General features: G+C 46.3%; 1 protein-coding gene across 1 annotated transcript; it reads left to right on the top strand.

Moving 5' to 3' along the window:
* The first annotated feature begins 13,241 nt into the window (after window positions 1-13,241).
* LOC144511347 (transmembrane protein 87A-like) lies at window positions 13,242-67,672 on the top strand. Its single transcript, XM_078241630.1, has 21 exons — window positions 13,242-13,379; window positions 16,652-16,718; window positions 17,648-17,733; window positions 25,247-25,366; window positions 28,593-28,643; window positions 31,218-31,277; window positions 31,729-31,797; window positions 32,999-33,098; window positions 34,161-34,222; window positions 39,840-40,023; window positions 40,423-40,522; window positions 41,591-41,684; window positions 42,974-43,047; window positions 53,655-53,761; window positions 55,876-55,934; window positions 57,178-57,281; window positions 59,122-59,195; window positions 60,891-60,952; window positions 63,681-63,733; window positions 65,521-65,551; window positions 67,462-67,672. The coding sequence occupies exons 1-21, from the start codon at window positions 13,263-13,265 to the stop codon at window positions 67,501-67,503; spliced, it is 1,716 nt and encodes a 571-aa protein (XP_078097756.1). The 5' UTR covers window positions 13,242-13,262; the 3' UTR covers window positions 67,504-67,672.
* The last annotated feature ends 4,417 nt before the right edge of the window (window positions 67,673-72,089 follow it).

Raw genomic sequence — 72,089 nt, 5'->3', positions numbered from 1 at the left:
CAGCAAATACCTGGGAACACCACCATTTGGAAGTTCCCCTCCAAGCCACTCATCATCCCGACTTGGAAATATATCACTGTTCCTTCACTGTTGCTGGGTCAAAATCCTGGAACTCCCTCCCTAACAGCACTGTGGGTGTACCTACACCTCAGGAACTGCAGCAGTTCAAGAAAACAGCTCACCACCACCCTCTAAAGGGGCAATTAGGGATGGGCAATAAATGCTGACCTCACCAGCGACACCTACAACCCGAAAAAATGAATAGATTTTCAAAAGATTGTTGTACTTATTATTGAAAATAAAACCACTATTTAAGTTCATAAATGTTGTTTGTTTTTGTGTTTGAGTTAATTAGTTGTATCTCTTTGGTAACAATGGGCTAAACAGTCACAGGACTGGAAAAACAGAAAGTGCTGGAAATGCTTCTCAGGTCTGGCAGCATCTGAGGAGAGAGGAAGAGTTAATGGGTGGGATTATCCAGTCCCACCAGTGGCAGGAATTGGGGCAGGTCGGGGAGCAATGACAAGGGTCCATCTTCCACTGAGAGGAAAATAGGTTGGAATTTCTCCTCCCGACTTTCATGCTGGGTCGAGTTTCCCACTGCTCCATTTACATCCCTTTGCGTCTCATGAATGCTCATTAAAAACCCAACTTTTTGGAATCATGTGGTGGACCTCAGTTGTGCCTTTGTCCTATATGGACCACCGTTGTGTGTGTTTGTCATACCTGGACACATCCCCTTCCAGTTTGGTTCCTCCCCTCAGCACCTAGTATAAAGGTGGCTGTCTCCTCCCCCTTGTTCAGTCCAGGTCGGTTAATTGTTGGGATCTGCTCCTGATTCTGTTGTGAATAAAAGCCTACACTTATATTGGCATATCGGTAGTCTTTCGCCTTATTGATAGCGCATCAAATCACATTCTCACTCTGAATCTAATTAACCCACCAGCGGATATTTAGATCTGTCTGATTCACCACCAGATGTAAGGAGCCTGAACCTGGTGAACAGCACTTCACCCATGACTTTGCGTCTGTAGGTACAGAGTTTGACTACTTTTCACTCCGTTGTTCTCGTGGCTTCTCTAACTCTGTGTCAAGGCAACACAGGCAAGGGCAGCAGGGAGGGAAAGGGACAGGGGAAGAGGCTGAAGGCCCACATGTTTGAATGGGCTTCAGGGGAGAGGGGTGACTGCACAGAGGCAAAGAAGGGGTAAGGGGGAGATAGTTTACAGGGTAGGTTGGGGGAAACTGGAGCCCAAGAGGGAAGGGATGGACAGAGACACATGACCCGGATGGGTTGGAGGATGGTTTACAGAAAGAACGGGAATAAATGTAAGGCAGCCCTGGGACGGTTCACACCTTTCAGTTGGGGCCAGAAAACTCCAGAAAGGAAGTCCTGGGGCTGTGTGCAGCGTGCTACAGGGCCAAGCCTGGCACACACAGGTCACCGTAGTGATTCTATGATCGGTTATAGTGTATGTAGTCATATTCCTGAATGCAGAGTCTGTGTTTCTACAGCTGGGAGGAGGAAGGGACAGAGTGAGGGGAGAAGGCATTCCTCTAACTGCCTCGACCCCCAACACCACCTGTCCCCAAAATTCGAGTTCAGGATTTGTCCACTGAGCTGTCCCTCAAGGTTAAGACCCTGAAATCAATCCTTTCCCTTTCCTTTTTCATTTGGGAGACATCTATTTATCTCGGCCACCATGTTGGGAAATTAAGTAAAATTGTTTTTAACCAAGTCATGAGAAAGACTTGGGGTTAGATTTCACAAAGTTGGGAGGATTCCCCGGACTTTTGAAAATGGTGGGAGGGAGCTGGATGTGAAAGTCCTGTCCCCATTTCCGACAAACCTCATATTTTCCAGTGAGGGAAAGGCAGTGGGGCTTGATTCACACATGAGGGAAACTTGAACGCAGTAGGGGCATTTGACTCAGAACTGAGTTCAAACTGGCACACACAGTCATAGAGGTCTACAGCACAGAAAAAGGCCCTTTGGCCTATTATATCTGCAGCAGAGAAGGACAAACCACCTAACTATTCTAATCCCATTTTCCAGCACTTGGCCCATAGCCTTGTAAACCTTGGCATCGCAAGTCCACACCTAAATACTTCTTAAATGTTACGAGGGTCTCTGTCTCCACCATCCTTTCAAGCAGTGAGTTCCTGACTCCCACCCCCTCTGGGTGAAAATATTTTCCACACATCCCCTCTAAACCTCTTGCCCCTTATCTTAAATCTCTGCCCTTAGTCATTGATCCCTCCACCAAGGGGCACAGTTTCTTCCTGAATACTCGACCTATATCCCTCATAATTTTATACATCTCAATCATGCCCCCACCAGTCTTTTCTGCTTCAAGGAAACAACCCCTTCTCAAGGAAACAACCCCAGTCTATCCAATCTCTCTTCATAACTAAAACTCTCCTGCACCTTTTCCAGTGCTGTCACACCCTCCTATAATATGGATTCCAGAACGGCACACAATACTCTAGCTGTGGCGTAACCAACATTTTATATAGTTCCAGTGTAACATGTTTTGGTCCCAGTCCAGGGAGTGAGGAGGGCCTGTCTGTGCTGTGTCACCTGGGAGTTGGTTGCTCGGTACTGGGCAACAGATGGCACAGTCACAGTCGACAGAGACACCTGGGGCAGGATTTTACGGCCTTGCCCATCCTAAAACCATTAAATCCCGCCCAAGGTCAACGGACCTTTCCATTGTCCGTCCCTCACCCGGTCTGATCCCCATAGGGGTGGGGCAGTAAAATTCCGGCTCTGCAGTCTGTAGAAGGGGAATTGGTCGGGAAGAGGAGGCATTCGATGGTCTCACGGATGGCGGGGAGGTGGGGTGGTTCTCAGTGGGTCCTTAAAATGGGGAGGGGTGAGGTCACCATGGGACATTGGTACATTCAGAGAAAACAGTTCGGAGGAAGAACAGTGATTTGAATAACAATGGGTTCCAGAGTTAAAGGGAGAGAAAGGATTAAGTTGATTGCATTAAGTTGATCTTTCTCCACATCCTAGCTATAACTGTAACACTACATTCTGCACTCTCTCCTTTCCTTCTGTATGAATGGTATGTTTCATCTGTATAGCGCGCAAGAAACAATACTTTTCATTGTATATTAATACATGTGACAATAAACCAAATCAAATCAAATCAAATAGTGATGAGAGGAAGGGAAACGTGCACATTATCCTCTTCCATAGGAGACAGGCAGACAGTGTCCTGACTGAGACTGTATTCAGCCAGATCCAACCCCCTGTGTGAATGTGCAGTCATTGCCCACTCTAGGAGCGGGTAATCTAAGTTATCTTGGACCCCAGTTTGGGAACTCCTGGGCTTGGGCAGTCAGCTTTACTAAAGAGCACTCACAGCGTTGGCAGGTGAGTGACAATTACTGAGTGAACCCTCACTGCCCTGTTGGTAGAAGCCAATCATGCCCTTGGCGCAGGAATGGTCTCTGTCTTCACCAGCCAGCTCTGCTCCTCGAAGTGGCTGAGTGGCAGCATCCCCCCATCTGCCCTGGGATCTCTCCATGTTGTGGGCGATCTTGTCCTGCAAGGTAAACGCTGAGCAGCAGGGATAGAGCAGGTCAGAAACTTGCCCCACTCCGTGCGTGCTGAGTATGGGCTGAAGAGCCGAGTCTCAGGATCGCACAAGAGATGATGATGTTAAAGTGTGCGTGAGAGAATGAATGCTGATGTTCCTTGCACTGGCAGTGTGTGAGATCCCTGTGTGCTATAACCTCGCGAATGCGCTATTCCTCTCTGGGTTGCTGACATCCTGCACTGTCTGGTGAAGAAAAGTGGGCTGGAGAGAGTGATACAAGTGTGCTGGACTGGTGCTCAAATATGGCCTTGTTCGAGTGAGAGTTGAGAGTGAGAAGAAGGTTGACTTACTCTGCGGAGTGGATGAGATCATTCTTTCTCGTTCTGCCTTTGCAGAGTGTTCCTCTGCTGAGGTCCATGGGCGCTACCTCTCTGGTGACTTCCTCCCAGGCAGGCACTGTGAGGTTGGTGGACATCTTGCTACTGTCCCTTGGGTAAGAGGACATCCCAGCGGTCCTGGACTGCTGGGGCAGGGGGGGGGGGGGGGGGGAGTCTCTCACTTGTCGCTGATTTTGGGGGCAGAGGGTTTGTTTCTCCCCTGAGTCAACACTCACACTCATCACAACAAGCCCTTGGCTGCAGGGAGGGAAAGTGTGAGTGGGTGCCGCTTAAATATGGTGGCCAGACCTTTGACTGCCCCCCACCCCCCTTCCCATGAGGTAATGGGGGGGGGGGCAGACGAATCCCAGCTGGCCCCGTCACAAGATTCCATAAGCAGCTTAATTACCCATTAATAATGAGCTGAAAAGTGGATAATCTGGCACAGCAACCTGCCCCTCTGCCTATCAGACATCACGCCAGCTTACCCACCCATCCCTGTGCTTAGTCTCCACAACAGAACATTCTACCCATGGTTTCGGTCGGTCACCTTTCAGCAGAACTAGGAAATGTTAGAATCATAGAGTCATACAGCACAGAAACAGGCCCTTTGGCCCATCATGTCAATGCCAACCATCAAATACCAATCTAAAGTAATCCCATTTACCAGTCCTTGGTCCATAGCCTGCTTCACCTTGGTGATTTAAGTGCTCATCCAGATGCTTCTTAAATGTTGCGAATACCTGTCTCCAGCACCCTCTCAGGCAGCACGTTCCATATCTCCACCACCCTCTGGGTGAAAACATTTACCTCAGATCCCCTCTAAGCCATTTATTCCTCACCTTAAACCTGTGTTGTCTGGTCTTAGACACCTCCATAACACCAGGTTAAAGTCCAACAGGTTTATTTGGTAGCACAAGCCACTAGCTTTCGGAGCGCTGCCCCTTCGTCAGGTGAGTGGGAGTTCTGTTCACAAACAGGGCATATAAAGACACAAACTCAATTTCTGTTTGATTTCTGTTTGTGAATCAGAACTCCCACTCACCTGATGAAGGGGCAGCACTCCGAAAGCTCGTGGCTTGTGCTACCAAATAAACCTGTTGGACTTTAACCTGGTGTTGTGAGACTTCCTACTGTGCTTACCCCAGTCCAATGCCGACATCTCCACAACTTAGACACCTCTGTCATGGGGAAAAGATTCTTACCATCTACTCTATCTATGTCTCTCATAATTTTGTACACCTCTATCAGATCCCCCCACAGCCTCCTCTCTCCTGGGAAAACAACCCCAGCCTAACCAGTCTCTCCTCATAGCTGAAACTTTCCATCCCAGGCAACATCCTGATGAATCTCCTCTGCATTCTCTCCAGTACAATCACGTTCTTCTGATAGTGTGGTGACCAAAACTGCACACAATATTCCATCTGTGGCCTATCTAGTGTTTTATAAAGTTGTATCAAGACCTCCCTGCTCCTATGTTCTATGCCCTGGCTAATGAAGGAAAACATTTCATATGCCTTCTTCACCACCCTATCTACCTGTGCTGCCACCTTCAGGGATCTACAGACTTGTACACCAAGGTCCCTTTTTCCTCAATGCTCCCTTGTGACCTACCGTTCATTGTGTATATCCTACCCTTATTAGACCTCCCAAAATGTATCACCCCACATTTATCAGGATTAAATTCGATCTGCCATTGCTTGACCCAACTTACGAGCTGATCAATATCAGTCTGTAGCCTCAGATTGTCCTCCTCACTGTCAACAGCACCAACTTTCATCTCATCTGCAAATGTACTAATTATGCGTTCTATATTCCCATCCAAATCGTTAATGTATATAACAAAGAGTAAGTGTCCCAGCACTGATCCTTGTGGTACGACATTGGTCACAGGCTTCCAATCACAGAAACAACCCTCCACCATCACACTTTGCTTCCTACTAACAAGCCAATTTTGGATCCAATTTGCCGACTTGCCTTGGATCCCATGGAATCGGACCTTTGGGACCAGCCTTCCATGTGGGACCTTGTCAAAGGCCATGTAAACCAAATCAACTGCGCTGCCTCATCAATGTATTTAGTTACCTTTTCAAAAAACGCAATTAAATTAGATAGACAGGATTTCCCACCAACATAGAAACATAGAAGAAAAGAAACAGGAGTAGGCCATTCGGCCCTTTGAGCCTGCTCCGCCATTCATTATGTTCATGGCTGATTATTGAATTCAATATCCTGATCCTTCCTTCCCCAATATTCCTTGATCCCTTTGGCCCCAAGAGATTTATCTAATTTATTCTAGAAATCACACAATGTTTTCATAGAATCATAGAAACCCTACAGTGCAGAAGGAGGCCATTCGGCCCATCGAGTCTGCACCGACCACAATCCCACCCAGGCCCTACCCCCACATATTTACCCGCTAATCCCTCTAACCTACGCATCTCAGGACTCTAAGGGGCAATTTTTAACCTGGCCAATCAACCTAACCCGCACATCTTTGGCCTCACCTACTTTCTGTGGTAGTGAATTCCACATATTCACCACTCTCTGGGTGAAGAAATTTCTCCTCACCTCAGTTCTAAAAGGTTTACCCCATATCGTCAAACTATGACTCCTAGTTCTGGACTCCCCCATCATTGGGAACATTCTTTCTGAATCTACCCCGTCTAACCCTGTTGGATTCCCTCTCACTCTTCTAAACTCCAGTGAATATAATCCTAACTGACGTAGTCTCTCCTCATGTGACAAACCTGCCACCCCAGGAATCAGCCTGGTAAACCTTTGCTCTACTCCTTCCATAGCAAGGACATTTTTCCTCAGGTAAGGACACCAAAACTTCACACAATACTCCAGGTGTGGCCTCACCAATGCCCTATACAATTGCAGCAAAACATCCCTATCCCTACACTCAAATCCTCTCGCTATGAAGGCCAATATATCATTTGTCTTCTTTACTGCCTGTTGTACCTGCGTGCTTACTTTCAGCGACTGATGCACAAGGACACCAAGGTCTCGCTCGATATCCAACAAATCCATTCTGACTCTCCCTGTTCAATCCCTGTCTTTCCAAATGTTGATTACTCCTGTCCTTCAGAATTTTTTCCAATAATTTCCCTACCACTGAAGTTAGACTAACTGGCTTGTAATTACCCGACTTATTCTTGCTACCCTTGAATAAAGCTACCACATTAAATATCCTCCAGTCATCTGGCACTTCACCTGTGTCCAGCGAAGATTTAAATATCTCCGTTAGGACCCCTACAATTTCCTCCCTTGCCTCCTGTACAGCTTGGGATACATCTCATCAGGCTCTGGGGATTTATGCACCTTTATGCCCACTAAAACATCTAATACTTCCTTCTTATTAATCTTAACATGTCTAGAACTTCACTATTCCAACTGAAATCTCCAGCTACAATATATTTCTACTTAGTGAATACAGATGGAGAATATTCCTTTAAGACCTCACCCACATTCTCTGACTCAATGCATAGATTGTCTCTTTGTCTCTACTCTGGCCCCATTCTTTCTCTTGTCATCTTCTTTCTCTTAATATACTTAGAAAATGCCTTGGGCTTTTCCTTATTCTTACTGCCAATGATATTTCGTGGCCACTCTTTGCCCTTCTGGTTTTTGTAAGCACCCCCCTACACTCTCTATACTCCTGAAGGGCCTCTCCCATTTTTCATGCTTTATATGCTTCCTTTTTTTTCTTTATTAAACCCTCGATATCCCTTGACATCCAGGGTTCCCTCGACTTGCCAACTTGTCCTTCACTCTTAGAGGAACGTGTTGGCCCTGAACTCTCACTATTTCATTTTTAAAAGCCTCCCACTTTCCAAATGTAGATTTACCTGCAAGTAGATGCTCCCAGTTTACATTGATCAGATCCTGTTTAATTATATCGAAATTGGCCTTTCCCCAATTCAGACACTTGATTTCTGGACTATCCTAATCTCTTTCTAGAATTACTTTGAAACTTACAGAGTTATGGTCAGTTTGCCCAAAATGCTCGCCCACTGACATTTCAACCACTTCCCCAGTTTCATTCCCTCGGATTAGTTCTAGCAATGCTCTATCCCCAATAAGACTATCGACAAACTGGCATGTACTGGATACAGTTTAAAATTCCACTGTCTAATCCTTTCTTATTAAGGCGATTTCAGTTAATATTGGCAAAGTTGAAACCCCCCTACTCCGATAACCATATTCCTCTCACACCTCTCTGTGATTTGCCAACATATCTGCTCTTCTATCTCCCTCTGACTGTTGGGAGGCCTATAGTATAATACCAGAAAAGTGATCACCCCATTTTTATTTCTAAGCTCCACCCATATGGCCTCATTTGAACAGCCTTCTTCATTACTGCAGTGATGCCCTCTTTTATCAATAATGCAATGCCCCCTCCTTCCCCATCACACCTGAAACCCTGGAATGTTGAGATGCCAGTCCTGCCCTTCTTTCAACCTTGTCTGAGCAATTGCAACAATATATTTTCATGTTTTGATCAACACTCTAAGTTTATCTGCCTTACCAGACAGGCTCCTCACATTAAAATAGATGCAATTTAGCCTTCCAATCCTCCCATGTGCCTTATCGTGCCCATGTCTTCTCTGGCTGCTGAACTGACCTAGTTTTCCTTCTATATTTGACTGAACCTCACTCCCAACTGTACGTCTACTCTGTGTCCCATCCCCCTGCCAAATTAGTTTGAAAGTTGTTGCCTATCCCTAATTGCCCCTTGAACTGAATGACTTGCCCATTTCAGAAGGCAGTGAGCCAGGAGTCACATGTAGTCCAGACTAGGGAAGGACGGCAGATTTCCTTCCCTAAAGGACATTAGTGAACCAGATGGGGTCCGACAATGGTTTCTGGGTCATGACTGAGACTAGCTTTTCAACTCCAGATTATTAAGAAAATTGAAATTCTACCAGCTGGTGCTTGAACCGGTGTCCCCTGAGCCTTTTTCTCTGGATGAGTGACATTACCACTAGGCCACTATAATGACATTTTCCAATTCAGGGGGAGCAAGGGATGAAACGGACACAATACCAATGTAATCAACGTAGGTGGCACAGTGGTTAGCACTGCTGCCTCACAGCGCCAGGGACCTGGGTTCAATTCCGGCCTCGGCTTACTGTCTGTGCGGAGTCTGCACATTCTCCCCGTGTCTGCGTGGGTTTCCTCCGTGTGCTCCGGTTTCCTCCCACTGTCCAAAGATGTGTGGGTTAGGTGGATTGGCCATGCTAAAGTCTCCCTTAGTATCAGGGGGACTAGAACATAGAAAAGCTACAGCACAAACAGTCCCTCCGGCCCACAAGTTGCGCCGAACATGTCCCTACCTACTAGGCTTACCTATAACCCTCTATCTTACTAACTTCCATTAACTTATCCAAAAGTCTCTTAAAAGACTCTATCGAATCCGCCTCCACCACCACTACCGGCAGCCGATTCCACGCACCCACCACCCTCTGGGTGAAAAACTTACCCCTAACATCTCCTCTGTACCTACTCCCCAGCACCCTAAACCTGTGACCTCTTGTGGCAAACATTTCAGCCCTGGGTAAAAGCCTCTGAGAATCCACTCCATCAATACCCCTCAACATCTTATACACCTCTATCAGGTCACCTCTCATCCTTCGCCTCTCCAAGGAGAAAAGACCTAGCTCTCTCAAACTACCCTCATAAGGCATGCCACCTAATCCAGGCAACATGCTTGTAAATCTCCTCTGCACCCTTTCTATGGCTTCCACATTCTTTCTGTAATGAGGCGACCAGAACTGGGCACAGCACTCCAGGTGGGGTCTGACCAGGGGCCTATACAGCTGCAGCATTATCTCCCGATTTCTAAACTCAATTCCTCTATTGATGAAGGCCAGTATTCCATACGCCTTCTTAACCACAGCCTCTACCTGCGACGCTGCTTTGAGCGTCCTATGAACGCGGACCCCAAGATCCTTCTGATCTTCCACACTGCCAAGCGTCTTACCCTTAATATTATATTCTTCCATCCTATTCGACCTGCCAAAATGAACCACCACACACTTATCTGGGTTGAAGTCCATCTGCCACTTCTCCGCCCAGTCTTGCATCTTATCTATGTCTCGTTGCAACTGCTGACATCCCTCTACACTATCCACAACCCCACCAACCTTTGTTGCTCTGTATTGGGACCTCTGCTGTTTGTGATTTATATAAACGATCTGGAAGAAGGTGTAACTGGGGTGATCAGTAAGTTTGCGGACGACACGAAAATGGCTGGACTTGCAGTTAGTGAGGAACATTGTCAGAGGCTACAGAAGGATATAGATAGGCTGGAAATTTGGGCAAAGAAATGGCAGATGGAGTTCAATCCTGATAAATGCGAAGTGATGCATTTTGGTAGAACTAACGTAGGGGGGAGCTATACGATAAATGGCAGAACCATAAAGGGTGTAGATATGCAGAGGGACCTGGGTGTGCAAGTCCACAGATCCTTGAAGGTGACGTCACAGGTGGAGAAGGTAGTGAATAAGGCATATGGCATGCTTGCCTTTATAGGACAGGGCATAGAGTATAAAAGTTGGGGTCTGATGTTGCAGTTGTATAGAACGTTGGTTCGGCCGCATTTGGAATACTGCGCCCAGTTCTGGTCGCCACACTACCAGAAGGACGTGGAGGCTTTGGAGAGAGTGCAGAGGAGGCTTACCAGGATGTTGCCTGGTATGGAGGGGCTTAGTTATGAGGAGAGATTGGGTAAACTGGGGTTGTTCTCACTGGAAAGACGGAGGATGAGGGGTGACCTAATAGAGGTGTATAAAATTATGAAAGGCATAGATAGGGTGAATGGTGGGAAGCTTTTTCCCAGGTCGGTGGTGACGTTCACGAGGGGTCATAGATTCAAGGTGAGGGGGGCGGGGGGAAGGTTTAACACGGATATCAGAAGGACGTATTTTACACAGAGGGTGGTGGGGGCCTGGAATGCGCTGCCGGGCAAGGTGGTGGAGGCGGACACACTGGGAACGTTTAAGACTTATCTAGATAGCCACATGAACAGAGTGGGAATGGAGGGATACAAAAGAATGGTCTAGTTTGGACCAGCGCAGGCTTGGAGGGCCGAAGGGCCTGTTCCTGTGCTGTATTGTTCTTTGTTCTTTGTTTGAAATCATAGAAATCATAGAAACCCTACAGTGCAGAAGGAGGCCATTCGGCCCATCGAGTCTGCACCGACCACAATCCCACCCAGGCCCCACCCCCACATATTTACATAGAACATAGAACATAGAACATTACAGCGCAGAACAGGCCCTTCGGCCCACGATGTTGCACCGACCAGTTAAAAACAAAAAAAAACTGTGACCCTCCAACCTAAACCAATTTCTTTTCGTCCATGAACCTATCAACGGATCTCTTAAACGCCCCCAAACTAGGCGCATTTACTACTGATGCTGGCAGGGCATTCCAATCCCTCACCACCCTCTGGGTAAAGAACCTACCCCTGACATCGGTTCTATAACTACCCCCCCTCAATTTAAAGCCATGCCCCCTCGTGCTGGATTTCTCCATCAGAGGAAAAAGGCTATCACTATCCACCCTATCTAAACCTCTAATCATCTTATATGTTTCAATAAGATCCCCTCTTAGCCGCCGCCTTTCCAGCGAAAACAATCCCAAATCCCTCAGCCTCTCCTCATAGGATCTCCCCTCCATACCAGGCAACATCCTGGTAAACCTCCTCTGCACCCTCTCCAAAGCCTCCACATCCTTCCTGTAATGTGGGGACCAGAACTGCACACAGTACTCCAAGTGCGGCCGCACCAGAGTTGTGTACAGTTGCAACATAACACTACGACTCCTAAATTCAATCCCCCTACCAATAAACGCCAAGACACCATATGCCTTCTTAACAACCTTATCTACTTGATTCCCAACTTTCAGGGATCTATGCACACATACACCTAGATCCCTCTGCTCCTCCACACTATTCAAAGTCCTCCCGTTAGCCCTATACTCAACACATCTGTTATTCCTACCAAAGTGAATTACCTCACACTTCTCCGCATTAAACTCCATCCGCCACCTCTCGGCCCAACTTTGCAACCTGTCTAAGTCTTCCTGCAAACTACGACACCCTTCCTCACTGTCTACCACACCACCGACTTTGGTGTCATCAGCAAATTTGCTAATCCACCCAACTATACCCTCATCCAGATCATTAATAAATATTACAAACAGCAGTGGCCCCAAAACAGATCCCTGAGGTACACCACTTGTAACCGCACTCCATGATGAATATTTACTATCAACCACCACCCTCTGTTTCCTATCCGCTAGCCAATTCCTGATCCAATTTCCTAGATCACCCCCAATCCCATACATCTGCATTTTCTGCAGAAGCCTACCATGGTGAACCTTATCAAACGCCTTACTAAAATCCATATTACCCACTAATCCCTCTAACCTACACATTTTAGGATTCTAAGGGGCAATTTTTAACCTGGCCAATCAACCTAACCCGCACATCTTTGGACTGTGGGAGGAAACTGGAGCACCCGGAGGAAACCCATGCAGAAATGAGGAGAATGTACAAACTCCACACAGACAGTGACCCGAGCTGGGAATCGAACCCGGGACCCTGGAGCTGTGAAGCAGCACTGCTAACCACTGCGCTACCGTGCCGACAGTTTGTTTTTTGTGTCATCAGGAAACTTGCCAACCCATCCTTCCACTTCCTCATCCAGGTCATTTATAAAAATCACAAAGAGCAAGGGTCCCAGAACAGATCCCTGGGGCACTCCACTGGTGACCGACCTCCATGCTGAAAAAGATCCATCTACAACCACTCTTTGCTTTCTGTGGGCAAGCCAGTTCTGAATCCACAAGGCAATGTCCCCTTGGATCCCATGCCCCTTCACTTTCTCAACTAGGAGGGTAAATACGTGGGGTTACGGGGATAGGACCTGGGTGGAATTGTCGTCAGGGCAGGTTTGATGGACTGAATGGCTTCTTTCTGCACTGTAGAGATTCTATGGAATGGAGAGGGAGAAGAACTGGAACAAAGAATGTTCCACACACCCCCAAATCCATAGAGGTTTCCATTGGCACACAAGGGATTAGGTTGGAGCGGACCCTTTAAGAGATGGGCAGGCTTTCACCGTGACATCATGAGACCTGTGCGCAATTACATCATAACGGGTCACGTTTACGACGCTTGCGTGGTAACGTCACAGGGCCGAAGTGATGGTGCCGTTGACGTCAACGAGCGGATGTTATGGTGCGCGGTGATGTCACAAAGGAGAGCGAGTGAGCCAATGTCACAGCCGGGGTGAGTTGGACTTCCGGTCCGAGTGTAAACAAGATGGCGACGGTGCGGCGGCTGTTTGGCCCCTTCCTGTTGGTACTGAGCGCGGCCTGGGGCCCTGAGCCGGCCCACGGCTTCTTGGAGCCCGGCAAGTGGCGGCTGACTATCGGTTGGGTGAGTGAGAGGCTGTTTGCGGGAGGCTCGGACCCAGCAGCCGCCACAGTCAAGCAGCTGCCCGGTCCCATGCTCTGAGGCTGGGAGAATATTCAGAGAGCGGCCCGGGGGGACTGGGCCACCCTGCTGCTTTTGGGGGGGTGGGGGAGGGCTGGGCCACCCTGCTGCTTTTGGGGGGGTGGGGGAGGGCTGGGCCACCCTGCTGCTTTTGGGGGGGTGGGGGAGGGCTGGGCCACCCTGCTGCTTTTGGTGGGGTGGGGGAGGGCTGGGCCACCCTGCTGCTTTTGGGGGGGTGGGGGAGGGCTGGGCCACCCTGCTGCTTTTGGGGAGGGCTGGGCCACCCTGCTGCTTTTGGGGTGGGGGTGTTGGGCCACCCTGCAGCACCCCGGGGCAGCTCTGTGTCCCAGGCTGGAGCTGGTTAATAAGCGGGAAACCTCAGAGTTGATAACCCTGAAAGGGGGAGAGTCGCCTCGGTCAGGCTGGCCATGGTGACCTTTACCTTGTGCTGCAAAGGGAAAAAACAACCTGAAACAACAGGCGAGTTTTACTCTCCCGTGGGAGATAGCATCTCTGAGGATTCAGCACTCCCTCAGCATCCCCAACCTTCTGATTCAGACACAAGGGTACCATCTGGACCAAACCAGGAACAGCAGTGTGCCATCCAGCCACCCCCTGCCACTCAGTTGGATCATGTCTCCCATGAGGTGTTGCTGAAGTCCAGCACATAGTGATTGGGAAATGTATTTTTTGGTTGTGCAATGATTACTACCTCCTCCAGCACAGGGAACTGTTACACAGGACATGAGGAAAATATGGGGGCTGGGAACCATGGCTGCTTCTGAAGAGGAAGTCAAATTGAAGCTAGTTTACTGAAATGCTGGTTCCTCCTTGAGTGCAGTCCCATGGCACTGCCTGCTCTCTTTCTTTGTTGCCCATTCTTGACATGTGACCCCAGTTTGTGTTGCTAGACTGTTTGAAAATGGAGAGGTTTGCTGCTGAACCTGCCTCTGACACTTGCACTCACACACTCTGCCACTGGATAATCAGGTGTGGGACACTTGACTGACCTCTGTCCATTTCCCCAATTGTGAAATTTAAGTTTTAAAGTTTATTATTGTCACAAGTAGGCTTACATTAACACTGCAATGAAGTTACTGTGAAAATCCCCCAGTCGCCACACTCTGGTGCCTGTTTGGGTACACTGAGGGAGAATTTAGCATGGCCAATGCACCCTAACCAGCACGTCTTTCGGACTGTGGGAGGAAACCGGAGCACCCGGAGGAAACCCACACAGACACGGGGAGAATGTGCAAACTCCACACAGTGACCCAAGCCAGGAATCGAACCTGGATCGCTGGTTCTGTGAGGCAGCGGTGCTAGCAACTGTGCCACCGTGTCATTCCTGGATTGCATACTTCATTTTCACCTTAGCCTATGCAGTTCCAAGGAAATAAAAAAATTGAGTTTCTCCAATCCCCCTCTCTCTCCCCTTTTAGAACTCCCCAAGAAGTAACAGCTAAATCTCAATGACTGATGCTTCCCTTCCCTTAGGCAACTCATTGGGAGGGTGTCAGTCTCTGTGACCCATGCTTAAAATTCCTGATGGTGTCAGTCAGCCCCTCGATCTTCACCGCTAGCCGAAAGAACAGCAACAATGCAATCGATACATACCTGCATTCATACAGACAGGATGCACAATTACTTCTGCATTCTTATGTAGTTAACTCTGAGAGATGGCAGATTACATGTACAATGTGTCTTAAGCCTTGAGATCTGTACTGCCCCTGTGGTTAAGCATTGAGTTTAAAATGAGAGGAGATCGTTTTGGTTTATGGAGCTTGTGAAATCTGTCAATCAGTAATAACTTGGTTTTCAGCGAGATGACAGCACATTCTTGCCTGCCCTTGTGCAAATTAACTCGTGCTGCAGGTTAATCCTTACCAAAGATCAGAGGTTGGGGTTTCTCTTTGTGGTGTGTTATCGGAAAAGGCTCCTTTCTCAATGAGCATTGTATAAGTTGATTTGCATGTGACTGGACATTGTGACAATGCAATAGCCAAAATTAATTCTCTGTATTTATTTACTGCAAGTTCCATTGGTTGCCTTTGATAAAAATATGTTTGATTGAGCAAGGCGGGGAATGTTTCCACTAAGTTGCACAAGCACACAGCAGCCTGAAAGGCACCACAAGGTTTCCTCCCAGGATAAATGCCATGTAAAGGCATGTTTAAAGGGAACACCCACTTGGGGGCGGTGGGGGGGTGGAACTGGGTATACCCAACAAAGAAATTTTAAGGAGAATGCTGTCCATAAAGCATTGACTTTCCACCGGGATATATTTCTATGGGCACTCCCAATGGAGCATGAAAGTGATCATTCTGGCCATGAGTCAAGGTGACATGTACTGGTACAGGAGGAGCAGATTCAGTGAGCATTCCCCCTTGTTGATTGCAGTCCTGAGACTTGTGCTGGACAATGCAGCTCTCTGTCGCTTCGTCCCCATGATGCATGGATGAAGAGTCTGTGGACACCATCTCGGGTGATGGAGGAAGATTGTCCACTTGATCAAGACTGCTCAAGTCCCTCATCCCAGCAAGCGTTGCTGCCTTGAATGGACAGAAATTCAGTTGGAGTGATTTCTAACTCCTGTTTTACTGATAGGTTTGGAATGTGGCCATGTTACTGGATGAATAATTTGAAGAATGAGAGTTACTTAGAGTCACAGAGGTCTATAGCACAGAAAAAGGCCCTTTGGCCCATCAAGTCTGCACTGGTCAAAGACAAACCAGCCAACTATTTTAATCCCATTTTCCAGCCTTTGGCCCATAGCCTTGTATGCCTTGGCATCGTGAGTGCACATCTAAATGTTTCTTAAATTTTGTGTCTCTGTCTGCACCACTCTTTCATCAAATCCTGCTGTAGCAGTTTAAGACTTTAAATGTGAAGGACGTATTTTACACAGAGGGTGGCGGGGGCCTGGAATGCGCTGCCGGGCAAGGTGGTGGAGGTGGACACACTGGGAACGTTTAAGACTTATCTAGATAGCCACATGAACGGAGTGGGAATGGAGGGATACAAAAGAATGGTCTAGTTTGGAGCGGCGCAGGCTTGGAGGGCCGAAGGGCCTGTTCCTGTGCTGTTTTGTTCTTTGTGTTGTTTTAACTCTGAAATGTAAAAGAAAGTGGTTCCTATGAAGATGAGAGTGACAGAATGGCTTCCTTCTCTGATATATCTATACATTTATGTGCTGCAATTGTTTTATATCTTTTCAGAATCAATCACAGACTCAATTTCTACTACAAAAGACATTGTTTAACAACTCTTACATCACCCTGAAATGTGAGTAGCTGGATTTCCACCCTGATTATTGGTGAATGGTTTTGGGATAGAATTGTTTTGGGCTCAACTTGGAGGTCCCTGCTGCTGCATCGTGCCGATGTACTGAGTTTGATGCAAACTCTTCCCCCATGTATCTGAAGTTCAACTGTTCATAGAATAGAATCATAGACTCCCGAGAGTGCAGGGGGAGGCCCTTTGGCCCATCGAGTCTGCTCCGACCACAAACTGACACAGGCCCTATCCCTTAACCCCAGGTATTTTACCCTGCTAATCCCCCTGACATTAAGGGGCAATTTAGTATGGCCAATCCCCCTAACCTGCACATCTTTGGACTGTGGGAGGAAACCGGAGCACCCGGAGGAAACCCATGTAGACATGAGGAGAAAGTGCAGACTCCGCACAGATCGTGACCCAAGCCAGGAATCGAACCGGAGTCCCTGGCACTGTAAGGCAGCAGTGCTAACCGGTGTGTCGCCCCTTCTGTTGAGGGTGTTGGAATTGGCTGCTTACCACAGGTTGAGGGGGGGGAATGGTGATCTGTAGCATACCCCCCATTTGCAAAATGGAAGCGGCTGCCTTGTGACCAGAGGATAGTGCAGGTCTGGCAGGAGTACAAGGAATGATTTTCTCCCAGGAGCTGTGTGCTGTTATATAACCACTGTCTGAATTAGCTACCCCAATCATTCTGAGAGCTTACTTTCAGTTTACAGGCATTGTTGAACAGTCCTGAGACTTGTGCTGGACAATGCAGCTGTCTGTCGCTTGATCCCCATGAGGCAGTCCCAAGCACCTTCTCTGGGCTTCTTTGCTATTTGTGACGATGGGGTGGGAGGGGAGGCTGGGGGTGACTGGTGAAGGTGATTCAATCATTTCTAGACCGCGACAGTTGCCCAGAGGCGGGTAGCAGTAACTGTTGTCTTGTTTTTCAGGGACTAAGGAGAATTGTGAATCCCAAGTGAACCTGAGTGTGGCATGGTACTTGAGAAGTTTTCACTGTTACAATGAATATTCTGGAGTGAGTATAAGTGACATTGCTCTGGACTTTTCCCAATCACTGGCTATGTTTGCAATGAAAACGTTAAAAGTGTGGAAGTGAATTAGAAGTGGAAAATGCTGCAAATGCAAAGGAATGGCTACCAATTTACACCAACACAACCCAACATGTTCATCTGGTCTCTTCCACACATTACCTGACCTTGTTTTGTCTCAAAAGCACTTGTGCTTTGAGAGGGAACTTACAATATTATTTTACATTACATTTATGTAAGATAATTACAGATGAGAGAGTGTCCAATTTCCCTCAAGGCACATAAGAATTCCCCATTATATTTCTTGAATTTGATTTTAAAGCTTCCTGATATTGTGGCTAATTTTCTTTCTCCACTATCAGTCTTGAGACTGTCCCCAGGGCCTCATGGGATCTACACCAGAATACCGAGGGAGGCAAGGGCAGAAATTGCTGGGGCCTTGACAGAAATCTTTGTATCCTCATTGGCTACAGGTGAAGGTCCAGAAGACTGGAAGATAGCCGATGTTCCATTTTTTAAGAAGGGCAGTAGGGATAATCCAGGAAATTATAGGCCGGTGAGCCTTACATCGGTGGTAGGGAAATTATTGGAAAAGATTCTTAGGGACAGGATTTATTCATATTTGGAAACAAACTTATTAGTGATAGACAGCATGATTTTGTGAAGGGGAGGTCGCGCCTCACTAACTTGATCGAGTTTTTCGAGGAAGAGATGAAGATGATAGATGAGGGAAAGGCAGTGGATGTCGTATACATGGACTTCAGTAAAGCCTTTGACAAGGTACCTCATAGACTGGTGCAAAAGGCGAAGTCACATGGGATCAGAGGAGAGCTGGCAAGATGGATACAAAGAACAATACAGCACAGGAACAGGCCCTTCGGCCCTCCAAACCTGCACCGATCATGTGTTCCTAACGAGACCATCCGTTTGTATCCCTCTATTCCCAGTCTGTTCATGTGGCTATCCAGATAAGTCTTAAATGACCCTAGCGTGTCTGCCTCAACCACCTTGCTTGGTAGTGCATTCCAGGCCCCCACCACCCTCTGTGTAAAATACGTCCCCCTGACATCTGTGTTGAACCTTGCCCCCCTTGCCTTGAACTTGTGACCCCTTGCATTTGTCATTTCTGACCTGGGACAAAGCTTCCAACTGTTCACCTTATCTATGCCCTTCATAATTTTATAAACTTCTATTCGGTTGCCCCTCGACCTCCGTCTTTCCAGAGAGAACAACCCTAGTTTACTCAATCTCTCCTCATAGCTAATCCCCTCCATACCAGGCAACATCCTGGAAAACCTTTTCTGCACTCTCTCCAAAGCCTCCACGTCCTTCTGGTAGTGTGGTGACCAGAACTGGACACAGTATTCCAAATGTGGCCTAACCAACGTTCTATATAACTGCAACATCATATGCCAACTTTTATACTCTATGCCCCGTCCAATAAAGGCAAGCATGCCATATGCCTTCTTCACCACCCTCTCCACCTGTGCTGCCACCTTTAAGGATCTGTGGACTTGCACACCCAGATCCCTCTGTGTGTCTATACTCCTGATGGTTCTGCCATTTATTGTATAGCTCCCCTCTGCATTAGATCTACCAAAATGCATCACTTAGCATTTATCTGGATTAAATTCCATCTGCCATTTCTCCGCCCAATTTTCCAGCCTATCTATCCTGCTGTATTCTCTGACCATGTTCATCACTATCCGCAACTCCAGCAATCTTTGTGTCGTCCGCAAACTTACTAATCAGACCAGCTACATCTTCTTCCAAATCATTTATATGTATCACAAACAGCAGAGGTCCCAGTACAGCGCCCTGTGGAACACCACTAGTCACAGACCTCCAACCGGAAAAAGACCCCTCCACTGCTACCCTCTGTCTTCTATGGCCAAGCCAATTCTGTACCCATCTAGCTAGTTCACCTTTGATCCCGTGAAATTTAACCTTCTGCACCAGCCTGCCATGAGGGACCTTGTCAAATGCTTACATGTAGATGACATCCACGGCCCTTCCCTCGTCAATCATTTTTGTCACCTCCTCAAAGAACTCAACCAAATTTGTGAGGCATGACCTCCCTCGTACAAAACCATGCTGTCTATCGCTAATGAGATTATTCAGTTCTAAATGTGTTTAGATCCTATCTCTAAGAATCTTCTCCAACAATTTCCGTACCACGGACGTCGAGCTCACTGGCCTATAATTACCCGGGTTATCCTTGCTACCCTTCTTAAATAATGGGACCACATTTGCTATCCTCCAATCCTCTGGGACCTCACCTGTGTCCAAGAACTGGCTTGGCCATAGAAGACAGAGGGTAGCAGTAGAGGGGTGCTTTTCTGAATGGAAGACTGTAATTAGCGGTGTTCCACAGGGATCCGTTCTGGGACCTTTGTTGTTTGTGATATGTATAAATGATTTGGAGGAAAATGTAGCTGGTCTAATTAGTAAGTTCACAGACAACACAAAAATTGGTGGAGTTGTGGATAGTGAAGAGGAATGTCAGAGGATATGGCAAGATATAGACTGGTTGGAGACTTGGGCGGAGAAATGGAGATGGAGTTTAATCCGGACAAGTGTGAGATGATGCATTTTGGAAGGTCCAATGCATGTAGGAATTATACAGTAAATGGTAGAACCCTTAGGAGTATTGACAGGCAGAGAGACCTGGCCACCGATCACAAAGTGGCAATGCTGATGGATAAGGCAGTCAAGAAAGCAGACGGCATGCTTCCCTTCATTGCTCGGGGCATTGAGTGTAAAAATTGGCAGGTCATGCTGCAGCTGTACAGAACCTTAGGCCTCGTTTAGAATATTGTGTACATCCCACCCCATGAACATTTTACATCCCACCCATGCGGACGTGAAGATCGCGCTGGATGAAATATACACCACTACGAATAGCCTTGAGACGAAACATCCCGAGGCCTTGTTCATCATGGCCAGGGACTTCAATCAGGCCACGCTCGAGTGTACTACCAAGTTACCACCAACACGTCTCCTGTTCCACCAGAGGCTCAAACATCCTAGACCACTGCTACACAAATATCAAACACGCCTACCGCTCTATCGCCCGCCCACACTTTGGCAAATCAGACCACCAAGGCTGTGCTCCAGCTTCCGGCTTACAAGCGAAAACTGAAGCGGGAGAATCAGTGGGGCTTCTTGGAGTCAGTGGACTGGTCAGTATTTAAAAACTCTGCGACCAGCCTGAACGAGTACGCCACTACAGTAACTGACTTCATTAGTAACTGTGTAGAAGACTGTGTGCCAAAGAAGCAAATCCGCGTGTTCCCCAACCGGAAACCATGGATGAACAGGGATATCCACTGCTTGCTGAAGTCCAGGTCTGAGGCGTTCAAGTCAGGCGACACTGACCTATACAAGAAAGCCAGATACGATCTAAGGAGATCCATCAAAGATGCCAAAAGACAATACCGGACCAAACTAGAGTCCCAGGCTAGCCACACCGACCCCTGCCGACTATGGCAAGGTCTGTAAGACATAACAAGCTACAAGATGAAGGCATGTAAAATCGCCGGCTCCAACACACCCCTCCCTGATGAGCTCGATACATTCTACGCCCGTTTTGAGCAAGAGGTCAGTGAGAGCACGCCCTCTACCCTGGAAGCTCTGGATGAACCTGTATCTGGGGCCACCATTGCAGATGTCAGAGCTGTTTTCTTGAAGGTCAACCCACGGAAAGTGACTGGCCCGGATGGGGTACCCGGACGAGCACTCAGATCCTGCGCGGATCAGCTGGCGGGGGTATTCACAGACATCTTCAACCTCTCTTTACAACAATCTGAGGTCCCTATCTGCTTCAAGAAGATGGCCATCATCCCGGTACCTAAGAAAAACCAAGCAGCGTGCCTTAATGACTATCGGACGGTGGCTCTGACATCCATCATTATGAAGTGCTTCGAAAGGTTAGTCATGGCACGAATCAATTCCAGCCTCCCGGACTACCAGGATCCACTACAGTTTGCCTACCGCCGCAACCGGTCCACAGCAGACACCATTTCCCTGGCCCTGCACTCAACCCTGGAACGCCTAGATAACAAGGACACCGATGTCACACACCTCCTTATTGACTACAGCTCCGCCTTCAACACTATCATTCCCACGAAACTCATCTCCAAACTCCGTGGCCTGGGCCTTGGCACCTCTCTCTGCGACTGGATCCTGAACTTCCTAACTCACAGACCACAATCAGTAAAGATAGGCAACAACAACACCTCCACGATCATCCTCAACACCGGTGCCCACAAGGCTGTGTTCTCAGCCCCCTACTATACTCCTTATACACCTATGACTGTGTGGCCAAATTCCCCTCCAACTCGATTTTCAAGTTTGCTGAGGACGCCACCGTAGTGGGTCGGATCTCAAACAATGACGAGAAAGAGTACAGGAATGAGATAGAGAATCTGGTGAACTGGTGCAGCAACAATAATCTCTCCCTCAATGTCAACAAAACGAAGGAGATTGTATTGACTTCAGGAAGCGTAAAGGAGAACATGCCCCTGTCTACATCAATGGGGACGAAATAGAAAGGGTCGAGAGCTTCATGTTTTTTAGGTGTCCAGATCACCAACAACCTGTCCTGGTCCCCCCAGGCCGACATTATAGTGAAGAAAGCCCACCAATGCCTCTACTTTCTCAGAAGACTAAGAAAATTTGGCATGTCAGCTACAACTCTCTCTCCAACTTTTACAGATGCACTGTAGAAAGCATTTTCTGGTTATATCACAGCTTGGTATGGCTCCTGCTCTGCCCAAGACCGCAAGGAACTACAAAAGGTTGTGAATGTAGCCCAATCCATCACGCAAACCAGCCTCCCATCCACTGACTCTGTCTACACTTCCTGCTGCCTCGACAAAGCAGCCAGCGTAATTAAGGACCCCAGACATTCTCTCTCCCACCTTTTTCATTTGGGAAAAAGATACAAAAGTCTGAGGTCACGTACTAACCGACTCAAGAACAGCTTCTTCCCTGCTGCGGTCAGACTTTTGAATGGATTTACCTTGCATTAAGTCGATCTTTCTCTACATCCTAGCTATGACTGTAACACTACATTCTGCACTCTCTCCTTTCCTTCTCTATGAACAGTATGTTTTGTCTGTATAGCGCGCAAGAAACCATACTTTTCACTATGTTAATACATGTGACAATAATAAATCCAATCAAAACAATTCTGGTCACCACACTACTAGGAAGGATGTGGAGGCTTTGGAGAGGGTACAGAAAAGGTTTACCAGGATGTTGCCTGGTCTGGAAGGTATTAGCTATGAGGAGAGGTTGGATAAACTCGGTTTGTTCTCACTTGAACGACGGAGGTTGAGGGGTGACCTGATAGAGGTTTACAAGATTGAGTGGCATGGACAGAGTGGATAGTCAGATGCTCTTTCCTAGGGTAGAAAAGTCAAGTACTAGGGGACACAGGGTTAAGGTGCGTGGGGAAAAGTTTAGAGTTGATGTGCGAGGCAAGTTTTTTTTTACCCAGAGGGTGGTGAATGTCCGGAACGCGCTGCCCGGAGCAGGTACAATAGCGGCATTTAAGTGGCAACGAGACTAATACATGAATAGGATGGGAATGGAAGGGTTTGGACTCCGTAAGTGCATGTGGTTTTAGTTTAGGCAGGCATCATGATCGCCACAGGCTTGGAGGGTTGAAGGGCCTGTTCCTGTGCTGTACTGTTCTTTGTATTTTGAACTTGTGTTCATGTTTGACTCTCGGTTTAGTCTGAGACGCTAAACAGCTTGAGGCACCAACTTTTTGAAGAGATATCGGCATGGTTTCCTGTTTCCAACCCCATATGCAGTATTTCAGGGAAGGGTCCGAGCTAACATGTATCCAGCAACTTTTGCTTTCAAAAAGAAATCTCAGGTCAGCACCATATGCTGTCTGTGGGAGCTTGCTGTGCACAAACTGACCGTCTCAATTCTTACATGGGCAGCACTGACTAAACCTGAAGTGCTTTATTGGTTAGAATGTGCTCCTGTGGTTGAGAAAGGCGCTATAGAGATGCAGGTTACTGTCCACTATGGCAGTGTGGAATAAACCACATTCTTTTAAAAATAACATTTTCTCTCAATGAGATTATAATTTTAAACTACTAACGGGCAAAGCCACTGAAAAAGAATTTGTGCAGGAAGAATAATGGGAATTACAGAAATTTTTTTTTAAAATTCTGTTCACTCGAAGGGAACAGAGAGGGTACAGCACATAAATCGCATTTGCTTAAAAGTACCTGCTATAAGCATTGGGCGTTGTATTTACCTGAGCACCAGCTCCCAACCCACAGTCGACTCGAGTTTCCAGCCTCATCTGAGGATTAGGTGGCTGCTCTTTGTCACAAAGTTTAAAGTTTATTGGTCACAAGTAAGGCTTACGTTAACACTGCAATGAAGTTACTGTGAAATTCCCCTAGTCGCCACACTCCAGCGCCTGTTCGGGTCAATGCACCTAACTAGCACGTCTTTCAGATTGTGGGAGGAAACCGGAGCACCCGGAGGAAACCCACGGGGAGAATGTACAAACTCCACACACACACAGTGACCCAAGATGGGAATCGAACCCAGGTCCCTGGTGCTGTGAAGCACAGTAAGAAGCCTCACTAACCTGTTGGACTTTAACCTGGTGTTGTGAGACTTCTTACTGTGCTTACCCCAGTCCAACGCCGGCATCTCCAGATCATGGCTGTGAAGCAGCAGTGCTAACCACTCTGCTAACAGTGTAACCAGTCATTTCCTGTCAGTGCTGTGTACCTCTGCTTGGTGGCAGAATGTTCATGTTGCAGAATTTCGCCACTAATGCAAAATGTTTCAGATGTTCGTTTTTTTAATGAGCAACTGGCCAGAGCTCTAGAAGCAGCTGGGGGTTATCTTGCCCCCTCTGCAAGAGTCAGCGACCCCAGCAGGAGAGCTGTAAAGAGGAGGAAACTGAGAGATCAGCTTCCCCTTTTCTCGCTCTTTCTCCATACTCCTCCTTTAGAGAGATCGCCTCCGTGGCTGGGATCCGCATTCGGCCAAATTTAATTGGGGGGGAAAACAACATTACTACTTTAAAAGAACGTGGTTTATTCCACACTGCCATAGTGGACAGTGACCTGCATCTCTATAGCGCCTTTCTCAACCTCAGGAGCACATTCTAACCAATAAAGCACTTCAGGTTTAGTCATTGCTGCCCGTGTAGGAATCGAGACGGTCAGTTTGTGCACAGCAAGCTCCCACAGACAGCATATGTTTTGTGGAATGTGAACTAAGCAGCAGAAATGAAATGACTGATATAGCTTAGTATGGAGGTGTATTCTAAAGGAGTGCAGTGTGGAATTATCATCCCATGCTCTGAGCTGGAGATAATTGCCTTTGTAATTTGTAATAAGTGGCAGTTTTAGGCAAAACTAGAAGCAACTGACTCATATCAGCATTCCCAAATTTAAAGAGGATTTTCAACATGTTCCTCTGGTGGCTGGACTAATTGATGTTTTCCTCCTGTAGGACCAGACAGCAGCCAAGTATTTTGGATCTACCTCAGAGGAACGTAAAGATGGAAGTGGTTATTACATACTGCATCAGTACAAATCCTTCCAGTGTCAGAAAGGCGCCATCAGTGGGGAGGTAAGCAATTTCTCATTTGGATTCTAGATATAAGCTGAGGATTTATTACTGTATGGTGAACATGTTAAATCCCTGCATACATCTCTCTCTTCTCTCTCTCTCTCTCCCCCCGCCCCGCCCCCACCCTCCCCAGATTCCCCATCTGCTGCTTTAGCTGAACCAGTAACCCATTTAGGATGAATGTGCTGATTCTGAGGTAAAGTAATGGACAGCGGAATGTCCTGTGGTTGTTCCATTTGTCCAGTGCAGTGCCCACCAGACAGCACTGACAGCTGGGCTCAGTTTGAATCATCGGACAGTTAACAGTACGGAAAGGGGCCATTCAGTCCATCATGTCTGTACTAGCACTCTGCAGGAGTGACTAATCCTTAACCCTACCTCCCTTCTCTGCAGCCCTGCAACTCTTTTCTCTCTCCTGGTGCTTGTCCAATTCCCTTTTGAAAGCCCCGATTCAGACACTGGCTCACCTTCAGGTAGCTGTTTCCCAGACCACTTATACCAACTCGCAGCTTAGCTTAATAAAATTGGCCGCCTTTCCAATTTAATCCATTCACTCTTGGACTTTCTGCCCTTTTCCACAGGTGTTTTAATTTTAACAGGGTGTGATCAGGGCCATCAAACTTCTCTCCTTCTGTTTCCAGCTAGCTAGCTGCTTTTTCTGAACCTAAATCCAGGACTGCCTCTTCCATCGCTGGGCTAGCGATGTACTGGCTAAAAACATCTCCCCAATGTAAGTGTTAGGGTGGCTGAAATCTCTGACTATTAGAGTAAGTCTTCACTTCACGCTGTAGTTCCATTCCTGCAGATTGCAACTTTGTGAATCATAGTTTCCCATGAGAGTGAAGATTAAAATCAGAGTTAGGATTTTGCACCCAGAGAAGCCAGCATACAGGTTGAAATACTGTATGTTTACACGTGCGTTCCGAGCTGAAATAATCTGTAAAATGACACACATCACAATGTAAAAAATCCAGAATGCAGTAAATATAAATAAATGTTTAAATAACTCACCTGGTTTTGGATTGACTGCACCACACTCCATCTGGTGGCAGAAGTTGATTGGTGCAGTTAGCTGCTGAAGAAGCCTCAGGGCCGCCTTTACTTTGCAAGCTGAGAGGGGGGAGAATGGGAGTGAAGCAGCCGGAGTCGTTTCCGGGAGTGGCAACAGACACCGGGGGGGGCTTGAATAGGAAGAATGGAATTGTGAAGGGAGGAGGGGATGGAAAAGGTACTTCAGGAATGTGGGTGGGTGTGGAGTGAGGGCAGCAGTGGGGGGGGTGTGCGATGGGAACTGAGTTGGGTAGGAGGGACTTCAGTTCAGAGGGTGGGCGGGAAAACATGCACATGTAGGTCACAGAACAGCAAGTCAGTGGCGACCACTATTCCAGTGAACCTCAGTGTTAAATGATATATTGTCCCTATGTTATGAATAACGTTAGAGCATTAACTGAGTCAACATGAAGCAGGGATTTACTACACTACTCAGTTTCTGCTCGTCAGTAACTTGCCAACGACTTTCTCTTTGATCTCTGTCTTTTGGTGGTTTATAGCATCATATCCAACACTGTGGTTGTCTCTTTTCTGGTCCTCAGTTAGCCAATGTGGCCTCAGTTGATGATCCTCCCAGCTCGTCATCCCTTCCTCCAGCTGTGAATGCTTCTTTTAACCAATATTGTGATTCTCCCATTCCCTCACCAGCCTGGCTGTAAACACTAACCCAGGAATATTGAACTGCCCTTCCTGCCTTTCTTTCAGCCGTGTTTCCAAGCGTCATATTTGCGCCATTAGAACAAAGAAAATTACAGCACAGGAACAGCCCCTTCGATCCTCCAAGCCTGCACCGACCATGCTGTCCGACTGAACTAAAACCCCCTACCCTTCATTCCCATCCTGTTCATGTACTTGTCAAGACGTCCCTTAAAAGCCACTACCGTATCGGCTTCCACGACCTCCCCCGGCAGTGAATTCCAGGCACCTACCACCCTCTGTGTAAAAAAAAAAAAACTGCTTCGTACATCTCCTTTAAACCTTGCCCCTCTCACCTTAAATCTGTGCCCCCTAGTAATTGACTCTAAAGAACAAAGAAAATTACAGCACATCTGTTTTATTGATCAGACTCCTTCACTTGAAGTTTCTGTCACCAGTCATTCGACAAACCCTTTGTCTATTTTATGTTCCCCGCCTCCTGTACTCTAATTTCCTGCCTTCTATTTCCAGCTTTGTTTTTGTCTAGAATCTACCCTCAGTTTGGCAGGGAGGTGGGAACCTGATTGAAACCCTCGCCAGTAGCATTAGTGACTGTCCCTGCCACAATATCAATCCCAGTCCTGTTGAGGTGGAACCTCCCCGGCTTTTACTGATCCAGTTCCTCTGGAACTAAACCCAATGCCCCAGGAATTTAAAGCCCCACTTTCTGCACCCTTTATCCAGCCACACATCCATCAATACAATCCTCCTATTTGCGTATTCACTCAGCACTGGGAGTTAGTAAGAGATTGCCGCCTTTTGAGGTATTATTTTTAAAATTTGTTACAGAACTCGCTGAAATCTACCTGTCGGACTTTGTAACTCATTCTGTCGGTGTCATTACCACTGATACCAGCCATGACCTCTGGCTGCTCACTTTCTTTCTGCCCCCTTCAGAATGCTCTGCAGCCATTCCGTGACATCCTTAATGTTTATCCTCGGGGAGGAATCGCACCAATCTGTAGTCATGTCTGAGGCCACAGAAACACCTGTCTGTTGCCCTAGCTAATGCTTTTCTGATCTCCTTTGCTTCCCCAACGCAGTTGAACCACCCATGGTTCTGTGGGCTGGCTCCGGCTGCACTCCCCAGACAGCTTGGGATGACCTGGAAAAATCTGAGTTCATCAAAGGGCTTGTTTTTAAACATCTAAGGGGAGGATGGAAGGGTTAAGGCTCGGGAACACGACCATGGTATTGTTATGAAGGGGAGGGTGATCTCCTCTCAGAGAACTAATACTCAACCACTCAAATACATCCCTTCATAATCTGCTAAAGAATATGTGAGAAATAGTACAATCTGCCTACAGCCACTTTGTGATTAAATCAAAATAACCCCCTGAGATTCTCTCTGTAAAAACGAAACAAGTAACACTTTATTTCATCTAATTACAAAGGGAACATTTAATGATGTCGAAGGTCCTGTGCAAATGCAAATTGTCTGCTAGAGCCTTGAGTGCCTAATATCTGAATTCCTTTTCAGCTGCAAGTCAAACCCTTTGACCAACCAAAGCCATTGCTGAACTGGACTCTGGTAGGCAAATAGAAAGTCAACACCTCTCAATCCTGTGCTTGACATCAAATGCATGCAGTTAGTGTTTAACCTCTTGAAACATCTGTAGTACAATATATCTGCGTAACTGTAGATGCTGTGGAAATCTCTCTCTAACAGAATGGCATAACCCAGATGGTTCAGCAGCTGAAGCCCTATGACTGGGATCAAGTGAATCCCTTGAAGATTACGGGGGTTGTAGGAGTAGAGTTAAGAGAGAAATCAGGAGGGCAAAAAGGAACACGAGATTGTTTGGGCAGATAAGGCAAAGGAGAATCCAAAGAGCTTCTACAAATACATAAAGGGTAAAAGAGTAACAAGGGAGAGTGTAGGGCCTCTTAAGGATCAACAAGGTCATCTAGGTGCGGATCCACGAAATGGGTGAGATCCTAAATGAATATTTCTCATCAGTATTTACTGTTGAGAAAAGCATGGATGTTAAGGAACTTGGTGAAATAAATAGTGATGTCTTGAGGAGTATAGATATTACAGAGAAGGAGTGCTGCAAGTCTTAAAGCGCATCAAGGTAGATAAATCCCCGGGACCTGATGAAGTGTATCCCAGGACATTGTGGGAGGCTAGGGAGGAAATTGCAGGTCCCCGAGCAGAGATATTTGAATCATCGATAGTCACGGGTGAGGTGCCTGAAGATTGGAGGGTGGCAAATGTTGTGCCTTTGTTTAAAAAGGGCTGCAGGGAAAAGCCTGGGAACTACAGGCCAGTGAGCCTCACATCTGTGGTGGGTAAGTTGTTGGAAGGTATTTTGAGAGACAGGATCTACAGGCATTTAGAGACGCAAGGACTGATTAGGGACAGTCAGCATAGCTTTGTGAGTGGAACATCATGTCTCACAAATTTGATTGAGTTTTGGAGGGGTAACCAAGAAGATAGATGAGGGCAGTGAAGTTAATGTTGTCTACATGGACTTTAGCAAGGCCTTTGACAAGGTACCGCAAGGTAGGTTGTTGCATAAGGTTAAATCTCACGGGATCCAGGGTGAGGTATCTAAATGGATACAAAACAGAAGCCAGAGGGTGGTTGTAGAGGGTTGTTTTTCAAGCTGGAGGCCTGTGATCAGCGGTGTGCCTCAAGGATCAGTGCTGGGTCCACTGTTATTTGTCATTTATATTAATGATTTGGATGAGAATATAGGAGGCATGGTTAGTAAGTTTGTAAGATTGGTGGCATAGTGGACAGTGAAAAAGGTTATCTCCAAATGCAAGGGGATCTTGATCAATTGGGCCAGTGGGCTGACGAATGGCAGATGGAATTTAATTTAGATAAATGCGAGGTGATGCATTTTGGTAGATTGAACCAGGGCAGGACTTACTCAGTTACTGGTAGAGCATTGGGGAGAGTTACAGAACAAAGAGATCTAGGGGTACATGTTCATAGCTCCTTGACAGTGGAGTCACAGATGGGCAGAGTGGTGAAGAAGGCATTCGGCATGCTTGGTTTCATCGGTCAGAATATAGAATACAGGAGTTGAGACGTCTTGTTGAAGTTGTACAAGACATTGGTAAGGCCACACTTGGAATACTGTGTGCAATTCTGGTCACCCTATAATAGAAAGGATATTATGAAACTAGAAAGAGTGCAAAAAATTTACTCGGATGCTACCGGGACTTGATGGATTGAGTTATAAGGAGTGGCTGGATAGACTGGGACTTTTTTCTCTGGAGCGTAGGAGGCTGAGGGTGACCTTATCGAGGTCTATAAAATAATGAGGGGCACAGATCAGCTGGATAATATCTTTTCCCAAAGGTAGGGGAGTCTAAAACTAGAGGGCATAGGTTTAAGGTGAGAGGGGAGAGATACAAAAGTGTCCAGAGGGGCAATTTTTTCAGAGGGTGGTGAGTGTCTGGAACAAGCTGCCAGAGGTAGTAGTAGAGGCGGGTACAATATTGTCTTTTAAAAAACATTTGGGTAGTTACATGGGTACAATGGGTATAGAGGGATATGGGCCAAATGTGGGCAATTGGGATTAGCTTGAGGGTTTAAAAAAGGGCGGCATGGACAAGTTGGGCCGAAGGGCCTGTTTTCATGCTGTAAACTTCCAAGACTCCACCTCTATGACTCGGGAGCTCTGCACTGAGTTACTTGGACATAGCTAATGTACAAGTAAGTGTTGACTGTCCATGCCAATGGCTGAACATTATTTTGGCCTTGCTAGCTCCAGTGCAGTGATGCTAACTGGCAAACTCCAGTTGCTTGCCTCACTGTCCAGTCCAGAGATTGAACCAAAAGACTTCCTAATTTACATAGCTCATCTTCTCACTGCCTTAAGCAGCTGGGTGGCACCGTGGCACAGTGGTTAGCGCTGATGCCTCTCCGTGCCAGAGACCCAGGTTCGATTCTGGGTCATTGTCTGTGTGGAGTTTGCACATTCTCCCCTTGTCTGTGTGGGTTTCCTCTGGGTGCTCTGGCTTTCTCCCACAGCCCAAAGATGTGCAGGTTAGGTGGATTAGCTATGTAAATGTGAGTGATATTTGCATTGTGTAATGTGGTTTGTATCCAGTGACCCTGTTAAATATTGCTTTACATTAATCTTCACAGCCCATTCCGCCTGAACACAATCCCAAACCAGTAGCCAAAAGAAGTTCAGACAGCAAGCAGGTAAGATTTAGGTAATGAATTCTTACAAAAACAGTGGAATGCATGATAAAATACAGGGACAGAGTAAAGTTTTAGTGATGGGTGCTTCTTGGGTTACACTTTGAGACTTTCTAACATTGTACCTGGAGTTTTTTGATCTGTAATAGCAGTGAGCCAGACCCTTAGCAAGTCTTAGAAACTTTACCACTTGTTTGTTTCTTTGTGTTCCCCTTCCTCTCCTGAGGATTGCTCACTGATCTTCATTTACTTGAACCTGCCTCTCTGAGCTTTGATCCGTTGCCGTCACCACTACTGTGGGTCCGAAGACCAAGTCTTAGCGGCTGGTCCAAATGATCCGTCTGACTGCTGACATTTTTCCATTATTATCCATAACTGGTTGGGAGGAGGGATCTATGAGTTCCACTAAAAATTCTGTCAGGAGCAGAGCTGTGAAAAGCTTATTTTCTTCCAGAAAGAAGACAAACAGCCAAAGAATGAGCCGAAAGCCACGAATAAAACCACCGAGGTAGTCACTCCTCCGGTAAGTTTGTTTTCCCCCTTTCCCCATTCCCGCTCGCCGCCTCTGTGTCAATTAGTGAATTGCGACTGTCTACTCTTCCCATCCACCACCTTTGCTCTATGTCTTGCTCCTGAATTCCCACTCACCTGAAGAAGGGGCTTGGAGCTCCGAAAGCTTATGGCATTTGCTACCAAATAAACCTGTTGGACTTTAACCTGGTGTTGTTAAACTTCTTACTGTGTTTGCTCCTGTAGAGTCAGGGATATATTTACATCTATTTGCATAGAAGGTGCAGTACAGGACCAGGCTGGTTGTGCTCTACACTATCCTCCCACCTCTCTTCAGCCAGTCTTAACTCCATTGCTTTCTCCTTGTGTTTATCTAGCTTCTGTCAAATGCAGCATGCCTGCTGACCCTTGGTTAGTTGTGAGCTGGCAGTAAAGGTTCGCAGCGAAGTGGAAAGGAGGCCATTTGACTAACTGTGCCATGCTGCTGCTTTGGAGTAATCTGAGATCATTCCTGGTGCTCCATGCTGTCCCATGGTCTGTCTCTCCTGCTTCAGATATTTATCAACAATTATCCCTTCACCTTGGGTGCCTCTGGCTTAAAACGGTTGAAACTATACAGGATTGATATTCAGTTAAAATTTAATTTTTGCTGTGTTTTTATTTTTCCTTTCCGTTCTGAAGGCATTGACTTGGTGGATGGATGTTATTGTAAATGTATGCCATTTCTCAATGGAAGAGTTCAAAAGCATTTCCTGGGGATTAAGCAAGCAATGATGATAGCTAACAGACTAGAGAATCATACTTGGAGTATAGATAGCGGAGAATACACACCATGCTGCGGTTATCACACAGAAAGGGATCTTCTGCCCATGCAGAGGTGAAATCTACCCTCACTGCCCTCTTTCTTTGACCTTTACTTTGACAATGGCTGCATATTGGCACAGTGGTTAGCACTGCTGCCTCACAGCGCCAGGGATTGGATGGAAATATCCTGTTCCCCACTCTTGAGGGGGAACTTGTCCAGTATCAATCTTCTACAACGCGTTAGTCAGATCTTTGAGTGGCATTGACTCATTTTGTCTTTATGCCTTACCGAAGAGGATTCCTTGATGATGTAAATGTTTGATTTAGTGAATGTGTTAACTAGGTAAGTTTTATTATTTAAAGAGCCTATAGACGTGTGTTAAATTGTTTCCTGTTGACATGTTTTACAGGGCTCGGTAGCACAGACCTGGGAGGACGCTCCATACTTTTTCATCATTCAGGTCCAAAAGACTGGACTAAAGACTGAAAACAGAGAGTGGAATTTAATCTGTAGGTTTTCAGTACAGCAGTAAAATAATACACTAATCCCTGACTTCAGCCAAGACCAAGGCAGCAAAGGGAATGATGCTGGAGGAAATGATTTTTGAAATCAATTCTGTACTGGCTCCCCCCTTAACACCAGGGCGGCACGGTGGCACAGTGGTTAGCATTGCTGCCTCACAGCACCAGCGACCCAGGTTTGATTCCCAGCCTTGGGTCGCTGTCTGTGTGGAGTTTACACGTTCTCCCCGTGTCTGCGTGGGTTTCCTCCGTGTGCTCTGGTTTCCTTCCACAGTCCAAAGATGTGCGGGTTAGGTTGACTGGCCATAGTAAATTGATCTTTAGTGTCCAAGGGATTAGCAGGGTAAATACATGGGTTTAAAGGCATAGGGCCTGGGTGGATTGTTGCCGGTGCAGACTCAATGGGCTGCACTGTAGGGATTCTATTCTAACTCCCCCAAGCCATTGCAGATGATGATGTGAATCCTGTTGTAGCTGATAAGCAGTGGAGCTAAGAGGTGAGGAGAGCACATTGTAACATGAATACTGGGCTTTGGTGCGAGATTAGTAATGATCAGTCATGGGAGATTGGGGTGATGGACTGAGGCCTAGAGTGCAGGGACTCGGAGGTTGATAAAAGTGGGAGGGTGGACACAATAAGCGGGAAGTGATGATCAGGATAGTCAAAAGCCAAATACTGCAGATGCTAGCAACCTTAAAATTAACAAAAAGGAAGCGCTGGAAACAGTAGGTGTCTCAGCATCCGTAGAGCGAGAAAGCAAATGAATGTTTGTGATTGACCTTTCAATTTTTAATCTGCTCCAATATTGTAAGGAAGTAGCATACTGGGGGGAGTAACCTGCGTTGATGTCCTACTAGAGATGTGTGTGTTCATAGTTACTGTGCATGGTGTGATCTGCTGTCCAGTGTAATAATTTCTGTATTATAGTCCCTGGTGTCTGAGCACATGCTGGTGAAAAGCCACTTGCCCTCAGTGTAAGTGTAAGCTAGGCCTGTGTACACTGCAGCTTCTGAACTGATAGCCACCCTGTGCTTTCTCTGTCTCTGCAGTAGAAGTGGAAATGTTGGGGCCCCATGGATACATATCTGCAACAGATTGGCCATTAATGATTGTAAGTATTTTGTTAACCTTGGAGGTAACCATTTACTAATGAATCTGATTCTTGTAAAGGGTGGCTCCATCCAGCTACACCTGTGTGGGCCAATGGGTTGAGAATCCTCCAAACCAAACTGGGCAATTAATTTAAAGATGTACACGCAAGTCAGCTATGTTAACGACTGTAAACTTAAACCTTTTTCTAGATATTTTCCAGATCAAAGGACAGGGAGTCGACTCAAACTCAACTTAAATAAAACCTTTCTCTTTATTCAATACTTCAGGTCTAATATTCAACATGTACTTGTCATTTGCAACACTTTGATTCACTTAACTTTAACTCTAACTTAAGCTTTTAACTGTAAACAAATACTACCCGTTTGAGCAAACTTAGGCAGGCTTGCCCTCCGATAGGAATTTCCCTTGGTGTTCTTTGTCTTCTCTGAAGATGCCTTCGGAGCAGTGTTGTGAAGATGATTCTCAAGTTTTCATGAAAGACAAAGACTCAGGCACTTTTTATCCTAAAACTTTCCCAAAAGTTCTCTGGCACTCGGGCAGTGATACCGGAAACTGATAACACTGTTCGATTATAGCCAATGGAGTTACTCGTGAACAATTCCCAAATGTTTGTACCAAACAGCACATTGGTCACACAAGCTCACCATATCTGAAATAAGGTGGGAAACTTTAGTGTTGGTATGTCTGGCATTTGTTCCACCAACTAACCCTATTGTGGTCAGCACAGGAAGTATCAGGTCACATCTCCCAGGACAAGTCACAGCTCACTGCAGCCCCTCTGACCAGTATCTGTGTTTAATTAGAACTTGACCAAAATTCCCAGCATGCTTGACTTTTGTTGCCATTGATGTTGCTGTTGGCCATCTGGCCACAGCTGTGTTTTTGCAAATGAGCGTGCAGGGTTTTGATTCCTGTTGCAAGCGGGTTATTTTTAATGTCAGCTCTGCTTTGGAAACCTGCACTTTTAACCTGGTTTTCGATTTTCACAGTTACTAACCAAGCGCCCCCAATGGTGTGAACAAGCCTATTCCAAGGTCACCACGAGACAAGTCCACTCACAATTGGGGTGATGAGCAGGATTGTGTTTTACCTGCCAGTGCAAAGGGGATTTGGGCCAGTGGGGGAGGAAGAGGGAGAGTTGTTTAACCAGGGTTAAACAATCTCCTTCTGGAGCTGACCCAGGAAGGGACTGCTTGAGGAAGCAATGACTCGGGGTGCCTTTACAGTCAGCATCACTAGCAGAGCAATTTTATCACTACAGTCAGTGGCAACATTGGTTTTGAAATGTGTATTTTTAACTTCAGCTGCAGCATATTGTCATCTTCATGAAAGCAGCAGCCCCTGACCTGCAAGTGTATTATATATATTCTTCAGTCAACTTGGGGTAGCACGGTGCTACAGTGGTTAGTGCTGCTGCCTCTCAGCGCCAGGGACCCAGGTTTGATTCCGGCCTTGGGTCACTGTTTATGCGGAGCCTGCATGTTCTCCCCATGTCTGCGTGGGTTTCCTCCGGGTGCTCCGGTTTCCTCCCACAGTCTGCTTAAAGCACTTCAATTCAAAAGGTGAAGTTACTTTTATTTTCTTCATTCTTTCACGGGGTGTGGACGTCGCCAGTAAGGTCAGCGTTAGTTGTCCATCCCTAATTCCCCTTGAACCGAGTGACTTGCCGCATCCTTTCCGAGCGCAGTTAAGAGCCAACCACATTGCTGTGGCTCTGCAGTCGCATGTAGGCCAGACCAGGTCCAGCAGATTTTCTTCTCTAAAGGACATTCGTGAACTAGGTGGCTTTCTGCAATGGTTTTCTGATCACCATTACTGAGACTAGCGTTCAATTCCAGATTATTCACTGAATTTAAATTCCACCAGCTGGTGTGGGATTTGAACCCCTGTTCCTCGGAACATCAGCCTGGGCCTCTGGATTACCAGTTCAGTGATACATTGCGCCACCAGACTGTAGCATAGATGCATTTAAGGGGAAGCTGGATGAGCAGATGAGGGGCTGAATGGAAGGGTATGCTGAAAGGGTGAGATGGAGGAGGCTTGTGTGGAGCACAGATCTGTTGGCTTGTTGGAATGGGGAGGCTATTTAGCCTCTTGAACATTTTCCACCATTCAGTGAGATTATGAGTGATCTGCCACCTCAGTCCATGTGCTGGTCTTTATATTATATCTCAACACCTTCGGCTAACAATTTATCAAACTCCGATTTAAAACTAGCATTTAAAATCTAGCTTCCATTGCCATTTGTGGAAGAGAGTTCTAAACTTTTATCACCCAATACATTTCCTCATTTCACTCCTGAAAGTCCTGGCTTTAATTCTTTTGACTGCTCTGCCTTAGCCTTGGACTCCCCAACTCGCAGGAATAATTTCTCCCAATCTACCCTATCTCTTCCACTTAATGTCCTGCAAACGTTGTCTAAATCATCCTTGAAATTCCAGGGAGTATAACCCTAGTTTGTTTAATCTCTCGTATCCTTCCAGTAAATTTGAGCTGTATTCTTCCTAAGGTGTGATGTCAGGAACTACTCTCAGAATTCCAGGCATTGGGGGCTTTGAGTTGAAACATGACTTCAATCCCTTTGGATTCTATTCCACTTGAATATGAAGACCTGTTATCCCTACTCCCCATTTCCTTCTGAGCAGCTCATTTCTGAATCAGGTTTCTCTTTGTTCCTTGTACTTTAGCTAAAAGTCTCTTTAAGGGACTTCATCAAATGCCTTCTGCAAGTCCAAATAAATAACATCTGTAGACAATTCCGTGTCCAACACTGTCATCTCAAAGAAAATTGGTCAGATACGACCTCTCTTTTACAAAGCAATGTTCTCATAGAATCACAGTGAGAGTTTTAACAACAGGTTAAAGTCCAACAGGTTTATTTGGTAGCAAACGCCACTAGCTTTCGGAGCGCTGCTCCTTCGTCAGATGGAGTGGATATCTGTTCATAAACAAGGCACAGAGACACAAACTCAAGTTACAGAATACTGATTAGAATGCGAATCTTTACAGCTAATCAAGTCTTAAAGATACAGACAATGTGAGTGGAGGGAGCATTAGGCACAGGTTAAAGAGATGTGTATTGTCTCCAGACAGGACAGCCAGTGAGATTCTGCAGGTCCAGGCAAGCTGTGGAAGTTACTGATAGTGTGACATGAACCCAAGATCCCGGTTGAGGCAGTCCTCGTGTGCGGAACTTGGCTATCAGTTTCTGCTCAGCTGTCATGTGTCGTGCAGGCCGCTTTGGAGAACGCTTACCCGGAGATCAGAGGCCGAATCCCTGTGACTGCTGAAGTGCTCCCCCACAGGAAGAGAACAGTCTTGCCTGGTGATTGTCGAGTGGTGTTCATTCATCCGTTGTCATAGCGTCTGCATGGTTTCCCCAATGTACCATAAGACCATAAGACCATAAGACATAGGAGCGGAAGTAAGGCCATTCGGCCCATCGAGTCCACTCCACCATTCAATCATGGTTGATTTCAACTCCATTTACCCGCTCTCTCCCCATAGCCCTTAATTCCTCGGGACATCCTTTCCTGCAGCGTATCAGGTAGACAATGTTGGCCGAGTTGCAAGAGTAGGTACCGTGTACCTGGTAGATGGTGTTCTCATGTCAGATGATGGCATCCGTGTCGATGATCCAGCACATCTTGCAGAGGTTGCTGTGGCAGGGTTGTGTGGTGTCGTGGTCACTGTTCTCCTGAAGGCTGGGTAGTTTGCTGCGGACAATGGTCTGTTTGAGGTTGTGCGGTTGTTTGAAGGCAAGAAGTGGGGGTGTGGGGATGGCCTTGGCGAGATGTTCGTCTTCATCAGTGACATGTTGAAGGCTCCGGAGGAGATGCCGTAGCTTCTCCGCTCCGGGGAAGTACTGGATGACGAAGGATACTCTGTCCACCGTGTCCCGTGTTTGTCTTCTGAGGAGGTCGGTGCGGTTTTTCGCTGTGGCGCGTCGGAACTGTCGATCAATGAGTCGAGCGCCATATCCTGTTCTTATGAGGGCATCTTTCAGCGTCTGGAGGTGTCTGTTGCGATCCTCCTCATCTGAGCAGATCCTGTGTATTCGGAGGGCTTGTCCGTAGGGGATGGCTTCTCTAACGTGTTTAGGGTGGAAGCTGGAGAAGTGGAGCATCATGAGGTTATCCGTGGGCTTGCGGTACAGTGAGGTGCTGAGGTGACTGTCCTTAATGGAGATGCCAAGAATGCAACCAATTCTGGAGAGTAGTCCATGGTGCGTCTGATGGTGGGATGGAACTTGTTGATGTCATCATATAGTTGTTTCAGTGATTGTTCACCATGAGTCCAAAGGAAGAAAATGTCATCGATGTATCTAGTGTATAGCATCGGTTGAAGGTCCCGTGCGGTGAAGAAGTCTTGTTCGAACCTGTGCATGAAAATGTTGGCATATTGAGGTGCGAATTTGGTCCCCATGGCTGTTCCGTGTGTCTGGATGAAGAACTGGTTGTTGAAGGTGAAGACATTGTGGTCCAGAATGAAGCGGATGAGTTGTAAAATTGCATCTGGAAACTGGCAGTTGTCGGCGTTGAGTACTGAGCAATGCCATCGGTAACCCCCACAGCTTGCCTCCTGGACTTGCAGAATCTCACTAGCTGTCCTGTCTGGAGACAATACACATCTCTTTAACCTGTGCTTGATGCTCTCTCCACTCACATTGTCTGTATCTTTAAGACTTGATTGGCTGTAAAGATCAGCATTCTAACCAGTATTCTTTAACTTGATTTTGTGTCTCTGTGCCCTGTTTGAGAGCAGATTTCCACTCCATCTGCCGAAGGAGCAGCGCTCCGAAAGCTAATGGCGTTTGCTACCAAATAAACCTGTTGGACTTTAACCTGGTGTTGTTAAAACTCTTACTGTGTTTACCCCAGTCCAACGCTGGCATCTCCACATCATGACTCTCATAGAATCATATAGTGCAGAAGAGGCCCTTTGGCCCATCGAGCCTGCACTGACACGCAAGAAACACCTGGTCTCGCACCTAATCCCATTTACCAGCACTTGGCCCATAGCCTTGAATGCTATGATGTGCCAAGTGCCCATCCAGGTACTTTTTAAAGGATTAGGCAAGCTGCCTCCACCACCCTCCCAGGCAGCACATTCCAGACCATCACCACCTGCTAGGTAAAAATGTTTTTTCTCACATTCTCCCCCCCCCCCCCCCTAAATCTTCTGCCCCTCACTTTGAACTTTGTGTCCCCTCATGACTGACCCTTCAACTAAGGGGAACAGCTGCTGCTTATCCACCCCATCCATGCCCCTTATTATATACACCTCAATCAGGCCTCCCCTCAGTCTTCTGTGCTCCATCAGAAACAACCCAAGCCTGTCCAACCTCTCCATAACATTTACAAAACAGAACCTTTAAGTTATAACAATGGAGGTATGAAGTCTTGCTTCTCTTCGCCCAGTGGTGAAAACAATGTGGTGGCAGTGAAACACTAGCACTCAGTAAAGCAGTCAATCCAGTGCGCTACCTTGTTCCCCATTGCACATCAGTGCCACCTCCAACATCCACACTGCTAACTGCTCCTGCCCTTTAATAAGTTCATGTGGCGATGACATCCACATTCCTGAAGCCTCACTTGCTGTTTTTCTTCCTGCAGTTCTACATGGTGATGTGTATCATCTATGTGCTCTACAGCATTCTCTGGCTTTTCCTGCTGATTTGTCACTGGAAGGATTTGTTACGGATTCAGTATTGGATTGGTGGGGTCATTCTGCTCGGCATGCTGGAGAAAGCAGTCTTCTATGCGGAATACCATCGAATCTCGCAGCAGGGTGTGTCAGGTAAATGAATGTAAATTGGAGGCTGGACTGGCAAGTGATGTAAATCAGCCGTGGGTTCCCACTTCCTGATTGACTGCAATGTTGTGGGTGCTGGGTCGAATTGTATTGAGCTTGGCAGTGACCCTTGCACAGCCATGAACTTCTGGCATTCCTCAACCTGTGTAAGGTGCCAGAGGAACACCAGCCCCTGTTGGCCCGTACCCCAACACAGCTCCCCAGCTGCCCGAGGGCCACCAAACATTTTTGGCAAATGAAATTGATTTTCAGGCCATCCTCATTCCTGGATTTTCAGAAAAGAATTTAAAATTCCAGTTTATTCACAAATGGACTTTGAGCGAAATGATTTCTTAAGATTGAGCTACATATTAAAACCGATTCTTGTTTAAAACTCTCTCGCAGTTCACGGGGCGGTGATCTTTGCAGAGCTGCTGTCAGCTGTGAAACGCACCCTGGCTCGAATCCTGGTCATTATTGCTGGGCTTGGCTATGGTATTGTCAGGTAAGGTGACTTGTGTACCTGCTGCTTTCTGAGCTACTGTCAGATTGCCAGGAGCTACTGTCAGGAAGGGGAGGAGGAGGAGTGAGGTGGGGGGGGGGTGGGGGGAGAGACTTGGGAGAGGGGGTTGAGGGGGTGGGGTGGGGGGGGGGGGAGAAGAGACTTGGGTGAGGGGGTGGGGTGGGGGGGAGAAGAGAGACTTGGGAGAGGCTGTGGGGTGGGGGGGGGGAGAAGAGAGACTTGGGAGAGGGTGTGGGGTGGGGGGGGGGAGAAGAGAGACTTGGGAGAGGGTGTTGAGGTGGTGGGGGGGGTTGAGGGGAAGAAGGGGAGCGGAGAACGGAGGTAAGGCAGGGGGGAGGTGATGGAGGGGTGGTGGGAGAGAAAGGCGTATTAGGAGCAGTGACAGGAATGGGATCGAGGAGTGAATCGGAATCCAGATGCGGCGGGAATGGAGGGGGAGGATGAGTAGGGATGAACAGGGGCAGGAGAAAGGAGGGCGGTCCCCATGGTTAATCCCATCTAAAGGACACATCTTGGGACACTAAGAGGTAAGTTAGCATGGCCGATGCACCTAACCTCCATGTCTTTTCAACTGTGGGAGGAAACCGGAGCACCCGGAGGAAACCCACGCAGACACAGAATATGCAAACTCCACACACACAGATCCAAGGCCGGAGTTGAACCCGGATCCCTGGCGCTGTCAGGCAGCAGTGCTAACCACTGTGCCGCCCACACTGAAATCTGAAGAAGTATCAGAAAATGCTGGAAATACTCAACATGTCTGTGAACTTCTGCTATGGGAGAAACAAGAGTCAATATTTTGGGTCGATGACCTCTAACCTGAACTGGAAAGTGTTTGATTTGCGCTTTGAGAAGTCCTGATTGTGAAAGGGTCTATAGAAATGCAAGTTTTTTTTTCATATAACCTGTTGACGCTCAATGTCTAGGCTCTAAGGGAAAAGCTAGTTCCTCCCAGCATCACTGCACCTTCCTGTTACAGAGATGTTCTTGGCAATGGTGACAGTGAAAGTCATTCTGCTAACAGATCTTGTGTTTCCTGTTTTTAAACAGGCCCCGGCTGGGAGCCTCCGCAACTCAAATCGTTGGCATCAGTTTGCTCTACCTGCTGTTTTCCTCAGTGGAGGGAGTCTTGCGAGTAGCTGTGGTAAGGGCATCTTTAAAGATGCTGAACTAGAATTTTTTCAGTGTGGTGGGGGCCAAGAAGAGAATTGGGTGGGGCCAGCGAGGTTTGTTAATCGGGCAATGTTTCAACGAGAACTTATTTTCAACAAACACAGCCAGTTTCATATGTCATTCCGCTCACCAGAACACTAGTAAAGTGTTTATTAGTCACAAGTAAGGCTGCAATGAAGTTACTGTGAAATTCCCCTAGTCGCTACATTCCGGCGCCTGTTCGGGTCAATGCATCTACCTGGCATGTCTTTCGGACTGTGGGAGGAAACAGGAGCACCTGGAGGAAACCCACGCAGACATGGGGAGAACATGCAGACTCCACACAGGCAGTGACCTGTCTGGGAATCGAACCCGGGTCCCTGGCGCTGTGAGGCAGCAGTGCTAACCCCTGTGCCACCTGTAATTCCTCTAATTCACCAAGCATATCTGTGTAGCCCCTAGTAGAAACCACAGTGAAACCATTCTGTGTGGTTCTGGGTTCTGCACAGCCCGGCTGGCTTAACTAAAGCAGAGACTTTTCTCTTGAACTATGAGCTTTGAAGAATGGACTATGTCTTGAGTGCCATTCTGAAATAAGTGGTAGGTTTGATTCCCAGTTAGTCCACACTGCTGAACTTTACGTTCCCCTCTTTCCCCATGGCCTTTCTACTCCCCTTGGAGATCCTGGGATGGGCAATAATTGCCAGCTTTGCCAACAATACCCACATTTGGTGATTTTTGTTCTTTAACTGGCACAGCTGAAGTTGTGGTTTGGGGGGGAAGGGGAGGAAATCTGTCAAGGTGTGCTGCCATGTACAAGCCCAGATTCAGGTTTGTCTGCTGTACACCTACACCTGAATAGCAAGGTTAATGATAACTGGAGCAAGTGACCGGTTTATCGTTTTATGGAAAATTCCACAATCCAGACTCCACACTGCTATGTGCAGAAGCTGAAGAATTAACGAACTGATTTGTCCTGATGGCAGTGCAATTAGAAAACCGGCACCAGTAAAAATTGATGCCCTGCACCCCAGAGTGAATCTAGTCAGGAGTATGTTAGCTCATCTCTGCCAGCTACCCTGTTCCTCAGGTGTTCAGTTCCACTTGCCGCTGATGCAGTGAGTCTGGAGGCTTGTGTGCAGTATCTGGTGCCCTAACGGGTATGTGATGAGAATCTGTATCGTTGCTTAAAGCACTTTTGTTCCCTTGCGCAGGGGGAACACAAGGTCCCTCAAGGTTATTGTACTCGTTCTGTTAACTAACATTCCTGTCCCTCTTTAGGAGCATTCTGCAGCAGCCATGACCATCTGTGAGATTTCTCTTGCGTTAATAGACTCCTGTATTGTATGGTGGATATCCTTTTTGCCCCCGTCCTCTCCCTTGGGCCTCCTGCTGTTGTCTGATCAGAGATTTTGTGTTGTGTTATGCAAGTGGACAGAAAGATAGATGGACTGTAATCGGTAATTATAAAGTGGAAAGCACACAAAAGGTCAATCAAGTGTTCGAATAGTCGGGATTAAAGCTAAAAGAGATCTGGAGACCTTGGTAGTCTCAGGCCAACCTGTCTAATCATTGCAGAGCATCAGTCAGTATCTTGCATATAATCCACAGCACAGAACCAGGTGCTTCGGCTGACCTGGTTTGTGCTGATGGCTATTTTCCACTTGAGCTGCCTCCACCCTTCTTGATCTAATCCTATCAGCATTCACTTCAGCTCAGTGTTAGCACACTTTTAGGGGAGTTGAAAAGAGCCCAAAATCTCACCTGTAAATGAGAGGGATTGTGTACACTTTCATCATCCAAGTGACAGAGATCTTGGGGGGTATACAAAATCGTTAAAGGGCATGGGTGAAGTAAGCAGAATATCGTGAGAGGAAATTGCCTCAAATTGATAAGGGCAGCAAACTCCTTTGTCCAACAATGTTCAATACATTGAATGAGCTTCCAGGAAGAGTAATGAGGGCAAACCTTGTCGTGATTTAAAGATGCTGCATTTTGAAGCATGTAGAATCTGTTTAAATGGATGAAGTAAGACTTGCTGATGTTGTTGTGGACATATCTACTTGGGATTGTGCGAGTTACTGCTGTCACTATAACCGCGAATGATGAGGCATTGGCCATCAATAAGCAGCTCAAAAAAAACTAACAGCATTAGAAGTGTAAAATTTGCAACGACTGTTAGGATGTTGTCATTTCATATTGGAACAGCATGGGACCCTCCAACGCAAGATTAAGCTTTACTGAATCATTAATGACAACACTGGAGTACTTAGACTTGAGACGGCAATGAATTACTGAGATCATCATAGAAATCATATGTGAATTGAAAGGCTGTTCCCAAAGAGAGACCCGGTTCTTGCCTGCTGCGTGCTGATGTATTACTGTCTGTGATGCTTTTTCCCCGCTCTTGTGTATTCCTTGCTGTGTTTCTGTTTCTTAGAATCAGGATGATGTAGTGCTGCTGGCTGCCATTCCCCTTGCTATACTTGACTCTTCACTCTGCTGCTGGATATCCTCTTGCTGTCTGATGCTTGGCTAGTCTGCGTTGAGTTTGTTAGAGAAAAGAGAAATTTATCTTTAGCTTCATTCAATAACTAAAATCTCTGTCTGAAGCCATCGGAAATTCCAAGACCCCCGAAATAGTTTCAATCATTAAAGGTTTACTTCTATCCAGCGGCAAACCTATTCATATAACACCAAATCCAACCGTCCATTTCGATTCGATCTTCAGGCAGGTATTGGGTTTGATGTCAAACCCTGACCGTCCCTCCCTGCTATCAAAGGTTATAAAGGACATTCCATAAAGGGCCATATATTAATGTACAATTCAAGTCACTGACTAAAAGCAAATTATTGCGGATGCTGGAATCTGAAACCAAAAGAGAAAACGCTGGAAGATCTCAGGTCTGGCAGGAGAGAAAAGAGCTGACGTTTCGAGTCCAGATGACCCTTTGTCAAAGCTAAAAGGCAGAGAAAGTGGGAGATATTTATACTGCAGGGGGAGGGAATGAAAGATGAGTCATAGCCACAGAAACCCGGGGAAAAGACTGCTAATAGCTGTCCACAGAGAGAATAAAGGGTGTGAACGGACAAACGGCAGAGAAGCTGTAAGCCGTGACAGATGTTTGGTGGGGGGGCAGGGGGAGAGAGATGGGACAGAGGTAGAATATAGAAAAGGGTAAGCGGAGGGGGGAGAAAAAGTAAGGGAAAGGGGATGAAGTAGGGGGAAGGAAAGAGTGGGGGGTGGGGAAGGAAAATGACGAAAGACCATAAAGCAATAAAAGGTAGAGAACAATAAAAAAAAAAATTAAATTGAGTAGAATGAAAGAAAAGGGGGTGGAGGTCGGGTAGAGCAAATCATCTGAAGTTGTTGAATTTGATGTTGAGACCGGAAGGCTGTGAAGTGCCCAGCCGGAAGATGAGATGCTGTTCCTCCAGTTTGCGTTGAGCTTCACTGGAACATTTCAGCAGGCCAAGGACAGACATGTGGGTATGGGAGCAGGATCGAGTGTTAAAATGGCAAGCAACCGGAAGGTCAGGGTCCTGATTGCGCACAGACCGAAGGTGCTCAGCAAAGCGATCACCCAGTCTACGCTTGGTCTCTCCAATATAGAGGAGACCACATTGGGAGCAGCGAATGCCATAGACCAAATTGAAAGGTGCAACTGAAACACTGCTTAACCTGGAATGGGTGTTTTGGACCTTGGATGGTGAGCATGGAAGAGGTAAAGGGACAGGTGTTACACCTTCTGCGATTGCATGAGAAGGTGCCATGGGTGATAGGAGAGGTGTTGGGTATAGTGGAGGAGTGGACTAGGTTATCCCAGAGGGAATGGTCACTACAGAATGCTGATGGAGGGAGAGAAGGGAAGATGTGTTTGGTGGTGGCATCACGCTGGAGTTGGTGAAAATGGCGGAGGATTATGCTTTGCATGTGGAGGCTGGAGGGGTGAAATGTGAGAACAAGGGGGACTCTATCCTTGCTCTGGGAGGGAGGGGAGGGGGTGAGGGTCGTGGCGCGGGAGATGGACTGCACGCTGTTGAGGGCCCTGTCGACATCTGTAGGTGGGAAACCATGATTGAGGGAAAAGGAGCACATATTAGAAGCACCACTTTGGAAAGTAGCATCATCGGAACAAATGCGACGGAGGTGAAGGAGCTGAGAGAAAGGGATGGAGTCCTTACAGGATGTAGGGTGTGAAGATCTGTAGTCCAGATAGCTGTGGGAGTCTGGGCTTCTAATGAATATTGGTAGATAGCCTATTGTCGGAAATGGAGACAGAAAGGTCAAGGAAGGGAAGTGTCTGAGATGGTCCAGGTGAGGGCGATGGAGGGGCAGAAACTGGAAGCGAAGTTGATGAATTTTTCGAGGTCTGGACGAGAGCATGAAGCGGCACCAAAATAGTCATCGATGTACCGGCAAAGGAGTTGTGGGAGGGACCTGGGTAGGCCTGGAACAAGGAATGTTCCACATGCCCCATAAAAAGATGAGTGTAGTTGGGACCCATGCGGCACCCATTGCTACGTTGACTTGGCTGACTGGCCACTGACTGTTCTGTCCACCAAAGTTTAAATTCCCTTATTTTGTTGGGTTTCCAAGGACTCGGACTGTAATTTTTCAGTCTGAAAGAGTTCCCCACTGTAAATTTTGACAGGCCATTGCAGATGAGTGTGGTATTTCAATCACATTACTCACTGGATTGTTCTGTAATGGAGACTTCAGGGCAGTGTTTGCTGGCACAATGGTTGGCACTACTGCCTCTCAGTCCCAGGGACCCGAGTTCAATTCTGGCCTTGGGTGATTGTCTATATGGAGCTTGCATGTTCTCCCCGTGGGTTTCCTCTGGGTGCCCCATTTTTCTTCCACACTCCAAAAATGTGCAGGTTATGTGGATTGGCCATGCTAAATTGCCCCTTAGTGTCCAAAGATGTTGTAGGTTGGATGGATTAGCCGTGGTAAATGTGTGGGATTACAGGGAGAGGGGAGAGGGCCGGGGTAAGATACTTTGCCAGAGTCAGTGCAGACTCAATGGGCCGAATGGGCTCGTCTGCACCGTAGAGTTTCTATGATAGCTTTACCAAAGTGTGTGTGTGTAATCCTACAGTGCAGAAGGAGGCCGTTTGGCCCGTCAAGCTTGCACTGACAATCCCACCCAGATCCTATCAACCCCTTTGGACAAGATAACGTGCTCTGTGGGGAGAGATCCACCATTTTAGCTTGAGTTAAGTTTGTTTTATAAATTCTCTTATTTCAATTGTAAGTAAGTTTATAGATTGTTGAAGCCACTCAACACCTTTTCCCCCCCCCCCTCAGCCCCCCATCCATCCACCTACAGTTATATCATGAGCGTTGATTGAGGCCGGGGTATCGGGTGCAGAACTGTAGCAGTATCTAACACACAACAAGGTGGCTGTCCCTGTAAGATCAGTCATCACCATAAATACCTGGGAATTCCCTCCCTAACGCCATTGTGGGTCAACCCACAGAACATGGCCTTCAGCAACTCAAGAAGCTCACCACCACCTCCAGGGCAACTAGGGATGGGCAATGAATGCTAACCAGCCAGCGACGCCCATGTCCCATGAATGAATTTTTTTTTAAAAACCAGGTGCAGCTTTCAGTCCATGTTTGGTGAGATTAATTAATATAATGAGGACTCCTCTCCTATTAATACTCCTACTAGCAATGCATATGGCTCTTAGCTGAATAGCAGTCAGAATCTGATAACCAATGTTTAGATAGCAACAGCATAGACAAAAAGGCAGAGTGGATGCTTTGGGAATATGGAAGGGAAAGTACTGTGCGACATTTCTTTTTCTTTTTTCTTTCTTATTTTTCAGCACAAACAGGCCCTTCGGCCCACAAGTTGCGCCGATCACATCCCCACCTCTAGGCCTATCTATAGCCCTCAATCCCATTAAATCCCATGTACTCATCCAGAAGTCTCTTAAAAGACCCCAACGAGTTTGCCTCCACCACCACCGACGTCAGCCGATTCCACTCACCCACCACCCTCTGAGTGAAAAACTTACCCCTGACATCTCCTCTGTACCTACCCCCCAGCACCTTAAACCTGTGTCCTCTCGTAGCAACCATTTCAGCCCTTGGAAATAGCCTCTGAGAGTCTACCCTATCCAGACCTCTCAACATCTTGTAAACCTCTATCAGGTCACCTCTCATCCTTCGTCTCTCCAGGGAGAAGAGACCAAGCTCCCTCAACCTATCCTCATAAGGCATGCCCCCCAATCCAGGCAACATCCTTGTAAATCTCCTCTGCACCCTTTCAATGGCTTCAACATCTTTCCTGTAATGAGGTGACCAGAACTGCGCGCAGTACTCCAACTGGGGTCTAACCAGGGTCCTATAAAGCTGCAGCATTATCTCCCGACTCCTAAACTCAATCCCTCGATTAATGAAGGCCAGTACGCCGTACGCCTTCTTGACCGCATCCTCCACCTGCGAGGCCGATTTCAGAGTCCTATGGACCCGGACCCCAAGGTCCTTCTGATCCTCTACACTGCTAAGAATGGTACCCTTCATATTATACTGCTGCTTCATCCCATTGGATCTGCCAAAATGGATCACCACACACTTATCCGGGTTGAAGTCCATCTGCCACTTCTCCGCCCAGTCTTGCATTCTATCTATGTCTCGCTGCAACTTCTGACATCCCTCCAAACTATCCACAACACCACCTACCTTGGTGTCGTCAGCAAACTTACCAACCCATCCCTCCACTTCCTCATCCAGGTCATTTATGAAAATGACAAACAGCAAGGGTCCCAGAACAGATCCCTGGGGCACTCCACTGGTCACTGACCTCCATGCAGAGAAAGACCCCTCCACAGCCACTCTCTGCCTTCTGCAGGCAAGCCAGTTATGGATCCACAAGGCAACAGCCCCTTGGATCCCATGCCCTCTCACTTTCTCAAGAAGTCTTGCATGGGGGGCCTTATCGAACGCCTTGCTGAAGTCCATATAGACCACATCCACCGCTCTTCCTTCGTCAATGTGTTTGGTCACATTTTCAAAGAACTCAACCAGGCTCGTAAGGCACGACCTGCCCTTGACAAAGCCGTGCTGACTACTTTTGATCATACTAAACTTCTCTAGATGATCATAAATCCTGTCTCTCAGGATCCTCTCCATCAACTTACCAACCACTGAGGTTAGACTCACCGGTCGGTAATTTCCCGGGCTGTCCCTGTTCCCTTTCTTGAATATAGGGACCACATCTGCAATCCTCCAATCCTCCGGAACCTCTCCCGTCTCCATCGACGATGCAAAGATCATCGCCAAAGGCTCCGCAATCTCCTCCCTCGCCTCCCACAGTAACCTGGGGTACATCCCATCCGGTCCCGGCGACTTACCAACCTTGATGCCATTCAATAGTTCCAACACATCCTCTTTCTTTATGTCCACATGCTCGATCCTTTCTGTCCACCGCAAACCAGCAGTACAACCACCCAGATCCCTTTCCACCGTGAATACCGAGGTAAAGTATTCATGAAGCAGCTCCGCCATTTCTAACGGTTCCGCACAAACTTTTCTCCCTTCACCTTTTAAGGGTCCTATGCCTTCACATCTCATCCTTTTACTCTTGACATATTTGTAGAAAGCCTTGGGATTCTCCTTAATCTTACCCGCCAAGGCCTTCTCATGACCCCTTCTTGCTCTCCTAATTTCCTTCTTAAGCTCCTTCCTACATCCCGAAAACTCCTCTAAATCCTTAACACCTCCGAGCTCTCTGAACCTTCTGTACGCCTCTCTTTTCTTATTCACCAGGTTCATCACAACCTTCGTGCACCACGGTTCCCGTACCCTACCAACACCCCCCTGTCTCATCGGAACGTTGTCATGCAGAGCTCCAGACAAACATTCCTTGAAAATCCTCCACTTTCCTTCGGTACTTTTCCCCAAGAATGCCTCCTTCCAATTTACCCGTCTAATTTCCTCCCTGATGACACTGTATTTCCCTTTACTCCAGAGAAACACTTTCCTAGCCTGCCTGATCCTATCTCTTTCCAATGCTATCGTGAAGGAGATAGAATTATGATCGCTATCCCCAAGATGCTCACCCACCGAGAGATCCTCCACCTGTCCAGGTTCATTAGCCAGCACCAGATCAAGTACAGCCTCTCCTCTAGTAGGCTTATCCACATACTGTGTCAGGAAACTCTCCTGGACACACCTAACAAACTCCTCTCCATCCAAACCCCTAGCCCTAGGGATATTCCAATCTATGTTTGGGAAATTAAAATCTCCCATCATGACAACTCTGTTATTCCTACATCTCTCCAGGATCTGTTTCCCCATCTGCTCCTCAACATCTCTGTTACTATTGGGCGGCCTATAGAAAACACCCAGCAACGTTACCGACCCCTTCCTGTTCCTAACCTCCACCCACAGAGACTCCGTAGTCAATCCCTCCACGGCGTCCACCTTCTCTACAGCCGTGACACTATCCCTGATTAACAGTGCCACTCCCCCCCCTCTCTTGCCTCCCTCCCTGTCCTTCCTGAAACATCTAAAACCCGGCACCTGAAGCACCCAGTCCTGTCCCTGAGACATCCAAGTCTCCGTAATGGCCACCACATCACAATTCGAAGCAGCAATCCACGCTCTAAGCTCATCCACTTTATTCACTACACTCCTGGCATTAAAATAGACACATCTCAGACCTTCAGCCTGAGCACTTCCCTTCTCCATCACTCGTCTAACCTCCCTCTTACCCTGTTTACATTCCTTATCTATTTGCGAGCTAACCTCCTCGCTCTCAGTCCCCTCATTTCGATTCCCTCCCCCCAACCTTTCTAGTTTAAAGTCTCTCCAGTAGCCTTAGCCAACCTTCCCGCCAGGATATTGGTCCCCCTGGGATTCAAGTGCCACCCGTCTTTTTTAAACAGGTCACACCTGCCCCTAAAGAGGTCCCAATGATCCAAGTACCCAAATCCTTGTCCCTTGCTCCAGTCCCTCAGCCACGCATTCATTCTCCACCGATTCCTGTTCTCACTCTCCCGCGGCACAGGCAGCAATCCCGAGATTACTACCTTTGCATTCCTCTTTCTCAGCTGTCTACCTAACTCCCTATATTCTCTTTTCATGACCCCTTCCCTCTTCCTACCTATGTCAGCAGTACCTATATGCATCACGACCTTCGGCTCCTCTCCCTCCCCCTTCAGGATTTCTGGGACTCGACCAGAGACATCCCGGACCCCTGCACCAGGGAGACAAACCACCATCCGAGAGTCCCGTCTGTGTCCGCAAAAACGCCTATCTGACCCCCTCACCGTAGAGTCCCCAATTAGCACTACCCTCCTTTCCTTACCCTTTTGCACTACTGGGCCAGGCTCAGCTCCAGAGACACTGCCACCGCTGCTTCCCCCAGGTGGGCTGTCCACCCCAGTAGTACTCAGACAGGAGTACTTATTATTAAGGGGCACATCCACCGGGGTGCTCACCATCAACTGAGCTTTCTCCTTCCTCACTGTTACCCAGTTACCCTCCTCCCGTGGTCCCGGTGTGACCACCTGCTGATAGCTCCTGTCAATGACCTCCTCACTATCCCAAACCCGGCGAAGGTCCTCGAGCTGCAATTCCAGTTCCCTAACATGGTCCCTTAGGAACCGCAGCTCAACACACCCAGCACAGATATGGTCGTCCGGGAGGCTAGGAGCCTCCAGGACCTCCCACATCCTACATTGGGAACAACATACTGGCCTCACACTCATAATTGCCCCTTTAAACACACAGGGAAAAAAAAAGTGAATGAAAATTTTAAACTTACCTTTCCTCCTCCTGTTTTCTCCAAAGCCCTGCTCTCACTGGGTCTTTTTTTTTAGGTTAGAGGAGGAGGGAGGGTGGGATACTCTACAAGTGTAGAGTATCGGGATTCCTCTCTGTTCCAATTTATTGGGGAAAAAAAAAATCTCTCTCTCCCAGACCTCCCTGCGCGACCACTTCCGGGTTTAGATATTTTTAAAGAAAAAACCCGCGAAAAAGTAAGTTAAAAATAACAGCGCTTACCCGCAGCACTCCTCTCGCGAATCTCTCCCTCTCTGCTGCACTTCCAAGACGCAATGAGGCCGATTCACTGAGGTGAGTAACTTTTAAAAAAAAATCTCTCTCCCAGACCTCCCTGCGCGACCACTTCCGGGTTTAGATATTTTTAAAGAAAAAACCCGCGAAAAAGTAAGTTAAAAATAACAGCGCTTACCCGCAGCACTCCTCTCGCGAATCTCTCCCTCTCTGCTGCACTTCCAAGACATTGAATGGAAGAGGAAAGAGTCAGCAGTGACCGATGGAGCAGGGTAAAGGAGCGTGTCAGTGTTAACATTGGGTGGAGTGAGGAGAGTGGCAGCATTAGTTTGGGGCAGAATTGGAGGAGAGTGGTGGCATTCGGTGTTGGGGTTGTTACTTTCCTTGCAAATATTTTAGACCTACTGTGGCTTACTTAATATGCCTTTCAGTTGCATACAGCAAGCTTAAATGCATGTTACAATTACACTACCATCTCCCCCTGCTTATCACAAAAAAAGGTGAGACCGAAATTTTAATTGCTAACACTTGAGGCTTAGCCCAAATCGAGAAAAAGGCACAAATATTTTTTCCCCCCATTCTAATTTAAACTTTTATAACGGACTACATTTTGATAGTATCTGAGGAAGGTGGTTAGGAAGGATGGGTGGGAGAGGACTGGGGGCTCATTGAAGATGATGGGTTTTCAGGTCTCTTATCACCCTAAGGGAAACTTGAGTAGGGTGATGGAAGAGTGAGTGACAACAGTGAGGGGTTAATTGGGTCTTTCTAGTATTCGGGACAGTGATGGTGTTTAGAAAAGAGACTGGATAGAGGGAAGCTGAAGAGATGGGAGAAAAGATCCAATGGTCCATGAGAGCATTTTCCTATGATAATTTTGATATTGTTTGAATTGTATTGTGAAATATTTCTAGCAAAGATATGGTCTTGCATTGTACCTACTGTACAGTGGTGCTTCTAATCGCAGGTGCTTTGCTGAAAGGTGGCTCTCCAGATAATACTGCAAAGTTTGGATAAAAGTGTGATTGGTTTGAGTTTGTTCCAATGACGTCATTTACTGTTTTAACATCATGAAGCAAGGTTCCTGAGAAATGTTATTGTAGGAACAGGCCTTTTTTTCTTTCTCCATCCATCCCAGTATCGGTTTGTTCCACCAAGATCATAAAACCGTAGTAGCACCATAAAATCCCTACAGTGCTGAAGGAGACCATTCGGCCCATCGAGCCTGCACTGACTCCAAGGGCCTATTCTCATAATCCCATGTATTTACCTGCTAATTTCCCTGAAATTAGGGGCAATTTACCACAGCCAGTCAACTAACCTGCACGTCTTTGGAGTGTGGGAGGAAACCGGAGCACCCGGAGGAAACCCAGGCAGACACGGGGAGAACGTGCAAACTCCACGTAGACAGTCACCGGAGGCCGGAATCGAACCTGGGTCCCTGGCACTGAGGCAGCACTTTGCCACTGTACTCTCTTTGCTTTTCCCTGTACCTTAACTTCAGTTCTAATTGTGGTAAACCAAATTACCATTTGACAGACAATAGAAAATTCTATTTTTGAATGGAGTCGTAACTCCTGCCATCTGTTTTAAGATTAAATCCCTCAGATCACCACTTACCCTGATGGAGTTCTTTCCTTTACATCTTTCTTCCCCTCCTCATTGAGTAAACTCCGTTCCCTCACCACCAGAAACCACAGATTTGTGTTAATCTTGTGCTGAAGTTTCCAGAGCCTTTCCCCAGTGAACGTTTTACAAATGAGTGTTTTTCATTTATTACTGGGTGTGCTGTGTGTGGTTAGGAGCTGGTTATACTGTGATAACTAACCTGTTTCTGTGACTCAAATGAGGGGCTGCCTGGCCAAATAATGATCATAATTGTTCTTTCAAACAAATGGTGATTTCCTTGACCTCCATCCACATCTTTGTTAGCCTGTCTCAGACAATGAAGCAGCTGAAACTCCGAAGAGCTCTGATGAAACTCTCATTGTACCGACACTTCACAAATACACTAATATTTGCTGTTTTTGGTAAGTTTGCAGTTGTTGCAGGGCGTTAAATTGGTGCGGTGTTTGAATGTGGTGGCGATGGGTGGTGAAGGATGATGTTTGCACTTGTGCATGGAGTATTTATTACCCAGGTGGCCTTGTTCATGCCCAGTGTCAGGAGTTATCAGCCCCAAGGTCACAGTTTGTTTCATCAGTGTTGAATATTTCACAGCAACTGGTTATTCTAATCAAGAGAGCATGATTTGGAAAAGTGTACTAGAATAGCAATTCTCTGTTCATACTGAACTAATGATTTAGTTAGTAACTTCACTAAGCGAGCAAGAGAAGTATCCAGGTTTCCTGAAAACGCAAAGCTGGGTAGGAATGTTAGCTGTGAAGGGAACGCACACGAGGCTGCAGAGATATAGATAATCTAAGTGAATGGGCTGAAAGTTGGTAGGTGGGGAGATAATGTGGGGAAATCTGAAGTTATTCACTTTGGTAATAATAGGAAAGCAGAATTTTTTTGAAAGTATGAAACTAAACATTCTAAACATCGCTGAGAGACTTGGGTGTACTTGTACAAGGCACATAATGTTAAGTTAATAGGAAGCAAGCATGCAGGAGTACAAAAACAAGGAAGTCTTGTTGCAATTGTATAGTTTTGGAAACCACACCTGGAGCACCGTGTGCAGTTTTGGCCTCCAATCTAAGAAAGAATGCACAGTGGTTAGCACTGCTGCCTCACAGCGCCAGGGACCCGGGTTCAATTCCCAGCTTGGGTCACTGTCTGTGTGGAGTTTGCATGTTCTCCCCATGTTTGCGTGGGTTTCCTCCGGGTGCTCCGGTTTCCTCCCACAGTCCAGAAATGTGAGGGTTAGGTGGATTGGCCATGCTAAATTGCCCCTTAGTGTCCCCAGATGCATAGCTTAGAGAGATTAGCAGGGTAAATATATGGGGTTAAGGGGATAGGGCCTGGGTGGTTGTTGCCAGTGCAGGATCAATGGGTTGAATGGCGGCCTCCTGCACTGTAGGGTTTCTATGATTCTTTCTAAGAATGTACTTGCCTTGGAAGCAAATCACCAAGGGTTCCCCAAATTGGTTCCTAGGTTGAGAGGATTGTTTTACGATGAGGTATTCAGTACATTGGACCTATACCATAGAGTTCTGAAGAATGCAAGGTTATCTCATTGAAGTGTGCAGGATTCTGAAGCAGCCTGATAGAGTTGACACTGAGGTGTTATTTTGTGAATCTTTGGAATTTTCCCACCCGGGATGTTCGTGAAGGATTCATTCATCTTTGGGTAGATTAATGCTGAAATAGATGTTTGAATTTCAGAATTAGGGACTGTACCCCAGGATAAAAGCCTAAAGGGAGATCACGAGAGAGTTCAGTTTCTGATATTCTAATTGTTAGACACTGGAGTCATAAAGCAGCAGTTACATTTGATAGAGATTTGTTTCTGAAAAGTTGGGACTATTGTACTGGGTAGAGAATGTTAATGAGTGCTGCGGAGTTGCAGGAGTGGGATCTGCAGGCAAGACGCAGCTTGTCTCGTGGTGGCTCCCTTAACATTCTCCAAAGACAGTAACTGGAAAGTCCAGGAATTTAATTGAAAATATGGAGTATTGGGTGGTTAGTTAACCAGGGCTTTTATTAAGTATCCTTGGAAATGATCGTACCAGTGGCAGGGAAGTCCATTATAACCATTGTGGACGTGTGTGGGCGGCTGGATGGGCTCATAATAGATAATGCCCACTTGTTTGGGGAATTAGTGTGTGACCTGAAATGTGAGCATTGTAACAGATAATCTTAGTGTCCTGAGATGCGGAGGTTAGAGGGATTAGTGAGTAAATATGTAGGGATATGGAGGTAGGGCCTGGGTGGGATTGTGGTCGGTGCAGACTCGATGGGCCGAATGGCCTCTTTCTGTACTGTAGGGTTTCTATAATTCTATGATTTCTATGATGGCTCGGGGGAGGAGGAGGTGTACAGGTTTCTGTGTGCTTTTTTTTTTTTAAGGCCATTCACGTCTTCAGAGAATTCCTGAAATGTTCTTAAAATTGGAAATTTTGAGATCTTGTTTTGCTGCCGCTCTTTGCTGTTAGCGGAAAGACTTTTGGCGATATCAGTAATGTTTGTGTTCCTTCCTCAGCTTCGGTGATTTTTATCATCTGGGTGACTATGACAATCAGACTTGCAAACTGTCAGTCAGTGAGTATTCAATCGATGGTGCACTCTCTTCTAGCTCATGGGTTCAAATCCCACTTTAGGATTTGAGGGCATCCCCCAGGCTGGTGCTCCCAGGGTCGTGCCGAATGAGAGCTCTGTTTATTGGAGGTGGCACCCTTGCCTAACACAATTCAGTCAGTCTTGGATTGAAATTTTCAAATGATCCCAGGCCTCAGAATGCTCCTTGGCGAGCTTTCTAATTTTCCTCTGTGTGAAGAAGTGCTTCCTAGCATCATGTTTTCCAAAGGTTCGGCTAAATACCAAAGGACCAGGAATTGGAAGAGCAGGAAGTTTTCTTGTTGTCATGGTCACCATTCCTTCTAACCACTCCCAGCACAAGTAATTGAATGGTTACAGCACAGGAGGAGGCCATTTGGCCCATCGTGTCTGTGCCAGATCTCTGCAAGTCTCACTCCCCGCCACCTTTTCCCTTGCAACATTTTTCTTTTCAGATAATGATCCAATTCTCTTTTGAGGCTGCCTCTGCCACACTGTCAGGCCATGCACTCCAGATCTTAACCACTCGCTGCATGAAAGCAGTTGTCTTCATGTCGCCATTGCTTCCTGTGCCAGTCATCTGTGCACCCCCCCCCCCCCAACCAGCGTTTTATACAAATTTATCACAACTTCCTTGCTTTTGTACCCTATGCCCCTCTTTATAAAGCCCGGTATCCTGTCTGCCCTGTCACACTCAATGATTTGTGTACACGTATACCCTCGGATCATTCTGCTCCTGCATCCCCTTTCTAAAATAAACTAAACGATGAACTCATTCACCCCTTTGATATAGAAATCATAGAAACCCTACAGTGCAGAAGGAGGCCATTCGGCCCATCGAGTCTGCACCGACCACAATCCCACCCAGACCCTACCCCCACATATTTACCCGCTAATCCCTCTAACCTACACATCCCAGGACTCTAAGGGGCAATTTTTAACCTGGCCAATCAACCTAACCCGCACATCTTTGGACTGTGGGAGGAAACCGGAGCACCCGGTGGAAACCCACGCAGACACGAGGAGAATGTGCAAACTCCACACAGACAGTGACCCGAGCCGGGAATCGAACCCGGGACCCTGGAGCTGTGAAGCAGCAGTGCTAACCACTGTGCTACCATGCCGCCCTGCCGATTTGTCTGCAGAATGACTGCTGCATTGGCTGGGTCTTTATAATATTTCTAAGTCTTGTGTACGATATAAAATCTCTTCTTTCTTTCTGCACCAGGACTGGAGAGAGCTGTGGATAGAAGATGCATTCTGGCGATTCCTCTTCTCCGTTTTGCTGCTTGTAATAATGTTCTTGTGGAGGCCATCTGCAAATAACCAGAGGCAGGTTTTGTCTTGTTCTTTTTCGGAGTCTTCTCATTGGCATATTTAGTATCAATACCCTACAGTAGAAAAAAAACCACGCACACTTCAATATTAATTCAATGTGCAAGAATCTTGTGCTGCATTCAGAATTTATCTCCTCCATTTGCTTTGCTCACCAGCCCTTCGTTAAACCTTGTTTAACAAACTGGAATCCAAATCCGCACAGATGAGGGTTTCTTCGCAGCTGAAGTCCATACAGGAGACTTCCATTGCTATTTGAAATTATAGTTTGATAAATGAGGGGAAGAGATAGAGTGGACAGGAGAAAATTGTTTCCCTTGGTGGAGAATTCTAGAACTGGGGGCACAGATTCAAGTTCAGTGACCAAAGGTGTAGAGAGGACATGAGGAGGAACCTTTTTATGTAGAGGGTGGTGGGTGCCTGGAATTCGCTGCACAGGAGGAGGCAGAGAACCTAAACTCGTTTGGAAAGTATCTGGATCTACACCTTGAGTGCTGTAGGCTATGAGCTGAGTGCAGGAAGGTGGGATTAAAGAGGTCACCTGGGTGTCCTCTGGCTGGCATGGACAAGATGGGTCAAAAAGCCTCCTGTGCTGTAACTTTAAAAAAAAAATGCACCCAGCCAAAATGTTAAACGATCTTGTTCAATTGGTGCCTAACCTGAACACTTCTGTGGGGTGCAGAGGAGGTTTGCCAGAATACTACCAGGAATAAGGGACTTCCGTTACCAAGAGAAAAGGGAGAAACTGGATTCTCCTCAAAGCTGTAACGGTTAAGGGGAGATTTAATGGGGGAGTTTGAAATTCTGAGGAATCTTGAATAGAATACATTGGGAGAAAGTTTCCTCTGTCAATAGGGTTGTAACCAGAATAGTGATTTATGACGATTGGCAAAAAAGCTGGAAGGGACAGTGGGGGGAGCTGTGACTATAAAACTTACTGCCTGAAAGAGTGCTGGAAGCAGATTAAGTGGTAACTTCCTAAAGGAAATTGCATGAACACTTAGAAATAATTTGCAGAGCCACAAGGAAAGAGTGGGACTAATTTGATCGATCTTTAGTGAGCTGGTACAAGCAAGATGGATCGAATGATAGTCTTGTGGCCTACATTCAATCCCTCCACCACTGACTAACAGTAGCAGCCGTGTGTACCATCTACAAGATGCACTGCAAGAACTCACCAAGTTTCTTGGGCAGAACCTTCCTAACCCATGATCACTTCCTAGAAAGACAAGAACAGCAAGCACCTGGAGGCTCCCCTCCAAGTCACTCACCATCGTGGCATGGAAATATATCAGACATATTGGAAATATAGCTCCCTCCCTAACAGCAATGTGGGTGTTCCTGCACCACATGGACTGCAGTACTTCAAGAAGGCAGCTCACCACCTTAAGAGCAATTAAACTCATAGAATCCCTATTTTGCAGAAGGAGGCCATTCAACAGAGCATCTTACCGAGGCTCACACTCTACCCTGTATCCGTAATCCCATACATTTATCCCACTAATTCTCCTAACCTACACATCTTGGGGCATTAAGGGCCAATTGGGGAGAACTCCACACGCTCACCCAAGGCTGGAATCAAACCCTGGTCCCTAGTGCTATGAGGCAGCAGTGCTAACTACTGTGCCACCGTGCAATGGTACCCAACGTAAGGCAATGGATGGGTAATTAATGCTGATCTGGCCAGTGACGCCCACATCCCATAAATGAATAAAAGGATGATTGTGCTCATATGAAGATGTGCTTTTCAGTTGTGTTGCCCAGGGATTGCTGCATTGTCTGTTCCTTCCTGTGTTAATCAGTGTAAAGTAACGGCCTATGCTTCTCTGGATTGCAGGTATGCTTACTCTCCATTGGTAGATGAAGTTGATAATGAAGAGGAAGAGGAGCAGTTGATCAATGAAGCTTTTGGTGCGTTTGGTTTATTAATATGTCATCGTGCATTACAAAGAAAGTTTATTTCAGTTTCCTTCTGTGGCCCCATGTCCCAAAGCACCAACAACCAATGAAGTATTGTTTCTTTTGTAAGGTTGTGAATTGTGACATCTTGATGATCTAGTAGACGCTGTATGCCTCTTGTTTAAATTTGAGTCTTTGCCACAATTCCTCCCTGCAGCAAAGCTTCCCATATTCATCACTTTTAGCAGCTGCGCTGTCTCTGTCAATTGCGTTGTTGCTCTGAGTCATATAGCCTTCGGTCCATCAAATCTGCACCAACTAACTACCACTAAGGTCACACTGATCCCATTTTCCTGCACTTGTCCCATGTCCTTGAATGTTATGATGTTTCGAGTGCTCACCCAGATATTTTTTAATGGTTGTAAGATTTCTGGTCTCCCCTACCTTCCCTGGCAACGCATTCCAGATTCCCATCACCCTCTGGGTGAAAAAGAAATTCTCAAATCCGCTCTGAATCTCCTGCCCCTCACCCTAAAACTATTCCCCCCTCGTGATTGACCCGTCAACCAAGGGGAACAGCTGCTCCTTACTCACCCTGTCCAAACCGCTCATAATCTTATACACCTCAACCATGTCCCCCCCCTCAGCCTTCCCTGCTCTAAAGAAAACAATCCAAACCAACCCAGTCTCTCCTCATCACAGAACCCTCAGGCAAAGGAAATGGAGTTTCTCTTTTGCATTTTTAAAAAAGTTTGTTTCTTATCACGGTTGTTTTTGTATGGCATGATACGAAATGTCATGTCCGTTTTATACCTTTGACTCTGAAAGATCACTGGAGATCACTTATTGTAACCACAATCCTGTCGTGGTTACTAAGGAGCAATGATTACCCGAGACTTAGCCAGTCAAGGTCAGTGAATTATCTGGTCCTTATTCGTTGCTCCTGGTGGGATCTTGCTGTGTGGAAATTGGCTGCTGCCTTACAACAGTGATGTCACTTGAAGAACTTCATTAGCTGTGAAGTGTTATTGGACATTCTGGGTTATTTAGAAGCTGCCACGAAGCTACAAGACTTTAATTTTCATTCAGTATTTCCATGGACTAATCACGTTAAGATTAATCATGACCATGCGGCTCACGTTACTGTTCACTAATGGTGAATATTCGGGGCGGTACGGTGGCACAGTGGTTAGCACTGCTGCCGTATAGCGCCAGGAACCCGGGTTCAATTCCCGGTTTGGGTCATTGTCTGTGCAGAGTCTGCACATTCTCCCATGTCTATGGGGGTTTCCTCCGGGTGCTCCCCTTTCCTCCCATAGTCCGAAAGACATTCTTGTTTATGTGCATTGGCCGTGCTAAATTCTCCCTCAGTGTATCTGAACAGGCACCGGAGTGTGGCAATGCGGGGATTTTCACAGTAACTTCACTGCAGACTTAATGTAAGCCTAAACTTAATGTTAGTGCTCACCACCAGCCTCTGAAGGGCAATTAGGGATGGCAATATATGCTGGTAGCAACACCCACATCCTGTAAATTAATTTTTAAAAAGGCAATAACATGTTTGGGCTGGTAAAATGATGACTACTAGATTACCCAAATGTGGCAACTTCTTAAAATTTAAGCTTTACAGTGATTTTTTAAATTATGTATGAGATTTTATTCTTAAATTCTCTGGTGTCGTTGATGTTAATCACCTATCTTCTACAGAGGGAATGAAGATAAGAACCATAAAATCAGAGTCTAATGGCACAGCCAAACCTAACAGAATGGTGAGTGAGCTTTCAGTGTTGTCAGTAGATTATTATCAATTTAAAAACTTGTATCTTGATGTTTTAATTGTCACCATGTTGCTTTCGTCATAGCCAGTGATGTATGAATTAGTAATATCTTCAGACTTTAGTGTTTCTGACTCTGTGGGAAGTAGACAGCATTTGTCTGCTTTAGTATATTTGGAACACTGACCCTGTTCTGAATGAATTAGCGATGCTGGCGATGCTGCATGTGTCCAGCAGGCTCTGGTTCCAGATCGACACTCAAAGGAATCACTGTGGATAAGCTCGGAGCAGAATTAAAATCACAGACTGCATCTTGTGTGGGGGAGCGGGAGGAAGATGTATTCGTGACGTCAACCAATTGGAAAGGGATTCTTTTCTATTTCAAAAGAAATTGAAAAGGCAGTTTAAAAATTAACAGGCTAAGCATTTCTTAGAAAGCAGCATTCAGAAAAAAAATCTTGCTGTAACGTTTTTAATGCCTCAACACACAGCGACTGAAGGAAATTTCATCTGCCCCTTCTCTATTTCCTCAACACTCGAGCCCATTTAGGGTGGCACAGTGGTTAGCACTGCTGCCTCAGTGCCAGGCACCTGGGTTCAATTCCGGTCTTGGTCACTGCCTGTGTGGAGTCTGCACGTTCTCCCCGTGTCTGCGTGGGTTTCCTCCCGGTGCTCCGGTTTCCTCCCACAGTCCAAAGATGTGTAGGTTGGGTTGATTGGCCATGCTAAGTTGACCCTTAGTGCCAGGGAATTAGCGGGGTAAATACTTGGGGTTAAGGGATCGGGCCTGGGTGCGATTGTGGTTGGTGCAGACTTGATGGGCCGGATGGTGGCCTCCTGCACTGTAGGGATTCTATGGCACCTTGGCGTCACTGATCCACTGATTCTCTACTTTAAATCCAGTACTGATATTGGTGCGAGTGGTCTCTGGATGCAGAGTTAGTTATACCTGAACTGTAAGGCACTTGGAGATACTCCAGTATTCATTTTGTTAATGGCGTGAGTGCTTATAAATCAACAGCACTTTCTTGAAAGCAGTAAGGGCGAAACTAGGGGAGCCAGAGGCAAACAAATCTGTTTGGCTTCTTGTTTCCCCCAAAGACTCCATGCTCGGGAAACAATCATATGGTGACTTTATAGAGCTTTATAAAATCAGGTAAGGTGAAAAGGCGAGGTCTTTTCCCCAGGGTAGTGGAGTCCAAAACTAGAGGGCGTGGATTTAAGGTGAGGGGGGGAAAGATTTAAAGGGGGATCTGTGGGGCAGCGTTTTCACAGAGGGTGGTGCGTATAGCGAATGAGGTGGTAGAGGCGGTACAATTACAACATTTCAAAGACATTTGGACAGGTACATGGATAGGAAAGCTTTAGAGGGATATGGGCCAAACCCAGGCAAATAGAACTAGTTCAGTTTAGGAATTTTGGCATGGACGGGTTGGGCTGGAGGACTTGTTTTCATGCTGTATGTCTCTCTGACTCCACATCTCAGTGGGTCTTTGTTTTACTCAGTGACACAGGGTAATGCACTGGGGACCAGGGCTTGAATCCTACCATGCAGATGGTGGAATTTAAATTCACTAACAAATTTGGAATTAAAAGTCTAATGATCATGAAACCATTGTCATTGTCATAAAACTCATCGAGTTCAGAATGTCCCCTGAGGGAAGGAAATCTGCCATTCCTGCCTGGTTTGGCCTACATGTGACTCCAGATCCACAGCAATGTGGTTGACTCTTAAGTGCTCCCGCAAGGGCAATTAAGGATGAGCAATTAATGCTGGCCCAGCCTCCAATGCCCTCATCCCATAAAATGAATTTAAAAAGATCTGAGGATAATGTATAAAAGATGGAAAGTCAAGCTCCACAGAAATCATAGCATTAGATTAACAAAGCCAGATGGGGTAAAATTTCTTGCATTTTTATCCATTTTGCCAGTCCTGGAAGATGGCAGGGTTTTGAGTTGGTTGTGGGAAGTGTATATATCAAATATTACACAGTGTACAATGTGAGGGCTGGGCCATGTGAAAACTTTAAATAAAAGGTGCCGGAGATGCTGCTGTGAGTTATAGAGATTGGTGAGTGTGAAATGTATCAGTGTAACTTACTGCTGGTGAGCTCTTTTGGACTTCAGTTAACCTGGCCTGTCTCTCTCATCCATGAAGATTGTCACTCTTTCCGACAACTCAAGTCAAGAATTGGCCTTGAAACTGACCGTGTTGGTGTTTAAAATGAAATCCACAGCTGCTTTTTTAATTCTTTCGCGGGATGTAGGCGTCTTGGGCTAGGCCAGCATTTATTGCCCATCCCTACTTTGCCATTGGGAAAGTGGTGCCTTCTGGAACTGCCGGAGTCCGTGTGGTGTAAGTACGCCCACCGTACAAAACTAACTCGACATGAACGTGAGGGTGGAAACTTCACTCCGCGAGTTGACTGACGTGGGAAGTGCAGTTTTATAATGGCACCCTTCTCTCTTTGGGTTCTGAGAAATTTAGGGGAGGTTTAATCTGGATCGAACCGTGCCAGTGTGTCTGCTGCCGAATACTCCAATTATCGACAGCTCGAAAGTGTAAAATTCACAAAAATAAGTCTCTTGATGTTGGCAGCATCTTTTTTAATTTAAAAAAAATGTTTGCTCTTAAATATTTTGCCAGCATTTCCATCTGCTGAGCACTGGGAAATAAAGATCACCAAAGCGTGAGTTGTAATGTGAATGTTTATTGATACAGGATGAAGATCTCAAGTGGGTTGAAGAGAACATTCCATCCTCGCTAACTGATGTGTAAGTTAATTTCAGCTAAAACTGAAGCCTGTTTCCCTGAGCCTCCCTCCCCAGTGGAACTGCGGTGAGGAGTCGGACCATCCCTGAGGATTGTCTTATTTTGTGCTTTGCTGCCAGCGTAGTTTTCTTGTTGAATAGAAAGAGATGATTACACGCAAGTTTTGGCTGCGGCTTGGTGGGTATTAGTCTTGTCTCTGAATCAGGAAGTTACGGATTCAAATCCTATTCCAAAGATCTGTGAACACATTCTAGACTGACACTCCAGGGTAATACTGCGGGCGTGCTGCATTGTCAGCACTGCCATCTTTCAGATGAGATGTTAAACAAGGGTCTCTGCCGCCTTGTGAGGTCATAAAAGATCCCATGGAATAGAGATCAGGGGAGTTCTCCCTGATGTTCTGGCCAATATTTATCCCTGAATAAACAGCATTGCTGTTTGTGGGAGCTCATTGAATTGGCTGTTGAATTCCTACATTGTAATAAGTAATTCATTGGCTGAAAAGTATGGTGGGCCATCCTGAGGTCATGACAAGTGCTACGTACCTGCAAGCCCTTTTTACTAGTCAATACTGCTGAGAGAGCTGGGGACACATGAATGCCACAGCCATAGGGAGTTTTCAGTAAAAATGTTTTTACTTGTATTGATTTCCCCTCAAGTTAAGACGTCTCTGTTGGATTCATTAGCAATATCATGTTTTTAAAATGGCCATACAGATTGGGCTGAGCGTGCCATGCCACTCTGGGTACAGGTGCCAACCATCGTAGCATGAAGCCAGGTAGACTAGAAGGTCCTAGATCGTATTGCCCATTTATTGGAGTTATTTGATATCAGCAGCCAAGCAGCTGCGATACGAAGGTTGGCCCCTGGAGCAGAGAACAAAAAGTTGTCACAGTTTCTGATCTGGACAACAACAGATGATTGGCTGGAAGATGCATATGAGAGAATGGGATTAGGTTCCGCTGTGATGCTGACCACAGTCAAATTGCCTGCAACACTCAGTCTAGACTGGCCATTTTGGAGCTTGTGGAGTGATGCTCCATCCTTTCCGAAATCACCTGAAATGTTGACCTTTTCTTCTCGTGAAACCCCTTCAAGTTGTATATTATATTGTGCATTTAAACTAAATTTCCATGTAGGTGAATAAAATCATTCTCCACTTTAGCAAGAGGGAGTCTATTCTGTTATTTTTTTTGTGCAAGGTGTATTAACATTAAAATTTGTATTTCTGAATTTGATCAGGTGTATGTTAGCTGTGGCTCAGTTGGTAACCCCCTTGCCTCTTGAGTCACAAGGTTCCTGGCTCAAGTCTCATTCGAGTCCAGTCCAGTGCAGTTCTGAGGGAGCACTGTCCAGTCAGAGATGCCATCTTTCAGATGAGACGTTACAAACTGACACCCCATCTGCCAAAGTGGATTTAAAAGATCCCTCAGCACCATGGGAAGAGGAGAGGAATTATCCGCCATTCCCTGGCCAATATTTATCACTTGATCAACATCTGGTCGTTACCACCTTATTAGTGGGACTTTGATGTTGGTGAGTTGGCTGCTGTGTTTCTTACCTTATATCAGTGATCACACCTCAAACAGAATGCTTCATCAGCTGTACAATGGTAGTTGCCAGGGGTTGTGTAAAGCACTATCTCGGATGTTATCCGGTCCCTCGGTCCACATTGGGTTACACGTTGGTTCTGTCCTTCTCTACCACCAATAGTTATTAAGTAAAGATTAATCAATTTTTAAAATTAATCCTGCATTCTGGTTTCTCAATCTTGTTTATTATTTTCCAGTGCGTTGCCTACTCTGCTGGATTCAGATGAGGTAAAATACAACTTAATCTGTAACTTGTCTGCTTGACCATTAACTGTTCCAGTTAGAGCTTTCTCCCGATGCCCTGGTGTGTGATAGAGTTCCCCCAGTGGCCTGGTTGCTAAAGACATTGTGTGACTGGAGTGGGCCCTCCAGACCCGCAAGGTTCCACACCTCAGCCAAGTTTCATTGGTCTGTTTGGAGGCAGGAGCCAGTGGATAATTACCAGGGCTCTCTAACCACTGGAGAGAAGTATAACATTCAAGTGGGAACAGAACTGGGCTCTGATGTTGTTCCCCATGGTGATTAGCCCATCAATCCCTAGATGGTCTTTCACCTTGAGTTGCAAGATGTGGCCAGGGATTTAGTTAACCTTTTAGGTGAGGTTGGTTGTGATAGGAGGAAAGAAACATTTCTGTATGTAGAAAACACAAGTTGAAGCTTTGGCGCATTTAGCAACGGGTGCAAATTGCATCTAGTGTGAGCTTCAGTTTGAACCCAGTTGCATATTACTAAATGCAAACACTGCCAGTGCAATTGGGCAACATTTGAAAACATTATTTCATGCTTTAAAATAAAATCCTTCTTGTATTTAAGAGTTGGTAGCTCAGATTAATCCATCTTAAAATTAGTTTATCACAAACAATTAAATATCACGGCGGCACAGTGATTAGCACTGCTGCCTCACAGCGCCAGGGAACTGGATTTGATTCCCGGCTTGGGTCACTGTCTGTGTGGAGTCTGCGTTCTCCCTGTGTTTGCGTGGGTTTCCTCTGGATGCTCTGGTTTCCTCCCACAGTGCAAAGATGTTTGGGTTAGGTGGATTGTCCATGCTAAATTGCCCCTTAGTGTCAGGGGGACTAGCTGGGGTAAATGCATAGGGTTATGGGGATAGGGCCTGGGTGGGATTATTGTCAGTGCAGACTCCGATGGGCCGAATGTCCTCCTTCTGCACTGTAGGATTCTATGATCAGCCTTAATACTGTACTGGGGAATATTTTGAAATGATGATTTGTTAAGGCTATGCAGAACTGTTCGTTATGTTGGAGAACAGTAATCAGATTCTTAGCAAAATAGGAAATCATGTTTTCAAACTGTGTTCCTGTCCGTATTGCTGTTCTTGAAAGAACCAGCGACTCTTGGGAGGTCTGTAAACAGCTACAATAGGTGCCCCACTCCAGTGGTGATTAATTCAATCTCTGGGTGTGGCCAGGTTTGTGGGTAGGGCCGCAGCACAAAACAAAGGATGGCACGGTGACAATGGTTCACACTGCTGCCTCTCAGCGCCAGGGATCCAGGTTTGATTCCTGGCTTGGGTCACTGTCTGTGTGTGGAGTTTGCACATTCTCCTCGTGTCTGCGTGGGTTTCCTTCGGGTGCTCCCATTTCCTCCCACAGTTCAAAGATGTGCGGGTTAGGTTGATTGGCCATGCTAAAAATTGCCTGTTAGTGTCCTGGGATGTGTAGGTTAGAGGAATTAGTGGGTAAATATGTAGGGATATGGGGGTAGGGCCTGGGTGGGATTGTGGTCGGTGCAGACTCGATGGGCCAAATGGCCTCTTTCTGCACTGTTGGGTTTCTATGATTCTTCCCACAGTCCAAAAGACGTGCTGGTTAGGGTGCATAAGCCATGCTAAATTCTCCCTCTGTGTACCTGAACAGGCACTGGAGTGTGGCGACTAGGGGATTTTCACAGTAACTTCATTGCAGTGTTAATGTAAACCTACTTGTGACACTAATAAATAAACTTTAAGAAGTGCCAAAACTTTATTTGCACTGAACGGAATTTGTGTTTAGAATTCCCCCATCGAGTTTGCAACATTTTCTGACAAATCACGTCTCGGAAATATGCGTGAGCGCGGGGTAACTCTGCTGGCGATGCATTCTCATACTTCATTTAAAATTTCTTCTCTCATACTGCAGGAAATAATGACGACCAAGTTTGAAATCTCCAAAATGGAATAATTGATTGGAAGCGTGTTACAGGCAAAACTTTACTTCAGAAGCCAAAATCCTCTACAGCAGCCAAATGGACATTTGGACCTTTCTTAGTTGAGAGAAAATGAAGGAGCGTGTGAAATGTTCTTTGTGGTGTGACCTTTTGAAATGACATAAAAGCATATTTTTCATTTTGGATACTTTCAGCCGATCACTTTATTGCAGCTTTTTTTTTGAAAGAGAAACTGCCTTTTTGTACCATTCTCCTTGAGATGGTGAAAATTCAGTTTGAATTCTGTGAAGTGCCACCAGTGAAGCTCGGTGAGAGAGAGGTGTGCTTTGTACCCACGAGTACATGAATTTCAGGCAGAGCTGAGCAAAGCAATTGTGATGCCCGTTGAGCCAAACCCAGCGCTCTGTAAAATATTGCAGACGTGAAGGTTGTTGGGCTGAATATTTTATATAATATATGGTACCTGCTTATCTATATGCAAACATCTTTTTGTCATAATTTAAGGCAAATAGTTAGAAAATAAGGAAGAAAGCAATTTTCAGCAATATTCAGCGTACCAAAAATAATAAGTGCGGAATATCTGTATCCTCTAGCCATGGCGATCGTGCAATCTTTTCAGTGTTCATTATTTAACTGCTGGGTGCTTCTGACTTGTAATCCCAAAACTTGGGAGCATTTTGCAGTCTGCTTTTTTTACCCACAGTAACAGCTGAACTCTGACCTGAGCCGGTGTTTACTCAGCAGTGGTTAGATGTTGACAAGGACACTTCACCTTAAGCAGCATAATGTGTGTGCTGTAGCATCCTGCTGTCCGTCTAAAACTGCCCATTATCTGAGCAATGTTGGGTGAGTCCTAGTTTACTGGAGGACACGTCAGAGATAGCTGTTGCTGTGAACTCTTATTAAGATGGATTCTTAATTTTATTTTTGTCTCCTCCCCAGGGACAGGTTGAGGGCTTGTAACACAAACTATGCATTGGTGATCAGTATATTAATGAATATTTTTTCCGTTGTTTTAAAAACTTCTTCCTGAGGGCCGTCCATGATAGACCACAGTGGCTGCTGCAGACACGCTGCCGTTTTGTGTTGCTTCAGGTGATTTTTGACTCTGTGCTCTGAGGAGTTCTAACTGAATGGTACAGAAGCCGGTAACAGCTAATTTTTATTCTACACCCCCATCCTTCCACTCCCCCCACTCTACAGCGAGTCCCCTCATGGCATTTGTGGAGAATCCTAGCAGGTAGGTAAGGAGCTTTCTGCCAGACCATCCCTGGAAACATGGGTGTGATTGGCTGTGCGGTGAGATTTTTGTTTTCCTCCCCAGTTCTCTTGTGTTGTCCCTGAAGTTCTGCAGATGATCACTAACCAGTGAATCTGTTGCTGATGGCATCGATATGCACACTGGGCTTGATTATGATGCCCATCCTGGTGAAATAGCCAGTCACCACGACCTAAACTCACCCGTGGAGTGTAGCCACCTTGAGGTGAGATACCTCAGCCAAGGCCAATACATTTTAAATTTGCTTTTTTAAAAAATATCCCAAGAGGATTGCATATCCCTTCTCCATTTTAATTTCCATCTGCTTTTAACTTGAGGTTTGCTCATTAAACTTCTCAACAAAAACAGAACCTCTTTCTAAAACTTTGTCATAGAAAGGTCATGATTATTCATTGCGTGGTTTAAAACCAGCTTCTAATTATGCAAAATCCGTTTCTAAATCTCGCATGAGTTTGAACAAGCTGCAGTTTGCCCGGCACCAGTCATGATGAAGATAGGTTGAGGCTTCTACTGCCTAATCTGTGCAGCACCCTTGAAGCTTGGGTTCTAAAGTGTGTCCCTTATAGGGACCTGTACCATGTCTTGTATTGACTTTGTTTCACTCTGTTTAATTCAAAACCTAGTTTGAGTTGTAGTTCATCCTTGATCAGAAGTGCAAAGACCAGTGGTTAATGCTTCCTTTCGCCAGGTGAGCAGCAATAATGCATTTACTAGCAATGGAGAGTAAGCCAATGCAACCTCTCCCCAATCCGAATGCAGCTCCTGCCCAACTTAGAAGTGTGAATTCCAAAGTACGACTGTCCAATATGGGTTTGGACTGGTTCTCGATGGGGCAGAGTGAGCTCCAAAAACATGTGTGAGAGAACTGCTTACAGAGTGTCTCCACATCAGATGAGCACTGCATTCTACACTGAAAATGTACCGTAAGCAGACTTGTGTTTCTGTAAAAAATCAATAAATCATATTTAGTAAAATGAAGTCTTGTTTAAAGAAATGACAATTGTGGTTATATTTCATTGCTATTGGAAGCAAATTTACGTTCATCTGTGCTGCTGCCACTAACATGCATCAGATTGCTCACGTGTCTCCTCACTTGATGTATATAACAGAATTCTGCTGTTCAGAGCAAAGGTATTAATATTATTGTACGAGAAGTTAACTTTCTGTAAAACAATCAGTTTAGAAGGTAAATCTCCAGTCAGGTTGTCATGGATTCAGCTCAGGGTCCTGAAATAGTTGGGGATCGCATTTCACGTTATCCCAAAGCGAGTGCTTATGTGCAGGGGGGACAGTGGCATAATAGTAATGTCGCTGGGCTAGTAATCCAGAGGCTCGGTCTAATGTCCTGAGAGCAGAGGTTCAAATCCCAGCTTGAGAAATAAACACACGGTTTCCTGAGCTAGCGTACCCTGGATGACTATGGATACTAATGAGAAAATAAGGAAGAAAAAAGAGACATATAATGCCAGTCGGAATAATAGCAATAGAAAGCAGGCAGAATATATCAATTGCAGAAGAGAGGCTTAGGCTGGAGTTAGGAAGGCTAAGAGGAAGCATGAGGAAAGGATGGCAGGCCACACTAAAACAAACAGTAAAATGTTCTTCAACCATATTCATGGTAAAAGATTAGTGAAGGATACAGTGGGGACCATAAGGGACAAGCAGGGTAAACTGCTCACTGGTGCAGAGGGTATGGCAGAGATACTAAATGAGTGCACTGCAGATGGTGACAATGGCCAGTTGAAAATATGGGTGTTGAGCAACTGAGCAGTCTAGTGTTCGATAAGGTGTGCTAAAAGGGCTGGTAGCACTCCAGGTAGAGAGGTCGCCAGGCCTGGATGGGATGCATGCTAGATTGCCGAGAGAGGCAAGGGAGCAAATTGCGCAGCCGTTGCCAGAAATTTTCCAGGCCCCTCTGAACACAGGATTAGTCCATTGGGGTCTGGAATATTGCAAATGTTACGCTTTTGTTTAAAGGGCAAAGGATAACTCAGGAAACTACAGACCTGTCAGCTTGACATCAATAGTGGGAAGACTAATGGAGGCCATAATACAGGATAAGATAAACCTGAAGAAAAATATGTTAATGCTAGACGGTCAACATGACTTTGTCAAGGGCAGGTTATGTCTGACCAATTGAGTTCTTTGACGAGGTGACACAGGCAGTAGATAAGGGGAGTGCTGTGGATGTTGTATATTTGGACTTTCAGAAAGCACTTGATATGATGTCATGTGGTAGGTTGGTGAGCAAATTAGAAATGTTTGCAAATGAGTCCTTTTCAGCACGGATTAGAAGTTGGCTAAGAGATGGGGAACAGAGGGTAGATATAGATGGGCATTTCTCAGACTAGAGATAAGTTGAAAGTGGTGTTCCCCGGGGATCAGTGTTGGGACCCTTGCTTTTTCTGATTTATATAAAGGATTTAGAGATGGGTGTTGAGGGCAAAATCTCTAAATTTGCAGATGATAGTAAGCTAGGGAGAATCGTGAATTGTAAGGATGATGCTGAGTGATTTCAGAGGGATGTTGACAAGTTGCCCAAAAGGTCAGACACCTGGCAGATGAATTTCAATGCTGCAAAATGTGAGGTAATGCGCTTTGGTAGAGATTATTCATTGGGGAAACAATCCAGGCTGAATGGTACAACTTTGAGGGGAGTACAGGAGCAGAGGGACCTCGGGGTTCAAGTGCATCATTCTTTGAAGGTGGCCAGGTAAGTTGAAACAGTTAAGAAGGCTGATAGGATCCTTGGGTTTATAAATAGAGGCAGAGAATATAAAAGCAAGGAAGTGATGCTGTATCTCTAAAAATCATTGGTCAGACCACATTTGGAATATTGTTGATAATTCATAAGATATAGGAGCAGAATTAGACCATTCGGCCCATGTTGTCTGCTCTGCCATTCAATCATGGCTCCTCATCCCTATTTTCCTGCCTTCTCATAATCCTTCAACCCATTACCAATTAAAAATCTAATTCAAATTTGCTCTCTGTCCCAGCATCCACCAGTGTTCAGTTCTGGACTCCTTATTTAAGGAAGGATGTTAAAACCCTAGACAGAATGCAAAGGAGATTTACTTGAATGATTCCAGGATTGGAGAATTTTAGATACAAGGAAAGATGGGAGAAATTGGGCTTATTCTCCTTGGTGCAGAGTGGATTAAGAGTTGACCTTATTGAGGTGTTCAAAATGATGAACAATTTTGATTGGGTAAAGAAGCATGTTCTGTTTCCACTAGCTGGTATGTCAGCGACTTCGGGTCTTAATTTCAAGTTGGTCAGCTAGGAGTGAGATGATGAGAAACTTCTTCACTCAGAGTT

The sequence above is a fragment of the Mustelus asterias genome, chromosome 24 (assembly GCF_964213995.1).
Source record: "Mustelus asterias chromosome 24, sMusAst1.hap1.1, whole genome shotgun sequence".
NCBI lineage: Eukaryota > Metazoa > Chordata > Chondrichthyes > Carcharhiniformes > Triakidae > Mustelus > Mustelus asterias.
Note: the sequence above shows the minus strand (reverse complement) of the source record. Positions and strands in the feature narration are given on the sequence as shown.

Coding starts and splice junctions, on each gene's coding strand:
- LOC144511347 (XM_078241630.1), top strand. CDS start 13,263: ATGGCGACGGTGCGGCGGCTGTTTGGCCCCTTCCTGTTGGTACTGAGC. Junction 13,380..16,651: donor GGCGGCTGACTATCGGTTGG/GTGAGTGAGAGG, acceptor ATATCTTTTCAG/AATCAATCACAGACTCAATT. Junction 57,282..59,121: donor CCATCTGCAAATAACCAGAG/GCAGGTTTTGTC, acceptor TCTGGATTGCAG/GTATGCTTACTCTCCATTGG.